The sequence below is a fragment of the Eucalyptus grandis genome, chromosome 2 (genome assembly GCF_016545825.1).
Source record: "Eucalyptus grandis isolate ANBG69807.140 chromosome 2, ASM1654582v1, whole genome shotgun sequence".
Classification (NCBI taxonomy): Eukaryota; Viridiplantae; Streptophyta; class Magnoliopsida; order Myrtales; family Myrtaceae; genus Eucalyptus; species Eucalyptus grandis.
In genome coordinates, this window is record NC_052613.1 from 12,189,776 (window position 1) to 12,257,248 (window position 67,473).

Sequence of the window (67,473 nt, forward strand, 5' to 3'; positions counted from 1 at the left end):
CCAGGAATAACGAATTTAGCAAGTCGATGCATCTTCTATAACCTTAACGTCCGGCCAAGAAAGAGAGAATCTCGACAACGAATTTTCTTCCAAAGAGCCACCAATTCCACCGATTCCCCACAAAAGTAACACTCGAGGATATAATCGCAAAACAGGGAAAAACCCTAACCTGAGCTCGTCGGACGGAGACGACGTGGTCGGGAGTGACGAGAAAGACACCTTCGCTGTAATGGGAGCGAAGCGCGCGCACGGAAAGTTCAAGCTCGAGCTCGCTGGGCCCAGACGGCGGATCGGAGCCGCCGATGGGCTCCGGAACGCGACGGGCGGAGGCGGGGGTGGAGGCGGCGGCGCAGTTCGTCCGAGGAATAGAGAGCGAGGGAGAGGAGAGAGAGGGATTTCAAAATTTCTTTTTAGTGGGACCCTGCTATACACGTGGCGAGATTTGAGTGGAGCGTTCTGTTGCTGATTTGGCGACTCTCACCCACGCAATATTTTCTGGTGGGTCTGGCTTTATTATAATGTATAAAGATCCAAGAAAAACAGAAATCGTCTCCGTGTGAATGTCCGACATCTTTTCCTGATCACACAATTAAAGTTAGAGAAAAAATCAGAAATATAAAATACCATAATAAAAGAATGATTAAGGATGTTACACACATAATTCGGCCTTGCTCACCCATCAACCCACTTCCCATTATTTTTCGGGTAGAATATCTAGTACCCATCAATCTTGTTAAGTTTACAAAAAAAAAAAAGAAAAAAAAGAGAAGGAATACTAGTAATTAGCATTATTTAAAGATGAACAATAGCATTGTCAAATTTAAAAGTGACGGTCAAATCATAAACACTAAAACCGAAGCTCTTGTTCAGAAGCAAAGCCCCTCTCTTCTCATGCCAATGCCTACAAATAACATTCACTCAACTATGATATTTAAAAAAAAAACCACTTTTTATATGCTGGCAATAAAAATGATCTCAAATTCCGCTAAAGTTACTCATATTCCCTAAGTCACTATTCCAAAACCTACAAAGTAATTTAATGCATGTCTTGATAAATAAAAAAATAAACAAAAGACATAGCAGCTTAGTATGAATTGGAGCGAATGATCGGTAATCTCACATGTGGATTACAGTTAGCTTTACTGATTTTTTGTATTTGCCTCTATTGACACATAAATTTTCTCCAAAAAATCAAGCATTGCATTTTTGAAAATAGATAAATAATAGTAAAAAGAACAAAAAATTAATACAAATTAACAAATAACAAAAGAAGAAGAAGACGCAAAGGAGGAGGAGGAGGAGGAGGAGGAGAGAGTAAAAAATAAAGCCTCGGCCCTATTCAGTCCAGTCTAGTCCACAAAGCCCATTCAAATCCACGGCTTCAATCCATCAGCCCATTCATTGATTGAAAACGTCCTGAACTGATTTTGTACGACTTTGGTCTCAAATCCGAGTTCAGCGATGTCTCCTTTAAATCCTCAGTCGATGCACGTAAACTTTTCGATGAAATGTCGCTGAGACAGGGTTGTGTAATAGTTCTTCCAAAATTGTCTAATCTTAAGGCAAATTGACATAGTTTACATGATATTTTTTGTTTTCTTTTTAGCTATTAGGCATGATTTGTTAGACTCGTAACCTGCGTTTCAATTGTTCTGCATTTCGCATGTTGATTTGCGGTGGACACCGGAGATATAAAATTGCTTGGAGTCGATTTCTAGTGTTGGTTGTGTGAATCTCTCTGTTGCGTTCCTATTTTCTCATCCATGCTCTGTGTTACTCGGGAAAGCCGTGGTCGTGCGTATAGTGGCCGTACATGAAGTTGGCTGAGAGGGACCAAGAACAATAAGAAAACAATAAAAAAAATTATAATAAATTAAAAAACGACGACAATGATGATGATGAAAAAATCTTACTAGCATTTACGTTAGTATTACTTTAGTTCGTTTATGTTCTCGTCTGTAATATCGTTATTGAAACCGTAGGCAATTCTCCTTTGCCAAAATTAGACTTTGACTTGATTTTGAAAATTAGCTCACTGGTTGATGTCCCGAAACTTAATAATAAAGCAATGTGTACTTTGCTTGTCTCGTTTCGGATTTACTTTCCACACTTTATTTTTACTTATCCTTTAGTATCATTTTGATGTATCATTATGTTGATTTCGTGATTTGATTTCTTTAGATTCATTCAACGAGTATATTACACTTTAGAGTCGGTCTCGATCAAACAAGCATGCATGCACACATGGTGGAGAATACTACTACGTGTAATCATATCTTTGAATTCTCTAGCTTTTAGTAATATTAGAGGAAGGGTTTGGCTTTCATATAAATTGCGTGCTCGCTCTGAACAAGTAAGCCAACTTTGTTCTCTACTAGAAGGAAACGTTTGGGTAAGGCAAGTCGTCTTGTCAACTTGTTTTCTTGAAGTGACGGCTTGCAACCTCAACTTAAGATTCACGGCTAGTTTATCTTCAGTATATCTTTAGTGGGCAAGTTGACTAAGATTTGGAGGCCAACTTTGATTTTTCTTCTTTTGATCTGCCCAGTCCCCTACAAACCTGTCCTAGTCGTAGCTCCGTCGATATTATCTTCTATCGTTGCAAGCGGTGGCCACCCATTGCCGTAGCAGAGTTCACACGCATACACCGTGAATTGTCGAACCTAGCGCTCGTCCCCCCTGCTCAGCAGTGTTCTCTTCCTTCTCGTCCAAACCTGGCGCTCGTCCTTGCTGGATTGCTGTTGTTGATCTAATCTTGTTCACCGGTCAGCTCCAGAAAGTCTACTCGGAATAGGTAAATCTTTTTTCCCTCAAACTGATTCATCCAGAACCTCACTGCTAAAGTATCTGGTAGGCCTTTATTACACGAGAGCAGCCACCAGTCATTTCTGAAATCTTTCTATATACTTGAAGCAAAAGAAGAGGTGGCAGCAGCAACAATATTTTCGTTCTTAAACTGACTCAATGCCTGTCTATATTTTAGGAGAAGTTGATGTCAAATACTTGCTGTCCCGATTAAAGTTGCGTCATGGTGATTTGTTGAATATTTTTGCCATCCGTGTTTATGAAATTGCATATGGCTAGGTTGCTCTCGATCACGTCTTCACGTGTAATTTCATGAATTTACATGTGTCAAATTTCATAAAAGTCATCCACGGCATGTTATATACATTCGTTGCATTCTAGATTGTATATTAGGGAGGTGTTTAATAAACCACGTGTAGAGTTATTAGGTGTTGCACATTTAGGAAATTGCATATCATACATTTACATATTTAGGGAAAGTCATATTCACATTTTTAAGTGTGTTCATATTTGCTGATTTGGACAGACTTAGGATTTTTCATTACATATCAGGATGGAATTTCATCATATTCGTGTCAGGATAATTATATTCGAAAAATTACAATTTCATGGACAAGCATTATCATATCCCACAGACTTCACTCTCATTCAATTCAATTCTTGCATGCATATCGATTGTCGCTAATCACCACCATCTCTAGTCGTCGCTCAATCAATACCATCGTTCGTTGTTGCAAGCAGCGACCACGCATTCCCGTAGCTGAATACGCACGCGTACAGAGTGAACTGCCAAGCCTAGCGCTCGTGCTTGCTGGATTGCTGTTGTGGATCTAATCCCGTTCGCCTGGTCAGCTCCAGGAAGTCTACTTGGAATAGGTAAAAGACGTCTATCTACTTGCTCTCTTTTTCCCTTGAACTGATGCAGCAAGTTTAATAACAAAATTGGGGAAAGTTGATGTCATATACTTGCTGGCCAGATTAAAGTTGCAGCTTGACTGCATAATTCATGGTGATTTGTTGATCTTAATGTGGCTTAGTTGTTTTAATGAGGTGATACATCTGCACGCATAATTGTTTAAGCCAAAATTTGGACCTCTATTTTATGATTTTTCATTACATATTAGGATAGAATTCATTATATCCTTATCAGGACAATTATATTAGAAAACTTAGAATTTTCATGGACAAGCATTATCATGCACATCTAGGCTTTTTGGAGTGCATTATTATTAATTCTCTTTTTTGCACGTTTCCTTTCATAAATCACATGCTCTAATTTGGGAAATGTAGGAAAATCATATCTTGCTTATTAATAAATTTAGATTGCATCTTCATAAAAATGTGAAGTGGAACTCCCCGCGAGTCACGAAGAGTCTTATCACCCCATTCCTGCATTTTTTTTTTTTTTTATCAGTTTTTTGCTGTTTTTCGTATTTAGTTTTTCCTTTTGCTATTTTTACATTTATTAAACTTATATTCTGAAAAGATAAATGGAAATCTAGACACAATTCCAATAGACAAGTACAATAGAGATTAATGAATGACTAATCACAATGTGATTAAAAATGACAAAAGTTGGTCTAAAATTATAGTTTTGTTAATTTGAGCAAGAGAAACAATAATCAGTGCCAATTGTCAATCACACAAAAAAAGAAAAATCGGCACCCACGTAATGCGTGGAAAATCTACTAGAAATGTAAAAGAGACATTCGCGTGGGAACGGAAGAGGAGAGATTTGAAAAGTGAAGCGATAAATCCAATTTGCATCTCTGTAAGTCTTGGTCTTTCTGGATTTTATTAAATTCTCTTTCCAATCAGCTCTTTACCAATTTTGCTTCACTTTCACGACAAAAAAGTTCATGATACCCACTGAAGTTCTGGTCTTCTCGAGTTTATGATTTATTTACACGAATGAGTATATGATCGTGGAAACTACAAATGTGCGGGGATAATCTCTAAATATTACAGAACAACCACTTGTGAAAGAAAAAGTTGCAGCAAGATGGGCGAAAATATCTGCTGAAAGGTGATGAGTTAGTAACCGATGATGGGGAATCGCCTAGAAAGAGAATCATGGTCCTTTGAACTCGATTTTCCTGTTCATTGGTGTGATGAATAAAGTATAATTTTTAGTAGATTATACATTGTCATTTGGTGATTTGTGACTTGTTCACTATTTGCATAGTAAAATAAAGCAAGTTGCTTAATGAATTAGTAGGTGTGCTTGACCCTTTTTCTTATTAATCCCAAAGCACGTGTTTCCATTCTTCTTAATGGACAGACAAAGTTAATTGTCTTTGATGACATGTATATGTATAACAGAAAATAAGATGCAATTATTGGGTGAATCCTCAATATGTCATGTTTCAAAAGCATTTATTTTACTGAGTTGCACAAATATGTTTATTTGCCAATCGTATTAATTTGGTCAACTTCATTCATCGCTAAACAAGAAAAAAGTGATAATCACACTGACTAATCCATCAAGCAAGTTGCTTTCTCTCACTTTGGAAATGGTAAATGAGTCAAATATTAACAATATATAATTAACTAGATGTCACACTCTACGAACTTGATAATTGTGTTCCTATCAAGGTGATTCTCGATTATTGACCACTACCTTAGCACCCTTCAACAAATCATTGTCGCCCATCTTGATGTGAATCTTTAGCATGGTAACCGCCATGTAAAAGAATTCATCAATCTCACATTCACCAATAAAGCAAACAAAGACATTGAAATCATAAGGTTACTAAGAATATACAGATGCTAAAAAAGCCAACAAAACACTTGTGAGGGATAACACTTATAATGAAAATATGCAAACACTCTAAGTTGGTCATATTAAGACTCTGTTTTGGATGGCCAAAAGTAAAGGTCCGACAGTAAAAAAGTCTTGATCTGAAGAATAAGGAGAGCAATTGACGTAACAAACACTTGTGGACAAATAGTATTTTATTTTATTTCTATTTGTCTAACCTTTGATGTGCATCCCTTTAAAGTCTGGGTCTTTTTTAAATATTTTTCCTAGGTCAATGTCTTGGTCTTCCTAGACTTCATAGTTTTTTTCTCTCCATTAGCTCATTTTCACTTTGTTTCACCATAACACCTTTATTGTTCTTTACAGTAACTGATTCGCCAATGGCCATTGGAGAGATCGTTTTGGGTTCCTTTTTGGCTTCATTCTTTCAGGCCCTATTCGACAAGTTGACTTCGTCCACATTAAGTTGTGCACAACGAGATGGAATCAACACCGTCTCACTTGAGGAGTGGAAGGATATGCTGGTAACAATCAATGCAGTGTTGGCTGATGCAGAGAACAAGCAACTTAGTGGTAACCATCAAGTGAAGCTATGGCTAGATAGGGTAAAGGACTTGGCCTATGACATGGAAGACTTGCTCGATGGGTTTGCGATAAAAGCTGCTCATATTGAGTTACAGGTAGAATCTAGCACAAGTAGAAGTTTGCAAAAATTGAAGTCCCTTTTCTTAGGCCAACAACACTCGCTCGTGTCTAAAACCAAGATACAAGAGATCAATTGCAGGTTGGTAACGATTGTCACTGGAAAGGCTAATCTAAGCTTGAGAGAGAATGTTATGGACATATCCAACTTCACCAGTAAAAGGGATCCAACCACTTCTCTACCTGAGTCACAATTTTTTGGTAGGGAGGAGGAAGAAGCACAAATACTTGAACTATTGATAAATGATGTGCAAAATTCTGATGCCATGCTGAGAATAATCCCCATAGTTGGGATGGGCGGTATTGGAAAGACGGCCTTGGCTCAGCGGCTATATAATGATGCGGGAGTGAATAGATGTTTCGATAGGAAAGCATGGGTTTGTGTTTCGGATGTTTTTGATGTTTTTGACATAACCAAGAATATTTTCCACTCAATCACCGGGTTGTCATGGCAGGACAAAGATCTTAATGGGCTTCAAGTTAAGTTGAGGGACAATCTATCTGGGAAGAAGTTTCTTGTGGTTTTAGACGATATCTGGAATGACAAGTACGAAAGGTGGACTGCCATCTTGAAGCCATTTGAAGCGGGGCTAGGGAAGCAAGATCATTATCACGACTCGCAACCGTGCTATTGCTTCCATAACAAAAACGTTGCCGTATTGTTTGCCGGGATTGTCCCTTGAAAATTGCACAAACTTATTAGCCTTTCATGCCCTTGGAGAAATAAACTTTGAGAGCCACCCGAATTTGAAAAAAATATGCAAGAAAATAGCTAAAAGATGTAAAGGTTTACCTTTGGCAGCGAAGATGTTGGGCGGTGCCCTACGTAGTATAACGAATCCCGATGAATGGGAAGATACCTTAAACAACATAATAAGGGATCTTGCAATGGTAGAGAATGATGAGGTTCTCCCTATTTTGACATTAAGTTATGTCCATCTTCCTTCCTATTTGAAGAGGTGTTTTTCTTATTGTGCAATATTTCCTAAGGATTATGAAATTGAGAGGGATGAGCTCGTACTCTTATGGATAGCAGAGGGATTTTTAGATGGACAAAAGAAAAAGAAAAATAAGTTGAAATTAGGACGGAGTTACTTCAATGAGTTAGTATCTAGATCATTTCTTCAACAATCAAGTGTTGACACATCTAAGTTTTCAATGCATGACCTTTTGAATGATCTAGCAAAGTCGATTGAGGGTGCAATATGCTTTAGCTCTGGGGAGTCTCAGGGCGTAGTTAATGAAGATGACGCATCTCTTGGGAGAGCTCGTTATGCATCATTCGTCTCATCAAGGTTTGTTACATCAAAATGCTTAAGAGCATATCATGGACTGAAGGTATTAAGAAGTTTAATTCTAGTGCATGTTGGATCTAGTCGGGGCCCAAATAAGTTCTCTATTTCCAACAAGGTGTTGCACGACTTGCTATCAAACTTGAAGTACTTGAGGGTGCTCTCATTATGTCATTGTGACATCGTAGAGGTACCGAATTGTGTTGGTGGATTAAAACATCTTCGATATCTCAATTTCTCGTACACTGACATCAAGAGGCTACCTGAGTCAGTTGTGGGCTTGTGCAAATTACAAGCTTTGATCTTAAGAGGTTGTCATGAACTTTCAATGTTGCCTCAAGGTATCATAAAGTTGGTCAGCTTACAATTTCTTGATATTAGAGATACAAAAAATCTAAAAGAGATGCCATTGGGAATTAGTAATTTGAAGAATCTTACTATCTTGTCCAAGTTTGTGGTAGGAACAGAGAAAGGGCTACAGTTAAAGGAGTTAGAGAACTTGTCGCATCTTCAAGGAGAATTATTCATATCAGAATTGCAAAATGTGAAAGACGTCAAAGATTGTGTTGATGCTAAGTTGTCAAGAAAGGAAGGCCTAAGCAACTTATTCTTGCAATGGGATAAAGATTTTAGAAATCTCTGGAATGATAAGCACTATTTCCAGGTGCTTGATTATTTGCAACCTCACTCAAATCTTGAAAATCTCACTATCTCTTACTATGGTGGTGCAGAATTCCCGCCATGGTTAAATTGTCCCTCCTATTCAAAGATAGTGTCTTTGTGCTTCCTGAGCTGTCCTAATGTCATATCGTTGCCCTCACTTGGACAGCTACCTTCACTGAGAGAATTATCTTTTGAAGGTCTCGATGCAGTAACAATAATAGGTTCTGAATTTTATGGAGGTAAAAAGCCTTTTCGTCCTTAATCACTTTGAAGTTTAAAGAGATGTTGACATGGAAGGATTGGTCTCCTTATGCCAGGGCCCCAAAAGAAGAAGTCCCATTATGTTGTCTTCAGCATCTTGTTGTCCGAAACTGTCCTTCGTTGGTCGGGACATTGCCTTGTCAACTTGATCGTCTTATAAAGCTTGAAATTCATTCATGCCAACAATTGAATAACTCGACCGAAGAGTTATGTCTTCCATCTCTCGATGAGTTATACCTTGAGGATTGTAGTAAGGAGATCTTAAAGAGCTTGTTCAAGCTAACTTCTTTGACAGTTCTCAAAATTAACAAACTCATGGAGCTTGTTTCCTTTGATCATCGGTTTATGAGTTGCTTGGGCAAGCTAAGGAAGCTTCATATAGGACTGTGTGACAAACTAACATGCTTGTGGCAAGATGGAGATGAAACGCAAAAATCTCACTTGCCTCCGGGGGAATTAGTAATAAAAAATTGTCCTCAATTCATATCTTTTGTGGCAGGAGATGGAGAGATAGAGCTACCCCGTAATCTTGAAAGGATAGAATTGGTGGATTGCACAAGTTTAGAAAATCTTCCAAGCAAGATGCACGCACTCAAACATTTGGTGATCGAAAATTGTCCAAAAATCATGGCTCTAAACATTCCTCAAGGTGACTCGAGCATCAATAATTCGATTTCTCAACTTGAATCTCTTAAGATACATCAATATCATTCTTCGATATCCTTTTCATTTGCCAAGGGTAGACTTGCTCCTTTGAAGGCACTTCATATAGAAAATTGTGAGGGAGTGGAGTCATTGGAAGGGATTGCCGTAGAATCGCTTGAAACAATGACAATTAACAATTGTCAAAATCTGAGAAGCTTACCACAATGCCTTCACACGCTCTCCCATCTCACTCAATTGGATATTTATTATTGTCCAGCACTGGAGATAGAGGACTTCCCTCCCCTTCCCGTAACCCTCTCGAGTCTTGTTCTTAAGCTTTGTTCTAAGATAAAGTCTATTGCCAACTGTAACATTGCCAACTGTAACAATCTCACTAAATTGGTTATATGGAAGTGTCCGGTATTGGAGATAGAGGACTTCCCACCCCTTCCCATCACCCTGCAGAGTCTTGAACTTTGGGATTGTCCGATGATAAAGTCCCTGCCAAATAAGTGGCATCGTCTTATGTCCCTCCAAAAGCTAAGAATTTTCTTTTGCCAAAATATCAAATGCTTCCCCAAAGGAGGTCTGCCTCCCAAATTGCGAGACCTTGAAATTACGAGGCTCGCGGCTCTAAAGCAGCCAGTGAGAGAGTGGGGCTTACCCCTGTTCACATCTCTCGAGAGTCTGACCGTTGCGTTTAACATGGGAGGGGAGGGAGAGAAGGAGTGGTTTCCTTTGGAGGATAAGGATGCTTGGAGTCTCTTTCCTTCCTCTCTAACCTCTCTTTCGATATATGGTTTGAGAAATACAGAAAGACTATCGAGCGGTCTCCGCAACCATCTCTCCTCTCTTCGATGGTTTTTTATTAGAGATTGTCCTAAGTTGAGGTACTTGCCAGAGGATGGCTTCCCTCCCTCCCTCCAACAATTGCGCATAGTTGACTGCAAGATTCTGAAAGAGCGATGTGCAAAACTCACTGGTGACTATTGGCCCCTCATCGAAGAGATCCCTGAGGTTCACATCTGGTGAATTGATTCGTGCATCTACACTACAGTGAGTTTTCTTAGGGTTCGAGTAAGTTATTTTTGGTTTTGAAGGCATCCTTTTCCATTCTACTTTCTCAATTCGATGCTCAATACGAACCGATGTTTGGGTGGGGGATTGCGTTGGGTTGGATTGGCTGTTTCGTTGGACGATGAACGTAGGATGAAACGCTCGCAGTGCTGCCTCTTGCTATGTTGACGACATATCCTCATTTCTGCTCGATGCCCAAACCATTTGTGAATGAAATCGCACCATCACGAAGAATCGTAGCATTCCACAATCATAGTCCTCTGCATTTTCAGCGTCTATTGTCTGTTCTCTTCCCAACATATTTTTTCTTGGGCCCTTAAGCTCATTCACTCTGGTTGTTTTGCAGATACCATTATCATCTTGCATTGGCAGAATCTCTTGGAAGGATCACGTGCGAACGCTGCTAAGGTAAGGCTAATGCTGTCGGTGTCATTGTCTTGCTTCATTTTTTTTTTTTTTTGCAATTTATCAATAAAGGAAGAAGCAATTAAATATATTTGTTTTTTGCTATGTTCTGAATTTTCCTTTTTGGTGAATATGATCTAAATAAGAACAAATCTTTTCAAAATCTAAAAGGATGATTAGTTATGTGGAAGCTATGATGTGATTGTGAAGAAAATGGATGCGGTTTTTTCATTTTATGGTTTTCTTAAGAATTGGGAACCTTCTTCTTCTTCTTATTTTATGATGATTCTTCGTAGTATTAAGCAGTCAATGGGGATAAAATTCTGAGGCAGCTCATGGCTCCAAGCTTTTTGCGTGACAGCATTGATATTCCATAAATTGCTTTCTAGTTGGGTCTTGAATTCTGGTGGTTTAGGAACTGTTGCTCACAACTTGCTAGAAATTTTTAGCAAATATACTTTTGCCTGTTTGGTTGAGATTGTAATGATAGGCTGCCTACCTTTGGGTTTGCATCATTAGCGGTGACCTCTGGGTTGGCATTTCCATTTACTCGACCGCTAATATGATTTCATCATACATTGTGCCATTGTATCTTAAAATACCTTCTCATGTGGCATTCTTCCCAAAAGGAGTTCCAGAACAAAATGTTCGAGCTGACATGGGTTCCTTTGGAGTAACCGGAAATCTTGCGATTCAACCAATTTGTATCTTGCCTGTATATCTCCTCTCTCTGTGCTGGTGTTGCATGTATAAATCTTTTGTTGAAGCAATGTTCTTATGACATTGTGAAGCTCTATTAAAAGTTAGATAATTTGTAATCTGAATTCTGGTTCATTGTGTACTTTCTCCAAGGCTTTTTGGATGTTATTGCACATATAACATGGTGCTTTGACCATATAAATAGGTGGTTAGAAAAGCAAAGTTGCATTTGCCAAGATAACTTTCAAGCAACCTCACATAGTTTTGCTTGACGACCCATCCTATCATTTGGTAAGTTCTACTCATATTTCTCCATTTTATGACTTTGATTACTTTTTCAATTAGCATGTTATTGTTCTTGCACTAATTGAACTTGTCAGAATCTGGTTTTTACATTAAAAATATAGTAGAACCAAATGGTGGTCACGGCTGCTAGTAGCCCTTATCATCATACACTAGCAAATAATGGAACAGAAACCAATCTAATTGTTCCAATGTGGAAAATATTCGAATAGAGCAATCTACAATACCAAATGGTACGATCTTTGTGCCTATAGGCGATTGGGCTTTACATACAAATATGTGGACCCCTTTTTGTTTGTAAATCTGGTCTTTAAGTTTTGCTTTAATGACTAGTGACTAAAGAATTATCTTTGTAAATTGTTAGTTTCTTGTCTAATAATTAGTGTTTTTGTTTTTTTTTTGCCTATCCACACCTGTAGGATTTGGATGTGGCTGAGGCGCTCATTCAAGATCTGGTCTTGTTCCAAGGATTAATTTTGATGGTGAGATTGATTTTCTTGTCAAAATACTTCAATTTGACCAATGATGGTGAGAGTGCTAGTATGAACAAAATAAAGGAGTTAGGGAAGAGAATAAGAACATAAGATTTATAGTGGTTCGGCTTAATCCAAGCCTACGTCCACTCTCCCACGATAACAGCCTTCTTGGCTGGATTCCATTATGCAATCAACAAGAAATTACAACTTCGAGTGCAAACACTTAGTAGTAGATCACACTATCTCACTAAGTCACTCTTTTGGTATTTCTCTCTCGATTACAAACGTTTAAGCTCTCAAGAGACAAGTATATGATCGAAAGTCGCTCAGACTTTGGAATTATAAATTCTACGCTCCGTCTCTTACTTGCTCATCGGTCCATGATCTCCTTAAATACTCCTCCACTTCCAAACTACCCGTTGGACAGTATCCCGGAGAATCGTCTTCCAATATACCCATTGGACAGCTCTGTATCTAGAAGATTTGGTAGCCGTTAAGTGACAAAGGTAAAATCCCAAATTGATTCCGATCGCCCATACAAACGAAATATTGGTTTCCATAAGTAAAGCTTCTTCGTATAGAAAGTTCTTGTCTTCAAGATCCAATCGTCAATCAAATAGATTGAATCAATCAAATCAATCTTGATGTGGAATCCAAACCAGATCACTAGCCGTTATATGATTGGGCTTGAGTTACGATCTGTCGAGTCTTGATGTAAAGTCTGAGAGCAATAGACTTTACAATCTGAGTCTCGAGTACGATAGACTTTGTTACACCGAGTCTGAACATATTCTGCTTCCGAACAGATTTAGCTTTAAGGTATGTACCCGGTTCAGCTTCAGCATAGAGTCTCGTCTTCTCGGTTCAGCTTGCATAGAGTCTGTCTTCTGGTTCATCATTCACGTTCAGTCTAGAATTAGTCGAGTTGATGAGACTTCTGATGTAGAACAGACTTTGACACTAAAGTCTGGTCGATCTTGAACTTTGACACGTGTCGGAAATCTTCAGAATATACTTTGGACATATGTTACGTTCAGTCTTACCGGTCGTCTTCGCACTTTGACAATATCCTTTACATGTTCTATCATTTGCATGGTCTATTACTCAACCATCAAACATGTTAGTAGCCTTTGATTTATTTTGTCATCTTCAAAACATCATAAGGGATTTCTCTAACAATCTCCCCCTTTTTGATGATGACAAAACAATATCTGAATATGCAGATTTGTAAACATACTTTTAAATCAAAGGATATCAGAAGATAACAAATAGATTGAGCATAACAATATATAGAAAAATAATCGCAGCTCAATATTATGCCATAGATAATATCAACCATTCAACACATATGCATATTCATATCTTCTCCCCCTTTTTGTCATACTCAAAAAGTGATAATAATGGAAAAAGTATCACGTAGAGAATGATAACAAATATTTTGCATGAATCACAATTTCCAAAAATCAGCTTTTATAAAGTAAATCGAATATTAAAGATATGCAATATAGCTCACTTCGATCATATATATATCAACAAATATCCAATAAAAATCACGGATGCATCATGAAATTCACGTACACTTTTTGTCATAATAAAATGATAATATCAGTAAGAGATTTGTTAATGACAAAAGGTAATAAAAGATGCACTAACCGGATTTCTTTTTGGAACAAATTCTGACACATTTACCTTTCATTCCATCCATAATAAGATCACGATCAATTCAAAAAGATTTTTCCAAAATTGATCAAAGCTCCCCCTCAATTTGTTGCCTTTTTGAGATGATCACGATTCTTTTCCTTTTCTTTTGGATTTGCTTTCTCCCCCTCGATTTCCTCATCGAATTCTAAGTCTGTGTCTAAGTCGGACTGACGATTCCCGAGTCCGTGTTCCATCAAGAGTCGACTCAGATTCTGAATGTACTATCAAGCATAAATTTCATTTCCATCAAAATATGGTGGCCTTGTGTTGCTTTGCCCTTCCATAAGACCTAGTGCCAAGATACTAGCCATAAAGAATCTTTAGCTCAAAAGTAAAAACACTTTTATAAACCGAGCACTTGGCTCTGATACCAATTGAGAGTGCTAGTATGAACAAAATAAAGGAGTTAAGGAAGAGAATAAGAACACAAGATTTATAGTGGTTCGGCTTAATCCAAGCCTACGTCCACTCTCCCACGATAACAGCCTTCTTGGTTGGATTCCACTATGCAATCAACAAGAAATTACAACTTCGAGTGCAAACACTTAGTAATAGATCACACTATCTCACTAAATTACTCTTTTGGTATTCCTCTCTCGTTTACAAACGTTTAAGCTCTCAAGAGACAAGATTATGATCGAAAGTCGCTCAGACTTTGAAATTATAAATTCTACGTTCCGTCTCTTACTTGCTCATCGGTCCATGATCTCCTTAAATACTCCTCCACTTCCAAACTACCCGTTGGATAGTATCCCGGAGAATCGTTTTCCAATATACCCATTGGACAGCTCGTATCTAGAAGATTTGGTAGCCGTTGAGTGACAAAGGTAAAATCCCAAATTGATTCCGATCGCCCATACAAACGAAATATTGGTTTCCATAAGTAAAGCTTCTTCGTATAGAAAGTTCTTGTCTTCAAGATCCAATCGTCAATCAAATAGATTGAATCAATCAAATCAATCTTGATGTGGAATCCAAACCAGATCACTAGCCGTTATATGATTGGGCTTGAGTTACGATCTGTCGAGTCTTGATGTAAAGTCTGAGAGCAATAGACTTTACAATCTGAGTCTGAGTGCGATAGACTTTACAATTTGAGTCTGAACATATTTTGCTTCTGAGCAGATTTAGCTTTAAGGTTTGTACCCGGTTCGGCTTCAGCATAGAGTCTCGTCTTCCTGTTCGGCTTCAGCATAGAGTCCGTCTTCGGTTCATCATTCACGTTCGGTCTAGAATTAGTCGAGTTGACAGACTTCGATGTAGAATGTACTTTGACACTAAAGTCTGCGAGTCTTCAGACTTTGAGTCTTGAGTTTGGCAATCTTCAGACTTTGACACAGAAGTCTGGAAATCTTCAGAATATACTTTGGACATATGTTACGTTCGGTCTTCTGGTCGTCTTCGCACTTTGACAATATCCTTTACATGTTCTATCATCTGCATGGTCTATTACTCAACCATCAAACATGTTAGTAGCCTTTGATTTATTTTGTCATCTTCAAAACATCATAAGGGATTTCTCTAACAGATGGATCATTTCACAGCTAATAGCCCTCTTTTCACCTTGATTTGCAGGTTGGTCACGGTGAGCATCTAATAGCTAGAAGCTTGGATGAGGTATGGGTGGTTACATGGCAAGGTGGCACCTCTCCATGGGAATTTCTAGGACTATAGGAATGTACTCCTATTTTTATTGAATTAAGTGAATCTAGTTATTGCCATCGACTAAGAGTGGTTTAGTGGGTTCACATTACCTCACAAAACAGAAAATGAGGCTTAGCTACATAGAGAAAGCAAAAAACGATGAAGAGAGGATTGTTGTTGATATACAGGACAGGCTCACAGTTACACCAGCCCTTATTTGTCATTTATACTTGACAAGGGCTTGTGGAACGATGGGTCTAAGTTTTTGACATCGAGCATACAGTATCATTTGCAATAGCTTAAGAACTGAGTTGGGATTGTATTACTGGTATAATTTATTCTTTCTTGCAAATTTTATTCTAGCAATAGGTTCATTTGTTGTGCCCCTAGAAGTTTGATTCTCTGTCGCTGTGGAAGCCAGCTTTCCCATGCATGGTAAAATGATTTAATCATTTGCAAAAAAAAATATGTTTAGCACAGTAAATTATTTTGTAAGACAATCTATTTTTGTATGAATATATTTTCCCTATTTTCATTCTTTGCATTGTTCAGGAGAATTAATTATGAAAATATTATCACGGTCAACAAAACTTTATATTCAACTCTAAGTACAGAATTGCGTTGGCTAATTATAATGTAGGCCTTGCGTAGTCAAAAAAATACTTTAATGAAAATGAGAAGCTTTCTTTCTCCCAACTGCTACGGTGCAGATGGACAAACGGAACTGATAGCAGAGGTTTGAGTAAGCGAATGTGACAGCTAAATTCTTAATGAGCCTGCAGGTGAAAACATGTTAGTAAACTGGTTGCCTGGTCAAAGATTGAATTTCATTTTCATTTTATTCAAATACCCACTCCACTCCATCTCTTGACAACAATTTTAGCGGTCCTACATATTATATTTCCTGTGCAGGACGGGGAACGGGAGGGAGGATCAATAGCCGTGGCTACCCCCTGGATGTTTCTTTGAGGACTTGCGTCTGCTATGAGATATTCTGATTCCAAGAAGATCGTCAGTTAGCGCCACTCATGATTAACTCCTTGAAGTGGGCAAGTCCCACCACTTTTACCCCCATCGAGGTGCTGAAGGTTCAGAACCATTCACTCGTGACAAGATACACGCACTACCATTGCAAATGGTTTCAATCTCATGAGCTCACATGTTGAAGATATACCTTGAATTCAGGTAAATGAAGGGAATTTGATCCAAAAAGGAAATGTGCTACTATGGCTTCCTTGATATACAATTTTGAGGAATACTGTTACATGAGTTCTATTATTGGACACTTCTGTTACATTATAAAGTTGTTGCCTGCTATATGAGGTTTTTGCCATGACAATCATTTCCATGTTGAGGAGCGAAACTGTTTTTCTACTTCTTCATCGTCAGACCCGGCTTGAGACACTGTCTCACGAACTACTTTTAGCAGAGACTTTTGATCTGGAGCTGCTGCGAATTGAGCTTGATGTTGACATTTGTGGAGGAAAAATTGAGGTTGTCCTGGTAGTCTGTGGCTTTGGCCAAGTAGGATCTGCAGCGAAACATACCTGCTTCTTCATTTGCGAATTGAGTGGCGAATTTTACCCACCATTTAATTTTTTAGTTGTCTTTCGAGAATAGGACACTCACGGTCGACTGGACGAGGTCTAACATGCGAACAATTATTTTCAGGTCTGATAATATCTGACATGTAAAGATGAAGAGGTTCTTGAAGAGGCTTAATTGTTACCGAAAATCATTTCTCCGTGTATGGAGCTTGATTCTTCTTTTTTAGAGACTTGACATTTTTGGCTCGGTATTTTATTAGGATCCTTGACATTGGTTATGAGTAGAGGTGTTAAATGGGTTGCATAACCCATTTATAGACCCATTTATGGTTAAATGGGTCATTAATGGGTCAAGCTTTCTTTCATAAAGCACCCATAATGGGTTTTAATGGGTCAAGACTAAGATATATGGGTTTTAAATGGGTTAGAGAGTTGACCCATTTATGACCCATTTATCAACCCATTAAAAAATGAACCTATTTATTTTCAATCAAAATCTTACCATTTCTCTCCTCTCTTTAACTTTACAATTTTTTTTTTTATAAAAATCGAAATTATAATTATTTTTATTTTTCTTCTTATTTTTTTCTTTCTTCTTCCTCCGTCGCCGGCACGGCGATGGCCGGCGACCGGCCAGCGAGCCTCGCCAGCCGGCGGCAGCGGCGTCGGGCGAGCTCGAGCTCGCCGGATCGGCGAGGCGGAGGCCTCGCCGACGCCGGCGAGGCTCGAGCCTCGCCGATCCGGGCGAGACTCGAACTCGCCGGCGTCGGGCGAGGCTCGAGCCTCGCCGATCCGGCGAGACTCGAACTCCGGCGTCGGGCGAGGCTCGCGCCTCGATCCGATCTGCGAGACTCGAACTCCGCCGGCGTCGGGCGGGGCGAGCTCGAGCTCGCCCGACGCCGGCGAGCCTCGAGCTCGCCAGATCTGGCGAGGCGGAGGCCTCGCCGACGTCCGGCGAGGCTCGAGCTTCACCCATCCGGCGAGGGGCGAGCTCGAGCTCGCCCGACGCCGGCGAGCCTCGAGCTCGCCGACCTGAGCCTCGCCGATCCGGCGAGACTCCGGCTCGTCGGCGTCGGGCGAGCTCGAGCTCGCCGGATCTGGCGAGACTCGAGCTCGCCGGATCTGGCGAGCCTCGAGCTCGCCGGGCGTTGGCGGCGGCGAGCTTGAGGCTCGCTGTGGCGGCCGCCAGAGGCCGTCGTCGTGTGGGGCTGACCGAAGAAGAAGAAGAAAAAAAAAAAAGAAAAGAAAAAGAAAAGAAAAGAAAATTAAATATTATATTCTTAAAAATAAAAATAATTAAAAATTTGAAAAATAAAAAATAAAAAATAAAAAATTAATTTTTTAAAAAATAATTAAAATTCGATTTTTTTTTTTTTTTAAATAATTATTTTAAAAATTATAAAAATTATCCATTAAATTTGTGTTGTATAAAACTATTTTAGCAATATCATTTTAAAAATATATATAATTTTTTTTTTTTTTTAGGTTTCATTAAATGGGTCGGGTATGGGTCGGGTACAGTCGGGTCGGGTATGGGTTAAAAATTTTGCATTTTGTAATAAATGGGTCATAAACGGGTTAAATGGGTCGATTTGGGTCGGACCATTTATGACCCGACCCAAACCCGACCTCGACCCACCCTTTTAACGGGTCTAGTTATGAGTAATTTTAATAGAGTCTGTATCAACGAGAATGAATTCTTAATAAAGTTTTGGTTATAAGATGATCATCTTGGTTATAAGATGATGATCTGCAATATAATGAATATCCGAAGGGATGTCACCCCGCATTATTTTATGATTGATCTTTGAAAAGGTCTTCTAGGATTCTATTTGTTTTGAGAGAAACATTTCAATAAGAAAATGTTATTTTCATTTTTCGCTATTTAGTGTGATAAAAAGAGCCGGTCAAAGGAAATTACTTTAGTCAATCAGAAAATCAAATGAAAAAAGAAAATACATTTTTTAATTTAAAAAGTTGAGTACGAAAATAATACAGAGGAATATCTACACGGGAAAAGAGGTGTCACGGTGTTGTTCTATTGCGGTCCTTCATCCACCACATATTTCAAAAAATACAAAACCAGGAAACTCTAACAGCTAGCAATCGGTTTTATGATATATTCAGAAAGTTTGGCACAAGATTGTAAGACGAACTATTTTGAAGGGGAAAAAAGAGTAGTCCCTCTAATTTGCTGGTACAATAAAGTGGTGTTTTCTTAATTTAAATAGTTGGGATCACCACTCAAATGATTTTCATTTTAGTTATTGCACAGATTTTCTTTTGATTGATTAGTTTAACGCCATTTTTTTTTTTTCGGTTGAAAGTTTGACGCCATATTGATTTGGTTCCTTTGGTGTAACTAAAAATTTTGCAGTTCAAGCAATGCATACCTTGTCTAGTATATCTCCTCCCTTTCTACTACCGTTACATATAATTTTGTTTGTCTAATCACTCTCATAGCTCTTTATTATGTATGAAAGATAATTTTAATTAATTTTCTTTTTTGGATTTTTTATTTTTTCTTATGTTCATCTCGCACCTTATGTTGTTCTTCTTGTCGAAGAGTCTCCGATACAAATGACGGCATTATTCAAATTTGTGTTGGTTGATAATGATGGCAATTAGCAAAAGCCAGGAAATTAAAGAAAAATTTGGGGCTTTTACTTTGTTTTTCAATACATATTTTTATTTTATTTTTGTGACTGAATAATTTTGGAGTTGGTTATTAATTGAAGCAAGAAATTCTCGACTAGCACCAAGATGCAAAATAAAAAAAATAAAAATTGCAATTTCTTCACATTTTGTATGACAGGACAAAAATTTTCTTATCTGGAAAAAAAAAACAAGATCATTACACCGTATACTTTCACAATAGACATCAATTTACCCAGACTCCTTTGGAATAGCATCTTTATAGATTTAGAATGTTGTATGATACGATATGAGGATCGGAAGCCCGATAGAATTAGACCTGAATAAAGTATATTGTATCATACGCATACAAACTGTAATAGCACAAAAACAATGTGCAGCCAAGCAGGAAATTCTCAACGAGTAATATCACGCTGAAATGCTTTCTGAGTGCCGCCGATAGCTCTGCGGTTCCGGTCTCAATTCGTCTTGAATTTACTTTATTCAGTTGAAGTTTCTCAATCTCACTTAAACTGGTGCCAATCGTAACAAAAAGCCTCCCTTGACGACTTCATTATCGTTCGTTTTTGTCACTGCCTCCACCTTCGGTTTCTATCACTTTCGTTCTCCGACGGGGGAGAATAGTCGTGACTGAAACTAAGATAGAACTCGGATTCTTCGCTTCGAGCTCTTCATCACAATATTGAAGATAAGTTCTCTCTCGCTCTCTGGTTTCATTTTTCAATTCAAGCAACAGCATTGATTCTCGGCCCTTTTCTGAATCTCCAGTGGCTTCCTTATCGACTTTCCTTCACCATCGCCCTCCGGACACCGTTGGTACACACCGGTCGTTCCCGTCCGAAGTTCTGTTCGCCCCTGTTCTCGGTCATCATTGCTGAAGCGCTCGAACTGCAGTCAGCATGTCTCTCATGACGATTCCAGTTCACAAAGCTGCTTCCACGATCACCTTACTAAGGTCCAATCATGAATCGCAACAGGTAATTATCCTCTATCCAATCAAATCACATATGCTCTGTTTCATGGTGTTCTACGTACAAACCACTGCCTGGGTAAAAATCAATTATGACTGAGCCTGTGTTAATGGTTTGAATTTGCTACGTTGCTTTGTGATGATCTCGTTCACATACATGTACTGTATTGACATCCATATTTGATTTTCATATCTGATTTTGTAGTGCGTTCTTGATCTGAGACATTTTACAGTATGTTTGTCGACTTACTTTTGTCAATTGGTTCAATGCAGGTATAGAAAAAGTCGAGTCTCGACATGTTGTGCTGATCAACGAACCTGTGTTTGGATTTGCTGGAACTAGCTCATACCTGACTGGTAATGTTTAGCTCATTGATATGGTGTTGGGTTGTTTAATTACTTTTCTCTGCTAAATCCTACCTGCGAGATGTTTCGCTCGTGTATCCCATTTTAGAACTGAACATCTCAGCGGATTGCATAAATGGTCGTAGTTTGTCTGCCGCTGCGTCTGTAGATCATGTGGCCACGGGAAATGCACTCTTACAGATTCAAGCAGTATGCAGAAGGCTTCACTAGGTGACCATTGTAAGCTCGATGAAAGTGCTCCCAGAAGAACCAAGTAATGATCTTCGGTAACCAGAAAGTGGGACGGAGTCGCAGCAACGACCATCTAGTTCGTGAATAATTCCCCCAGAAATGAAAAATAGATACAAGAGAATCTTCTCAAGTATTAAGGAAAGTACAGAGGCATAACAACTATCAGAGGAAAAGGTCACTGAGTTTCTATCTTCAGACTGCTGGAACATACAGATTGCATGCTCTTGAAAGGCCCAAGACACCTTGAACAAAATAGACCATCGCAACTGCAACATTGTCTGGGGACAAGTCGACCCCAAAAAACTTATTGAACTCGTATAGCTTTTTTCCTTGCGAAGAACATTTTTAGTGGAAGTGCTTGTTTCTCTGTCATTGTTTGCTGTCAACGTATCGCCATTTCCTGCCCCTGGATTATCAACGAAAACAGATAAAAGGAAAAACGGCATCAGAGCAGTAGTGGCATTAGGGAAGCAGCATCGGTTTTATGGATAATGTTCGAGAAATGATCGTAACAAGCTAAATCATGTTCCTGACTAGAATTCGACAGCTGCCAAAATGAATAACAGAGAAAAAAGCCACTTCAGGTCAGTGACCCTTCAATGAGGAGTCCACTTCCGACGTAAGTTGTGAAGCTCCATCACTTCACAGGCCCACACATTTTTCATGTTCGAAAAGATTGAGCAGTTGAGATGATGCGCTTGCATTTACTCCACACAACCAAGAAGCAGCACATATTTGCCCATAAAATCGATATTTCAGCAGGTTTCACTTCACTCGAACGGTATTTTACAATGCTCGAAGAACACTTTCATCTCTACTTGTGCAACTTCAACTAGACCGGAGAGGTGACAGATCAGCTCAACTTAAATCAGAGATGAGCACGAGCAAAGATGATCGGCCAAGAGGACCAATCTACCGCAGCATGAATTGAATTATACCCATCACCACTTAACCAGTTAAACCCACAACAACTTCATCGCCACCGTCACCTCAAGCAGACTCACAAGTCCTTCAGACCAATATAAACCCAAATAAGCAAAACCCATAATTGGTTAATTCAAGCATCATCTTCCACCTATGCTCAATCAAACACCATAAATTCCTCAAGGATAAAACAAATGCGTCCATGATTCGGGTAAATTGGCGAAAACAATCATTGGGTAAGAAAAAATCGACGCAATGAAATTTACCCATAGAATTCAGCAACCGGTCATGATCCTCGTCCCACCGGCGAGGGGCCGCCGGCATCTGGACGGCGGTGAACATGTCGTTACCCGGCGGCGGCCGCGGCTGCTCCGGCGGGTTCTTCCGGCGAGCTCGTCTCCGGTGCCGGGCGACGAGGTTCGACGAGTTCCTGCGAATGCGGGACGAGATGAGGAGAGCAGGGGAGCGGGAGATGGAGGAGAAAGGTGGGATCTTCGGGGAGGGCAGTTCGGAGAAAGAGAGGGTTGTAAGGATTGCCATTAAAATAGAGATAAAAGGTTTCAACTTTAATTTCCTCGAAAATTCCGATGGCTTCTGTTTTTATTTTATTTTGTTGTCTCCCAGTTTCGTGGGGTTTTGGTTGGTTGGAATTGGAGTGAACTGTCCTCCTCCTCTTCTTGTGATGTTATGCACAGATCTTACCACAAAATTAATTTGCTTCAGTACTCTTTGTAATTCCTTAGGAACGTAATACTTAATTGAACGTAGGAAAAGCTAGTGTTGGATACTTTTCATGAAGAAGACCCACTTTGTACATAAAAATTATTTCCCTTTTATTAAATCCACTAAAATCAGAAAGTTTACTCAGATTGGATTTCTTTTTTGAGGTCAAATTCGAGATATAATCTTAGCATTTATGATTTTGAATCCATGCAAATCCAGTCAAAAAATAAAAAAGAAAGTGTAATTTATCTTTTACCAATATTAGTTTAATTTCTGTGTCCCAACCGCCCATAAACAAAAAAGGATATATATTTTCTCTTCTTTGTAGATGCTCAAAACCAATGGTGAAATTATTTAGAATAAAACAAAACTTTCGGTTTTCTTTTTGGATATTTTAGCTTACTTAATTGAAAATCCATTTTCAGCGAGGTTGTATAGGGTAGCTTGAAACTCATGAAACCGAGAGATTTTAAGCAAGTTCAAAATGTTCGTGAGATAAGTTCAGATTTCAAAAACTTAAAATTGATACCTACATCATAGATTAAGATAGAGATCTATAAGTTTAGAAGGAATTGTGAGAGGATGGCTCCCCTACCTCCCCCATTAAGTATTCCACATAATTCAATGTAAGATTCCAAAATATCAATATTTGAAAATTGACCGGGGACTATTAGTATCTCATCCAACAAATCACACTCATTGAAATTGATTGAGTTTGGATCTCATGAAAAAATTTCTCTCCATTGTTTTATTATTTACATCAAGTAACAATTCATACTTCAATTTTTCTTCCACATCTCAATACAAAAAAGTTCATGTTTTTCCATGGCCATGCTCCACATTAATTTCCACGAACCAGCTACTGAAGTTCCAAGGTTGACATTTGGCGGTAACGTGCTCTAGTTAAGATTAATCTGTATGATGGTGTTCAAAACCAATCTAAGAACCTCTCTTACCTCTAATAACAGCAGCTATTTTTTATTTTTTATTTTTTATTTTTTTATTTTTTTTTATTTTTTTTAAACAGCAGCTACTTTAAAGATGAGAAAACAGGGGCTCTCGAGTTAGCGAATCTAACAGCTAACTTCAAGTAAGCCTGAAGATTATAATCCATTTCTTTCTAAAGTTCACAACCCATCTTTCTTCTATTTAATTTTCCATATAATCTCATACCAACGGTTTTATTGGTCTCAGTCCCGCATTTTCTTTTTCTTTGTTGTAAAGAGAGGGTGGAGAGTAGCATTCAAGGTGACCATGCTTTATTTCCTTGTTTTTTTTTTTTTAAATGCGTTATTGCTCTATTGAGTTGTCATAAAAAAAGCTTACGTCTGCCATAAGGTATTCCGATATAGAATTGTGAGAAGGTTGTCATCCAATACCACTTGCAACCGATTTATCTTGCATAGACAAATCCAGTTACAAGAAGCACACCAAATCAAGTGAGGTCTTGCGGTAGGCAAGATAAGATACACATCACTATCCTCGTTGGGGGGTTATCTTTGTGACCTGGCATTTATGAAATCATCATGTTATACCATTAGGTCAACAATAATGGGGATCTATAGTCTCCCATAATTCTACATTATATAATCAAAAGGGCCATTCAAGAAATAAAAAAGCAAAATGATCGAAAGGGTCACTCATTTATGAGACTTGGAATAGGAAGTACCCCGATATGTCTTGTTCATAGGTTTCTGGTTGCTTTCGTGGGAGTATGAATACAATTTGTTTGTCGAATTACTCTTATAATTGTTTATTTACATGACAAAATAATTTTTAACGAGGTCAACTTGATTTTCTCATCACAGATTCTTTATTTATTCTCATTTTCCTCTCACTAACAAGCTTCAGGTGGAACTTGAAGAGTCCAAAATGATTGATATGAAATTTTTGTATTGATGATTGCAATTGGCAAAAAAAGGGAATTAAAAAAATTTCTAGGGTGTAATTATTATTTCAAGTGGTATAAAGTGGTCTTTAGTTTATTTTTCATATATACACCTCTAAGTATAACATTGATATTACTTGAAGAAAGCGATTATCAACTAACTAGCGCTTTGCTTGATTAATTGAAAATTTAGTATTTTCAACTGATTTCTTAGGGTGAGCATGACAAAATTTCTATTCCAGAAATTGATTCCTCAATTTCTATTCCCCGAACAAGTTTTTGAGCAAAGAAACCCGTTTGATAATGACTCAAAATTTCTATTCCTAGGAATAGAAATTGATTATATAATAATATAGGAAATCCTCAAATACAAAATAATAGTTGAAACAATACTAAACAACATAGGAAATTCTCATATACAAAATAATAGTCGAAATAATACTAATACATTACAAAAATTGAAAATACAATTTCATGGAATTTCCGGCATATTATTATTCCTTGCCATTTTATTGGCAATGGTTTTCCTAAACGTATTTATTTGGTTTCCCTCCTCGATCAATATATCGTTTGCAAGCTCATCTTGCGTAGGTTCAGACAAGTACTGCGGAAGCATAAATATGGGTGCCATCAATGGCACCTCTATAGCCTTGTCATTTTATCAAAGACTAGTATTATACAAGATTATCAACAAAATAAAATTGATGGTATAAAGGAATATATGAGAATTCTACCTTGAAGTAACGTTTATGGTTAGGAACCAATCGAGGGAGGTCGGTTTATTTTGATTCTCAAATTGAATCAGTCCAATTGCTCATCCCTAATTTCTTTATTGTTGCTCAATGAACCTTTAATGGCCTTTACATAGCAAAGAGAGATATTCTCTTGAATCTATCTCTTGCCTTCGAATTAAAATTCAAGATTGTGTAACAATCTAATTATTTTGATTTTGCAAGAATTTTTAATCTGTAAAGAATCAAAGTTAAATTTCAAGGCACGTTTTTTATTCATCTATTGAGTAAGAACTTTTTCTTCAACTAGCTATGCATTTGCCCTTTTTAGGAGGAAGGAGCCCCATTGTTTTTAAGTAAGCATTTAAGAACTTTGTTCGTTTTTGAAAATTGGGGACCCATTCGACTGCCTTTCATCCTAAAGAGGAAGTTATAAAAAAAAAAAATTGAAAAAAAACACGAGAAAAATAAGAAAAAGAAAATTAGTAATAATTTGTAAAGTTGTGGTTATGAGTGAATTAAGTTAGCAATAAAGCGTAAGGTTTTTTTATATGGCTTGATTTCAACTTCTGATTTTTATTTTAGAAATTGAGAAATTAAAATTTCAGCTTCGATTTCTTCGATTTCTCTATTTCTAGAATAGAAATTTGTTTTAGAAATAGAGAAATCAATTTGCGTTACCAAATGGATTGCCCAAATTTGTTCCGAAGAACAGAAAAATCGAGAAATAGAAATTTTGTCATGTGCGCCTTAGAATTAATTTTCGAGTAAATGATTTTTTTTTGGTGTTCGGTAGAAATTTGAAAAAGAAAAAAATATTTTATGCTGTTTGGATAAAAAATTAAATATCATTCTCTAATATGGGCAGGCAAAGTGGCTTGGGCCAAGTATTTCTTAACTTTTCTGGTCCAACTTATTCATGTTCTTCTTCTTACCACTTTCGTTTATCCCTTCTTCTCCGCCGGGCACTCCGCCGGGCACTGTGAAAAGCTAAACGCCGTTCATTCATCCCGCGGAAGAGCTCGAGAAGCCCCTCCGACCCACATTTTTCGATTACTTGGCCATCCGACTGGTGAAATTTCCTCTGCCCTGGCTTTCATTTTTCTTTTTCCCCCTGAATTTTTGCTGGCTGTGAATGGTGGCGGTGGTGGTCGTGGTGATGGCGTCTGTGTTGGTGCTTGTTATTGCGGTTGGGAATGGTTTTGAAGGAGGATGGTTCAATGGGGTTGGCGATTTGGTTCTGTTGGTTAATCGATGTCGGCGGTGGATGACGATGGTGGGTAAATGGGAGGGTGGCATTCGCGCATATTTGCAGAGAAGAGGAGACGGATGATGATGACATTGGTCTACGATAGTGAGAGGGGTAAGCAGCAATTTTTGATTTTATGATCTGAAATTATTCTCCTCAATTTTGAGGCTTGGCTTTTCCTCTCAGTGGAAATTATTTTCCTAGATCAACTAAATTTCTAGCATCAAACAGTAGAAAAAAAGAAGAAGAAGATATTCACATAGGGATGGAAGAGGAGGGATGTGAAAAGCAAAGCAACAAACCCAATCGGCGTACTGCAAGGTCCTGGTCTTCCTGGATTTCATTGAAGTTTCGTTCCCACTTAGGGATTGAACACGACTTTCCTGTTCATCAATGTGATGCTTAGAGAGTTATTATTCAATTGACTATATGTTATTCATTGGTGATTTTTTAACTCATTTACTATTTCCAGATTAAAATAAACCAATTTGCTTAATGGATTAGTTGGTGTGTCTGACTTGTAGATTTGTAGTGCAAAGAGCGTGCTTTTGTTTTCCTTATTGAACAGACAAAGTTAGCTGCCTCTGATAACTTGTAGACGTGTAACAAAAAGTCTTTGTCCTCAAAGAAGATATTTGGAGATAATCTCTAAACATAAAGAGAGGAGCACTTTTGGGCAAAAAGTATTTTATCGTGATTTCCCTACCCATTGATGTGTATCCTTGGAAGTCTTGGTCTTTGTTTAGTGTTTTTGGGAGGTGAAAGTTTTGCTCGCCATCACTTCACTTCACCATAACCCCTACTATTATATACAGTGACTCATTCACCCATTTTCTCTCTCCATTAGCTTATTGTCACTTTGCTTCACCATAACATGTGTTGTTCTCTACAGTTGACGGATTCACCCATGGCCATTGGGGAGATCCTTTTGAGTGCCTTCCTTTAGGTCCTATTTGAGAAGTTGGCTCCTTTGGGACTAGACTATGTGCAAAGGGGAGGAGCACTGCCCTTCTCTGGAATCAGCATCGATTTGCTTGAATGGGGGAAGATGCTGGACACAATCAATGCAGTGCTAGATCATGCAGAGGACAAACACTTGAGTGGTAAAGGTCTAGTGAAGCTATGGTTGGATGATGTTAGGGACTTGGCCTATGACATGGAAGACTTTCTTGATGAGTTTGCCATCGAAGCAGCTCAGGCCAAGTTGGAGGTAGAATCTAGCACAAGTGGAGGTGAGGTGAAGTTCTATTTCTTTAGCCAACATAAATATTCCAGATCCAATCCAAACTCGAGCTCGTTCATGTCTAAAACTAAGTTTCAGAAGATAGGTGGCAGGTTGGAGGATATTGTTGTTAAGAAGGCTTATCTAAGCTTATCAGAGAATGCTGTAGGTAGAACTGACTTCACCAACAAAATGCCCCACAGGACTTGTCTATTGGAGACTCTTTTTTTTTGGTATGGAGAAGGAAGAAGCTGAGATACTCAAATTATTGATAGGTGAAGCTGAAAATTCTAATGCCATGTTGAGAATAATCCCCATAGTTGGGATGGGCAGTGTTGGAAAGACAGCCTTGGCTCAACGGCTGTATAATGATGCCAACGTGAGCAACTGCTTTGAGAGAAGAGCATGGGTTTGTGTTTTGGATTTTTTTGATGTTCTCAACATAACAAAGACTATTTTGCGATCGATCACCGAGTTGTCATGCAAGGACAAGGATCTCAACTGGCTTTGAGTTAAGTTGAAGGACAGCCTATCAGGGAAGAAGTTTCTTGTGGTTTTAGATGATGTCTGGAATAAGAAGTACGGGGAATGGACTGCCCTCTTAAAGCCATTTGAAGCAGGGGCTAAGGGAAGCAAGATCATCATCCTAACTCGCAATAGTTCGGTTGTTTCCTTAACATGAGCTTCACCCCATCCTTTGAAGGAGTTGTCCATTGATAATTGTACAAGCTTATCAGCCTTTCATGCTCTTGGAGCAACAAATTTTGAGAGGCACCTTGATCTTGAAAGGATAGGCAAGAAAATAGCTGAAAAATGTAAAGGTTCATCTTTGGCAATGAAGGTGTTAGGTGGTCTCCTGCATAATAAAGGGGATCTCGATGAACGGGAAGCTATCTTAAATAATAGAATGTGGGATATTCCGACGGGAAAAAATGACGAGGTTCTCCCAATTTTTTGAATTTGAGATATGTCCATCTTCCTTCTTATTTGAAGAGATGTTTTGCTTATTGTGCGGTTGTTTCCCAAGGATTACGAAATTGAGAGGGATGAGCTGGTGCTCTTGTGGATAGTGGAGGGCTTTTTAGATGGACAAAAAAGAAAGGAAAATAACTTGAGATTAGGACGGAATTACTTCGATGAGTTAGTATCCAAATCATTATTTCAACAATCAAGTGTCATTGCATCTAAGTTCTCAATGCATGATTTTTTTTTAATGATCTAACAAAGTCAATTGCAAGTGGGACATGCCTTAGCTTAGGGGAGTCTCAGCTAGTAGAAAATAAAGATGATGCATCTCTTGTGAAAGCTTGTTATGCATCATTCATTTCGTTGTGGTCTATTACATCAAAATGCTCGAGAGCATCTCACCAAATGAAGGTACTAAGAAGTTTAATGCTACTTCATATTCGATCTAGTGGGGGCAGCAAGTTCCACATTTCCAACAAGGTGTTGTATAAAGTACTTGAGGGTGGTCCCATTATGTCATTGTGACATCATAGAGGTACCGAATTGTGTTGGTTTTAGAACATCTTTGATATCTCAATTTCTCATACACAGACATCAAAAGACTACCTAATTCAATGTCGCCTTATGCAAATTACAAGGGTTTGATCTTAAGAGGTTGTCAAAATCTTTTTACGTTGCCTCTAGGTATCACAAAATTGGTAAGCTTATAGTTTCTTGACATTAGAGATACACACAGTCTAAATGAGATGCCTTTGGGTATTGGCAATTTGAAAATCTTATTGTCTTGTCCAAGTTTGATGTAGGAACTAAGAAAGGGTTACAATTAAGGAGTTGAAGAATTTGTCCCATCTTCAAGGAGAATTAGTTATATTAGAATTGCAAAAAGTGCAAGAAGCTAGATATGCTGTTGATGCTAATTTGTTTGGAAAGCAAGGCCTTAGCAACATGTTCTTGCATTGGAGTGAAGATTTTGGAAATCTGTGGAAAGATAAGCACGAAGCACAGGTGCTTCACTCTTTGTGGCTTCACATGGATCTTGAAAATCTCACCATCTCATATTATGGTGGTGCAATATTCCCGTCATGGTTAGATGGTCCATCCTATTGTAAGCTAGTGTCTTTGTGCTTACAGGGCTGTCCTAATGTTCTATTGCTGCCACCACTTGGACAACTATCTTTACTTAAGAAATTATGTCTTAATGGTCTACATGTAGTAAGAATGATAGGCTCTAAATTTTACGGAGGTAAAAGGCCTTTCTCATCCTTAACATTGAAGTTTGAAGAGATGTTGGCATGGAATGATTGGTCTTGTTATGAAGGGGGCCCAAAAGAAGAAGTACCATTCTCTTGTCTTCAGCATCTTGTTGTCCAGAGTTGTACGAAGTTGGTTAGGACATTGCCTTGTCAACTTGATCGTCTCATAAAGCTTTGAATAGTTCAACCAGTATACCTTGAGGATTGTAACAAAGGGATCTTAAAGTGCTTGGTCAACCTAACTTCTTTAACCATTCTCAGGATTCAAAATCTTGCAAAGCTTGCTTGCTTTAATCATGAGTTTATGAGCTGTTTGGTCAAGCTAAAGGAGCTTCATATAAGAAGCTGTGACAAGCTAACTTACTTATGGCAAGATGGAAATGAAACACGAAATCTTACTCGCCACTGGGAATTATCCATCCTAAGTTGTCCTAAATTCACGTCTTTTGTGGCAGGAGGAGAGATAAAGCTGCATTTCAACCTCGAAACAAATGAAATTGAGGGATTGTGTGAGTTTAGAAAAGCTTCCAAGCAAGATGCACACGCTCGAGATTTGTTAATTGAGAAGTGTCCAAAACTCATGGGATCATTAACCATTACTCCAAATGACCCCACTAGCATTTACCCGATGCCTCAACTTGCTGCTCTCAAGACACTTATTATTGGGCATTGCAAGGGAGTGAAGTCGCTAGAAGAGATCGCTATAGAATTGCTGAATTCTATGACTATTGACAGCTGTCTGAATTTGGGAAGCCTACCACAGTGTCTTCACATGTTCTCCCATTTCACTCTTTTGAAAATAAGTAACTGTCCGACATTGGAGATAGAATACTTCCCTTCCTTTCCCTATCACCCTGTCATATTTCTTTCTCTATAACTGTCCGAAGATAATGTCTCTACCAAATCAGTGGCATCATCTTACATCCCTTCATATGCTATATATTATGTATTGCCAAAATATCAAATGCTTCCCCAAAGGAGGTTTGCCTCAATTTGCTGGACCTTACAGTTTTAGCGTGCGAGAATCTGAAGCAGATAGTGAGAGAATGGGGCTTACCCATGCTCACATCCCTCAAGTTTATGTTAATTGACTTGAGCATGGGAGGGGAAGGAGAGAAGGTATGGTTTCCTTCGGAGGATGAGGATGCGTGGAGTCTTCTCTTTCCTTCCTCTCTAACCTGTCTTTGGATATTTAAAATGAGGAACGTGGGAAGACTATCAAGCTTTCTTTGCAACTATCTTTCCTCTCTCACATTTTTACACCTTTACGATTGCCCGAAGTTGAGGTACTTGCCAGAGGATGGGCTCCCTCCCTCCCTCCCTCCCTCTGAGAATTGCGCGTAGATGGGTGTGAGATTCTGAAAGATCGATGCTCAAAATTCACTGGTGACTATTGGACCCTCATCCAAGAGATCCCAAGCATCCTCAGTGATGACGTTTGAATCCAGTGAATTGATTCTTTCATGTATGGTAAGTTTTCTAGGGTTCAGGTAAGTTTTTGGTTTTGATTTCAATTCCGCTTCCTCAATTCGATGTGTAATACAAATTGATATTTTTCTGATGGAAATGTTTCCCATGAATTTCTTAAAACTAGCCACTGAAGGTCAGACTGACATTTGAGTGGGTGTTCTCGTTGGGTTGGATCGGCTCTGGTTCATCGGACAATAAACTGTAGGATGACATATCATATCTTGAACTCTGCTTGATGCCTAAACAAATTGCAAATGAAAATGCACTACGCTTTGCATTAGAATCCTGATGAATTATGGCATTCTGCAATCATTGTCCTCTGCATTTTCAGCGTTTGTTGTATGTTCTCTTCACAACAATCTTTTTCTTGTGCCCTAACTCATTCATTATTGTAATCTGTATTGGCAAAATTTCTTTGAAGCACCACTTGCAAACACTTTTGAGGTAGGACTAATGTTGTCAATGTTATGTGTCATTTTTTGCAATTTAAAAAAGAAAAAGAAAAAAGAAGCTACTAATTTTATTTGGTGCATTGGTATGTTCTAATTTTTCTTCTAGTAAGTATGATGCATATAAGAGTAATCTTTTCAATATCTTAAACATGATTGGTTATGTGGAAAGTGTGTCATGATTGAAAAGAAAGGAGGATGCAGTTTTTTTTTATGGTTAAGAGTCAGAATCTTCTTTTTGCTGATGATGATCCTTCGCAGTATTAAGCAGCCAATCTAGGAGAAAATTCTAGGGTAGCTTATCGCTCCAAGCTTTCAATACACCTCCAATTCATGACAGCATTGATATTCCATAAACCACCTTCCTTTTGGGTCTTGATCTCTGGGGGTTTAGGAACTATCTTGCAGCTTGTTTGAAATTTTTAGCCAATATACTTATGCTTGTTTGATCGAGATTGTAATGATATGCTGCTTGCCTCTGGTTTTGCATTGTCAACAGTGACCTCTGGGTTTGCTTTTGCGTTTTACTCCACCGCGAAATATGATTTCGTCATACATTATATCATTTTATTTGAAAATACCTTCCTATGGTGTAACTGGAAATCTTGTGCTTCAGCTATTGTTTATCTTGTGTGATACATCTCCTCTCTCTCTGCTACTGTTGCATTTGTAAATTTTTTGTCGAAGCAATTTTCTTATGATATTGTGAAGCTCTATTGGAGGTTAGTTAATTTGTAGTATGAATTGTGGTTCACTGTGTACTTTTCTCGAGGCTTTTTGGATGTGATTGCACATATAACATGATGCTTTGACCATATAAATAGGTGGTCAGAAAAGTAGAGTTGCATTTGCCAAGATGATTTCAAAAAACCTCACGTAGTTATGCTTGACCAGCCATCCAATCATTTAGTAATTTTTAGTCATTTTCTGCATTTTATGACTTTGATTTCTTTTTTAGTTATGCTTGTTGTTGTTCTTGCACCAATTGAACTTATCGGAATCTGGTCTTTACATTGAAAATACAGTAGAACCAATCAGTGAACACAGCTACAAAGAGCCTCTGCCATCTTACATCTAAGCTTATAGTGGAACATAAACCAATCTAATTGTTCCAACTGGAAAAATATTGGGAATAGAACATTTATGCTAAGCCTGATCAGTGTTTTTGTATTACAGTAGTGTATAATACCGAGTAGTTCAGATATCTGTGCCTGTAGCTAGTATTGGGCTTTGCACATAGTTAATGTGGACATTTCTTTGTTTATAAATTTGGAGTTTTAAGTTATGCTATGATGACCTACTAAAGTGTTATCTTTGTAAATTGTTAGTTTCTTGTCTAAGGATAGATAGAGTATGACTCTGCGTTTTTTGCTATCCCCAGTTGAAGGGTTTGGATGTGGTTTAAGGTACTCATTCTGGTCTTATTCCAAGGAGGAATTCTGATGGTGAGATTGATTTTCTTGCCAACATACTTCCATTTGACCAACGATGGATCGTCTTCACAGCTAATAGCCCTCTTTTCACCTTGATTTGCAGGTTAGTCATGATGAAATTCTATTATCTGTAAGCATGGACGAGCTCCAGTTGTTCCTCAAGGTAAGGTGGTGCCTTTCCATGGGAATTTCTGAGATTTATGAGAAGATACTTCAGTTCTTGTAGAATCAGATGAATTTAGTTCTTGTCATCAGAAAAGAGCTGTTCACCAGGGTCAAGTTGCCTGACGAAACAGAAATTGAGGCTCAGCTACAGAGATAAAGCAAAAAAGGACGAAGAGAAAATGTCTCCTGATATACTGGACGTACTTAGAGTTGCATCCGCTATCATTTGTCATTTAATCATAAGAGATATTAAGCGAAAAAAAGAAATCATCAAAAGAAAGGGTCACTAATTTCTGAGAGTAGGAAAGTGAAGTCCCAGTTCGTCTTGTTTGTTCATTTTTGGTTACTGCCGGGTGGGTATATATATATAATTTTGTTTGTCTGATCAATCTTATAGATGTTTTTTATGCATGGAAGATAATCTTTATCCAGGCCTAATTGATCATTTCTTTCCAGATTCTTTTATTTATTTTCTTATGCTCTTCTCATGTTATATGTTACTCTTCAAGTTGAAGAGTCTCCAATACAAATGACAGCATGATTCATATTGTAGGATGAATGATAATGGCGAGTAGCGAAATTTAGAAAATTAATTAAAAAACCTGGGGCTTTTACTTTGTTTTCAATACATACATATACATTCCAATATTTATTTTATGTCAGCACACCTTAAACTTTCGCAACACGCATCAAATCGCCCAAAATCCTTGGGAATAATGTCTTATATATTAGAATGTTGTATGGTACGATATGTGGATCGCAAGCACGGTAGAATTAGATCTGAACAAAGTATTTTCACTGAAAATATTTCCTCAAACAATTGATAGGAAAACAAAATTTTCACTTTTCTTTTGGGTAAATAAATCTGAGCAAAAGTCCGAAATGACACAACTTATCTTCAAGGTACTGAAATACCAATTAGATCACCTAATAATGAAGGTAGCAAGTCATTTGAGGGACTACAATACATATTCTTCTCATCAGACACCCCTTCATCCTCTTCCTTTAACAACTATCAATTTTAAAACGTAGCAATCTTGCTTCATACACGTGCACAGCACGTGCCTTGCCTTGCCTCTAGCATATAATTATGAACTAATTTGAAGAGAGATTCTTTAAATTTAGAGTTGATATTTTGTGCCCCTATAGAGGATGCCACATTTGTGAATGTAACGATCTACATAGGATCGGTACAATTAGTTGGGGCATTGGGTTATTTCTAACTCAAGAAATTAGATGATATTCATTCGAATCCCATCTACTACATTCTAACTGCCCTGGATAAGAGTCGCATGCATAGGTCAAGCTTTTGTATTAAACCAATTCATGGGGTTTGCAAGATGTCCAATGGATCTTTAGGCAGTTGGATTTCTACACCGTGTTTTGGATTATTAAAACAAAAAAAGAAGCAAGACCGTAATCATCTAAATTGGCCTAATTCTACGATCATTAGAATACCTTACTCCCCATATTTTTTTCCTAAAATGATAGTCACCAATCTTACAAAAGAACATACTTTCTTTTTCACTTTGTTTAAACATGCATACGAGAGCTCAGCCACTTTATTCCCAGTGTTAAACTAATCATTGAGCTTTTAGGATATTTCTACTTTGACAATCAACTTGGTCAGATTTAACTAGTTTTTTGAAACTGAATAATATTTTATCGTCGGCTATGAATAATTCGAAGAATCTATAGCATCACAATCTGATGTGGGACTGAAATTATGTCACCAAATGGTGGCGTTCTTAGTACGTGACTACCTAATATAATTAAAAAGAAGGGTCCCTCAAGATTCCACCCGTATAATAATATTCCCAAAGCTAGTCTCACTATTTTTTCTCAATAAACAATCATTCTAGCATCAATGAGCTATCGTCAAGATCATGCAACGTGCATTAGACTAATACTAAATTGATTGGAGGGGATAAAAACTTGTCAAAGTGGGGTATGATCATGACTCAGGAGGATCACAGCCTAACAGGCTTGACAAAACAATGGCAAGAATCTGCATCAAAAGATGTAATCCATCCTTATATTCCCAAGATTATTATCAGCAATAAGCTAATTTGTGGGAGATAATGCGAAAGAATTAGTCACCACATCATCAGTATGAGCACCAGTTTGCAAGGAAACAAAGGCTTTCTGGACCAAAGCACCAGATTAACAATCTCTTAAATCATCACCTCATTGTAATAAGTTGTACAGCAAAAATAACAAGAGAAGGAAAATGAAAACAAAAGAGACTGCTAAGAGTGGCAGCAGTAGCAGAAGCAGCCTAGAATATCAAGAAACCCCAACTTCAACCTATTTTATACAATAGAAAGTTCAATCTCTCTCTCTCTCTCTCTCTCTGCGTCTAAAGATTTATCTTAAGAATGATTAATATATACTTGTGAAGCTGGTTTCTTCAAGACTCCGTTTCGAAGCAAAGTGACGACTATTTGTCTTCAAGAAAAGCCGCATACATCGGGTTCTGATTTCCCCATTCTCTCTTCCAAGAGAATCCCCCGGTACCGGCACCATCCACAACAAAAAGCTCTCTCTCCCCTGAAAGTCGTGGAAATGCAAACTTGAAGGATTCAAAGCTAAAAGATTCAGAAATAAATTGTGCAAAAAATTGATGTGCCTTTCTACGGTTTATTGAATCACTCTATACAGATTATTGTGATCAGAATGTGTAATAGAGCAAGTGATATGAAATGCTGGGTATTGAGTAAAAGCATCTTATGTTAGAAATAAATGACGTAAAAGAGAGCCAAAATCACAACATGAACTTGTATCAATTGATCCATCTTCCAACCAGAGGTGAATTTAATAAAACTGCAGTGATCAGTGCATTTAAACTTGCAATTGAAAGTCTCAGTTTCTTATTATATGACAAGATTAGGGAAGATTCAAATACATGTGGCAGGAAACTTTACTTTAATTTTAGAAAGGTTTCAGAGTCACAAAATTTGCCAATCCAGCAGCTACTGAAGTAAAGTTGGTTACCAGATTTGGAAAGGGCCTCAGTTCCACATGCTCTCTTGCCACATGCGTCCCAAAATTGTCCAAAAAGTGCTCAAATTTTAATAGATCACGCTCAAAGATCACCCAAAAGTAGCAACAGTATTTGGGCCACATATTAGGATAACAGGGGCACAAACACTTGGTTGCTCTGCACAAATTTGTACAAGTAACTAACGTAAAAAAACTTCAGACTTCATTTTAAAAACCAGTTTTACAAATTGATGTTTGTATCCTTTCACAGTTCCTCCATCAAGAAGGACACATTTCACATAGTATTTCTAAAATCATTTCACAAATAATTAACTTCCAAACTATTTTAAGAGATACTTTGCTATGCATAATCAACTACTAAAAGGATAGTCATCGTCTTATCCCGTTTCATGCAACAAATATGCTCTAAATAGTATGCAATACATCTTCTAAAACTTATAAATATCTAATTTATGTTATTATCAAGACGTGTTAAAAAATCATGGAAGAAACAAGCACCATTCACCTGAAGATGCAAACTAAACTACGAGAGTTACCTCAAATGAAAGAATGGGAAATCCAATCAATTAAGTGAGAAACGGATATCAAAATCAAGTAGATAAGTACCTTAACTTAGACTCGACTAAACTAAGCTTATTTGGTAACAAATAACTCTGATGCACGAATAAAGGCTCGCCTAAAGTAGACCATTACTTTTGTCTGTTGTATTGTGGCTGCTCATGTGCAAAATTTAAAAACGAACTCTACTGACATCTGTTTCAAGTAGGTCCAAAGTCATTTGAAAACTAACTCAACGTGCTTAAAATGAGAACTAACCTTATACCCAAAAGAGTTCCATAAACTGGCGAAAACCAGTGCCAAACACAATAGTTTGAATATGGTTCGGATAGTGCACAATAAATTTCAAAATTTCACCCCAACCAAGTTGGAATCCTAAGTTGACTTCCTTAAAGTCCCAAAGTTTCATGAAATACCAAAGTTTATTTACTACATGATTTCATAGCTCAACAATCTCTATAATAAACGTAGCAACCTAAAATCCAAATGGAATTGAAATTACAGCTTAATCTAGAAAATTTTGGTCTTTGAATTCTTATCGAGCACTTCTTGTACGACATAATTCAACGTGTTAAGATGTCCCCTGCGAACTTGAACCGAGTCCTTTCTCTATCTAGAGCGCGGTTCACTTCCCTTTTCCAGCTTTCTTGATTCTTCTTTCTCCCTCTTAATTATTCCTATTTTCTCTGATAAGCCAACTACAACGATTATAACTAAGCTGAAGGAAGTTAGTCTGTCGGGATTCCAAGATGCAGCTTCATGGGCGTAATAAATTTGAATTGGGTCTCTTGAGCTTAAGTCCTTTTTTTTTTTTTTTTTACTTAAAAAAAAAAAAAAAAAGAAAGACTCCTTTGTTATGGTAGCAACTCTTGTTAAAGTCTTAGACACGGGATGGCAGAAAATTTTTCAATGAACCCAAAGCATGTGAGCCCAGCTCACATCCACTATTGAATGATGTGACTCCATGTTGAACCCAACCTTTCACGTTGCACACGAGAAATTGTAAATTCTAGAATTCATTCTTTCATTGTGAATATATCTATAGATTAAGTTAGTTTAGTCATAGGTAATTTAGGATAATTGGTTGTGATGGTTAGTCCAAATAGTAGTGCCAACTGCGAAAGTGGCGATAGGGTTGGAATGAGCCATCCTACGGAGGTGCTACTCCAGCAGCATGCCGACGGCCATTGGATGGGTGGCCCTCTCTATGTCGCCCTATTCCTGATTTTTTTTTTGTCTCCTATTAAGCTTTTGCTGTTTTTTTTTTCTTGCTCGCTTTTCTTCTTGCCTTTTTTCTTTTATCAAGCTTAAACTCATAAACATGAATGAAAACCCAGAGATAATTCTAATAGACAAGTATAATAGATATTAATCAATGAAAAGCCCAATATGATTAAACATGATCATAGTTAACCGAAATTATAGTATTGTTAATTTTACACATAACACGTGAAAATTTTACTAGTAACAGAAAAAGAGACAATCACATAGCAATGAATGAGAAATGTGAAAACTGAAGGAACAGAGCCAATTCGCATCCTACAAAGTCTTGGTCTTCCTTGCAATGATTCAAGTTTTTCTCCCATCATCACTTTTTTTTTTTTTTTGCAAGGTGTTGGTCTTCATGGAATTGATTGAAGTTTCTCTCCAATCATCACTTTTTTGTGCAAAGTCTTGGTCTATCTAAAGGTTTTTTTTTCCTTTAAAGTTTATTTTCACTTTTTCTTAAAGTGCTTCACTTTTGATTCACATGTAATGGGTGAAAATTATCTACTTTTGCTTCACTTTCCGGACAAAAAAGCACATGATATCTAGTAAAGTCTATGGGAATATTCTTTAGATATTGTGAAACAAGCACTTGTGGACAAAAAGTATTTATATTGATTTCTCTAACCTCTGATGTGCATAAAAGTCTTGGACTTTGTTTAATCTTTTTGGTAGGTGAAAGTCTTGGTCTTTCTGAACTATATAGTTTTCTCTATCCATTAGCATGTTATCACTTAGCTTCACCACAACCCTTGTTTTTCTCTTGACTGATTGTCCCATGATCATTGGAGAGATCTTTTTGGGTTCCTTCTTGGCTTTCTTCTCATACTAATTTCTAGAATTGTTAATTTTAAGCAAGACATGGAAATTCTACTAATAATGGAAAAAGACCCATTCACATAGTGATGGAAGAGGAGGGGTGTAGAAAGTGAAGCAACAAAGACAATTTGCGTCCTTCTAGTAAAGTTTTGGTCTTCTTGATGAAAAGTACTTTATGAGTATACTATCACGCCAAGCAATTTGAATTTAGACCAAAGAGACCATGTTTTGATGCACAGTGTCCTTGAGTTAGATAAATCAATTGTTCTCATTTTTCTTCAAATCAAGACTTTTGGCTATCGTTTGAAAGAGAGGACCTTTTCTTGTGGCCATCCAAAATATAGGATAATAGGTGATATTTCTTCACAGGAAAAAATACCAAAAAAGTCATAAACCTATGACACTTATACCAATTCAGTTCTAAACCTTTTAATTGAACCAATTTAGTCATAAACCTTTTTATATTGGTACTAATTCAATTCTTTCAGCCAATTTTGGCCGACCAACGCTAATATAAATGTTTGCCGGTTGGCAAACGCTAATATGGCAATTTTTAAATAAATTATTTCGAATTTTAATTATTTTTTTCCTTTTCCTTTTCCTTTTCCTCTTATTCCTCTCGGCCTTCTTCTCCTGTAGTGGCCAACGAGCCACTGGTGGCTTGAGAGCCACTAGGCGAGGGCCATGAAGCCCTCACCACACCACTGGTGAGCTATCAAAGGCTTGCTAGGCATTGCGGGAGAAGAAGGCTAAGAGGAAGAAGAGGAAAAAGAAAAGAAAAAGGAAAAAAAAAAAAAGGAAAAATAATAAATAAATCAAAAAAATATTTTAAAAAATTGTCACATGAGCATTCGCTAGCCCGCAAATGTTCATGTCATAGCTAGCCAGCCAACCAAAATTGGCCAGAAGGATTGAATTAGTACCAATATAAAAAGATCTAATACTAAATTGGCCTAACTGAAATGTTTAGGATTAAATTGTTACAAATGTCATAGGTTTAGGACTTTTTTGGTACTTTGCCCTTTCTTCACATGACCAACTTAGAGGGCATGCACGTCTTCATAAAAAATTTATAACTTACAATGTTTTGTTGTTGTTGTTGTTGTTGTTGTTGCTTTTTTTTTTTTTTTGAGTATAGGCTTTTACATGGCAGCTATAGTGCTAGAAATTTGTAGCAAAGTGGGCGGCAATTATCTGTTGAAGGGTGCTGAAGTAGTTGTTGATGATAGTGAATCACTTGATGGGAAAATCATGGTCCTTTGAACAAAAAAAGCTAGCCCAAAGCAACTTGCTTGATGGATTAGTTGATGATTTGTGAATCATGTACTATTTCCAAAGTAAAAATTAAGCAAGTTGATTCATGGATTCATTGGTGTACCTGACTCTTTTTCTTGTTTGGCCCAAAGCACGTGTTTCTGTTCTTCTTATCAAACAGTCAAAGTTAGTTGTCTTTGATGACTTGCGGATCTATAATAGAAAGTAAAATGCCATTGTTAGGTGGATTGTCAACATTTATTTTAGTCGGTGCAAGTTGTACAAAGGTGCTTATTTGTCAGTCCTATTAATTGCGGTCAGCTTCATTCATCGCTAGACAAGAAAAAGGGTCAGGCATCACCGACAAAGAAAGTACTAGATATACTCTAGGCATCACACTTATGAATAGGAAAATCGTGCAAAGGACCACAATTCTCCTATCAAACGGTTCTCGATCATTAACCACTAACACAACACCCTTCAGTAGATCATTGTTGCTTGTTTGGTTGCGAATCTTTAGCACTCTAACTACCTCATAAAAGCCTCCATTGATTGCATATTCGCCAATAACACATTAAATAAAGACATTGAAATTATAAGGTTACTAAGAATGTACGGATGCAAAAAAAGGGATAAGTGCATTATAAATTCTAAAACTTATCATGAAAATGTAATTAAGTTTTAAAACTTTCAAAAAGCACAATTAAGTCTTAAAGCTTGTTATGAAGTACAATTAAGTCTTAAAACATGTCAAATTAGTCCAATTAAGTTCTTCGTTGACTGCAATTTTCGAAAGTTTTAAGATTTAATTGCACTTTCAAGACATATTTTAGGAATTAATTGCACTTTTGAAAGTTTTAGGACTGGATTATACTTTTGTGACAAGTTTTAGGACTCAATTGTATCTTTTGAAAATTTTATAATTCAATTATACTTTCATGATAAGTTTCCGAACTTCCCTGTGCACTTATTATTATTATTATTATTTTTTTAAAAAAAGCCTTGGTCCTTGTCTTTGTCTAAAGTTTTAGGACTCAATGGTTTTTGTTATAGTAGGTTTCTCATTTTTTAGGACCTGGAACTTACCCTATATGTTCTGGAACTTGGAACCTAGAACCCTTGTTGTTCTCTCAATGATTGGTAAATCCATGATCATTGGAGAGATCTTTTCGAGTCCCTTCTTGGCTTCCTTCTTATACTTATTTCTAATATTGTTAATCTTAAGCAAGACATGTAACGTGTGGACTTTTACTAGTAATGTAAAAAGAGACATTCACATAAGAATGGAAGAAGAGGGATGTGAAAAGTGAAGCAATAAAGCCAATTTGCGTCTTGCAAAGTCTTGATCTTCCTGGAATTGATTAAAGTTTCTTTCCCACTCTCACTTTTTCCCTTTTGCTTATTTTTTCACACAAAAAGGTTGATGAGTCCCAACAAAGACTTGGTCTTTCTAATACGCCAAGAAGTTTGAGTTAGACTGGAGAGCATATGTTTCGACTCACATTATGTCATCGAGTTATATTCTTCTCCTTTTTCTTCAAATCAAGACTTTTGGATGTTGATTAAAATAGGGGACCATTTCTTTTGACCCAGAGCATGTTATTTTGTTTTCCTTACCAAATAGACAAACCTAACTTTCTTTGATGACTTGTGGATACATAACATACAATAAGATGCTATTGTTGGTTATATCCTCAATAATTTAGGTTTCAATAACTTTGACAAAGCAACGATCCTTTGATGCGATTTTGGCCCCAGGATGCACGAGGAGCTGCCGGGGAGACATATGTTGCCACGAGATGGCTAGCTACAGAATTCTTGCGACAATAGATGTACAGCTTCAAATTCATTACACGGTCTAAGTTCAAATTTCAAATAGTTTGTGTACGGGCTTCTGATGGTGCACAATTGTGAATTCTCTGGAATCATTATAATTAGTATATACACCGACGAATGATACTAATTCGCTTCAAGTAATATTGGAGGAAAGGCATAATACTAATTTGGAGCTCACTCATAATAAGTAGGTTGAATTGTCCTCAAAATTCTAAAATTATAGACAATCTAGATCCATTGTTTAGAAAGTATTCCATACATGCTAGACTTCAATTTAGCGTAATATAATGGCTCTCTCTCTCTCTCTAGTTGGTTAAACCCCTCGAGTCATTCCATGTCCACACACATTACATGTTCCGCTCATGCATATTTAGATTCTCGACTTTTGTTAATTCTTAGAACCTATAGTATCTAAAACATGATTAATAAAAGTATTTAAAATACGATGGACTAATTTTATGATAACAATCAGTTATACCATATGAGTCTTAAATGCTCTTCTTTTTCAAATGAAAAATGGTGAACATTTTCATTTCAGCCTTTAATAATTGGCGGACGAAATACAAATGAGTGCCTTAGAGATTTTTTTTTTCCCGGGGCGGGGGGATCCTCGGAGGGTCAAGTCCTTAATGCTATGCTTGATTGGACATGGTGACAAAAAAGGCTAATAATGCAGGGCCCTCCCAGTTCCATCATTTTGTTTTAGCATGTATGGGACCCATCTTTGGTCACTATTGGTGAACATGATCTAATAATTGTTTTAGCATATGCATAGCCTCCATGATTACTCTCATCCTTGGGTAAACTGAAGTCATGGCAAGCATGAATAACAAAAACCATCGAATCTATTGAATCATGAAATTTGTTTGGACTCTTATAAAATCTCTCCATGACTCTTTAAGTTGAACTGATTTGATTTCTACTTTACCTTGTATAATGCAGGAACATAAAAACTTCAAATAATTAAAATACATTTGTTTAATTGAAAACTCAAGATTTAGAAAATATTTTCAAAAAACTGATTGATTTATTGCTCACAAAAATGAACAAATAAAAAATTTTCATCATTTACCGAAATATGCAGGTATAAATTGATGTTGGCAATGAAAAATACTCTGTGTTGGTCAATTTTTTTGAATGACATAACTAGTTATTTTTCGGAAAATGTTATTCAAATCTTAAGTTTTTTCAAAACAAACACACCCTTGAATTACTTTCATGGAGCAAAATAAGAGGAATTGACTCGGTTCGATCCAAAAGAGGAACATAATGGAAAATCTGAAAAGGAGCAGAAGTCAGGTACAAATCCTAGTGTTTGAACCTCCAAAACCATTCTCAGACCAAAAAAAAAAAAAAAAAAAACCTCCAAAACCATTCCTCTACAAAGAGGCGAAACATGAGCAATAAGCAGGCGGTTACAGACACACCTGGAAAGGATCATCTGACAGCTCCACACATCCAAAAATTAAGAAATCTCGAGTTACCAAAAATAAGTATAAATAGCTCAAAAATAATCATTTAATTGTTAAAACTTGTCGATACCTAACTTCTGTCCAAAAGTGGTTTTCATAAACTTTTGGAAAACTGGAACAGATTTTCCTCTCACAGAAGAAGTTTATAGGAATTAAAGCATTTTATAAGCATTTACCAGAATTTCGACAAATAGGATTAGGTTCTTTCGAATTTATTCCCCAAATAAAAAGAAAAAAAAAAAAGAAACGAAGAGCAACGATAAAATGGGAACCTCCGAGAGAAAAACACACACGGCAGAATTCATCTTGGTTCTCCTGCTCCTTTCTTTGAAACCACACCGCCTCACTTTTTCTTCATCCACCACCACCACCATCATCATCATCAAACTCACGCCCACAGACTCCACTCTCGTTCAATTCATTTCTTGCATGCACATCGATTGTCGCCAATCACCACCATCTCTAGTCGTCGCTCAATCAATACCATCGTTCGTCGTTGCAAGCAGCGACCACGCATTGCCGTAGCTGAATACGCACGCGTACACAGTGAACTGCCAAACCTAGCGCTCGTGCTTGCTGGATTGCTGTTGTGGATCTTATCCCGTTCGCCTGGTCAGCTCCAGGAAGTCTACTTGGAATAGGTAAAAGACATCTTTCTACTTGCTCTCTTTTTCCTTGAACTGATGCAGCAAGTTTAATAACAAAATTGGGGAAAGTTGATGTCATATACTTGCTGGCCAGATTAAAGTTGCAGCTTGACTGCATAATTCTTGGTGATTTGTTGATCTTAATGTGGCTTAGTTGTTTTAATGAGGTGATACATCTGCACGCATAACTGTTTAAGCCAAAATTTGGACCTCTATTTTATGATTTTTCATTACATATTAGGATAGAATTCATTATATCTGTATCGGGACAATTATATTAGAAAACTTAGAATTTTCATGGACAAGCATTATCATGCACATCCAGGCTTTTTGGAGTGCATTATTATTAATTCTCTTTTTTGCACGTTTCCTTTCATAAATTACATGCTATAATTTGGGAAATATAGGAAAATCATATCTTTCTTATTAATAAATTTAGATTGCATCATCATAAAAATGTGAAGTGGAACTCCCCGCGAGTCATGAAGAGTATTATCGCCCCATTCCTGCATTTTTTTTCTTTATCAGCTTTTTGCTGTTTTTCGTATTTAGTTTTTTTTTTTGCTCTTTTTCCATTTATTAAACTTATATTCTAAAAGATAAATGAAAATCTAGACACAATTCCAATAGACAAGTACAATAGAGATTAATGAATGACTAATCACAATGTGATTAAAAATGACAAAAGTTGGACTAAAATTATAGTTTTGTTAATTTGAGCAAGAGAAACAATAATCAGTGCCAATTGTCAATCACACAAAAAAAGAAAAATCGGCACCCACGTAATGCGTGGAAAATCTACTAGAAATGTAAAAAGAGACATTCGCATGGGAACGGAAGAGGAGAGATTTGAAAAGTGAAGCGATAAAATCCAATTTGCATCTCCGTAAGTCTTGGTCTTTCTGGATTTTATTAAATTTTCTTTCCAATCAGCTCTTTACCAATTTTGCTTCACTTTCACGACAAAAAAGTTCATGATACCTACTGAAGTTCTGTTCTTCTCGAGTTTATGATTTATTTACACGAACGAATATATGATCATGGAAACTACAAATGTGCGGGGATAATCTCTAAATATTACAGAACAACCACTTGTGAAAGAAAAAGTTGCTGCAAGATGGGCGAAAAATATCTGCTGAAAGGTGATGAGTTAGCAACCGATGATGGGGAATCGCCTAGAAAGAGAATCACGGTCCTTTGAACTCGATTTTCCTGTTCATTGGTGTGATGAATAAAGTATAATTTTTTAGTAGATTATACATTGTCATTTGGTGATTTGTGACTTGTTCACTATTTGCATAGTAAAATAAAGCAAGTTGCTTAATGAATTAGTAGGTGTGCTTGACCCTTTTTCTTATTAAGCCCAAAGCACGTGTTTCCATTCTTCTTAATGGACAAACAAAGTTAATTGTCTTTGATGACATGTATATGTATAACAGAAAATATGACGCAATGTTATGTTTCAAAAGCATTTATTTTACTAAGTTGCACAAACATGTTTATTTGCCAATCATATTAATTTGGTCAACTTCATTCGTCGCTAAACAAGAAAAAAGGGATAAGCACACCGATTAATCCATCAAGCAAGTTGCTTTCTCTCACTCTGGAAATGGTAAATGAGTCCAATATTAACAATATATAATCTACTAGATGTCACACTCTACGAACTTGATAATTGTGTTCCTATCAAGGTGATTCTCGATTATCGACCACTACCTTAGCACCCTTCAACAAATCATTGTCGCGCATCTTGATGTGAATCTTTAGCATAGTAACCGCCATGTAAAAGAATTCATCAATCTCACATTCTCCAATAAAGCAAACAAAGACATTGAAATCATAAGGTTACTAAGAATATGCAGATGCTAAAAAAGCCAACAAAACACTTGTGAGGGATAACACTTATAATGAAAATATGCAAACACTCTAAGTTGGTCATATTAAGACTCTGTTTTGGATGGCCAAAAGTAAAGGTCCGACAGTAAAAAAGTCTTGATCTGAAGAATAGGGAGAGCAATTGACGTAACAAACACTTGTGGACAAATAGTATTTTAATTTATTTTTATTTGTGTAACCTTTGATGTGCATCCCTTTAAAGTCTGGGTCTTTTTTTAAAATATTTTTCCTAGGTCATCGTCTTGGTCTTCCTAGACTTCATAGTTTTTTTTCTCTCCATTAGCTCATTTTCACTTTGTTTCACCATAACACCTTTATTGTTCTTTACAAGAATCGATTCGCCTATGGCCATTGGAGAGATCGTTTTGGGTTCCTTTTTTGGCTTCGTTCTTTCAGGTCCTATTCGACAAGTTGACTTCATCCGCATTAAGTTGTGCACAATGAGATGGAATCAACACCGTCTCACTTGAGGAGTGGAAGGATATGCTGGTAACAATCAATGCAGTGTTGGCTGATGCAGAGAACAAGGAACTTAGTGGTAACCATCAAGTGAAGCTATGGCTAGATAGGGTAAAGGACTTGGCCTATGACATGGAAGACTTGCTCGATGAGTTTGCGATAAAAGCTGCTCATATTGAGTTACAGGTAGAATCTAGCACAAGTAGAAGTTTGCAAAAATTGAAGTCCCTTTTCTTAGGCCAACCACACTCGCTCGTGTCTAAAACCAAGATACAAGAGATCAATTGCAGGTTGGTAACGATTGTCATTGGAAAGGCTAATCTAAGCTTGAGAGAGAATGTTATGGACATATCCAACTTCACCAGTAAAAGGGATCCAACCACTTCTCTACCCGAGTCACGCTTTTTGGTAGGGAGGAGGAAGAAGCACATATACTTGAACTATTGATAAATGATGTGCAAAATTCTGATGCCATGCTGAGAATAATCCCCATAGTTGGGATGGGCGGTATTGGAAAGACGGCCTTGGCTCAACGGCTATATAATGATGCCGGAGTGAATAGATGTTTCGATAGGAAAGCATGGGTTTGTGTTTCGGACGTTTTTGATGTTTTTGACATAACCAAGAATATTTTCCACTCAATCACCGGGTTGTCATGGAAGGACAAAGATCTTAATGGGCTTCAAGTTAAGTTGAGGGACAATCTATCTGGGAAGAAGTTTCTTGTGGTTTTAGACGATATCTGGAATGACAAGTACGAAAGGTGGACTGCCATCTTGAAGCCATTTGAAGCGGGGCTAGGGGAAGCAAGATCATTATCACGACTCGCAACCGTGCTGTTGCTTCCATAACAAAAACGTTGCCGTATTGTTTGCCGGGATTGTCCCTTGAAAATTGCACAAACTTATTAGCCTTTCATGCCCTTGGAGAAATAAACTTTGAGAGCCACCCGGAATTTGAAAAAATATGCAAGAAAATAGCTAAAAGATGTAAAGGTTTACCTTTGGCAGCGAAGATGTTGGGCGGTGCCCTACATAGCATAACGAATCCCGATGAATGGGAAGATACCTTAAACAACATAATAAGGGATCTTGCAATGGTAGAGAATGATGAGGTTCTCCCTATTTTGACATTAAGTTATGTCCATCTTCCTTCCTATTTGAAGAGGTGTTTTTCTTATTGTGCAATATTTCCTAAGGATTATGAAATTGAGAGGGATGAGCTCGTACTCTTATGGACAGCAGAGGGATTTTTAGATGGACAAAAGAAAAATAAAAATAAGTTGAAATTAGGACGGAGTTACTTCAATGAGTTAGTATCTAGATCATTTCTTTAACAATCAAGTGTTGACACATCTAAGTTTTCAATGCATGACCTTTTGAATGATCTAGCAAAGTCGATTGAGGGTGCAATATGCTTTAGCTGTGGGGAGTCTCAGGTGGTAGTTAATGAAGATGACGCATCTCTTGGGAGAGCTCGTTATGCATCATTCGTCTCATCATGGTTTGTTACATCAAAATGCTTAAGAGCATATCATGGACTGAAGGTATTAAGAAGTTTAATTCTAGTGCATGTTGGATCTAGTCGGAGCCCAAATAAATTCTCTATTTCCAACAAGGTGTTGCACGACTTGCTATCAAACTTGAAGTACTTGAGGGTGCTCTCATTATGTCATTGTCACATCGTAGAGGTACCGAATTGTGTTGGTGAATTAAAACATCTTCGATATCTCAATTTCTCGTACACTAAGATCAAGAGGCTACCTGAGTCAGTTGTGGGCTTGTGCAAATTACAAGCTTTGATCTTAAGAGGTTGTCATGAACTTTCAATGCTGCCTCAAGGTATCATAAAGTTGGTCAGCTTACAATTTCTTGATATTAGAGATACAAAAAATCTAAAAGAGATGCCATTGGGAATTAGTAATTTGAAGAATCTTACTATCTTGTCCAAGTTTGTGGTAGGAACAGAAAGGGCTACAGTTAAAGGAGTTAGAGAACTTGTCGATCTTCAAGGAGAATTATTCATATCGAATTGCAAAATGTGAAAGACGTCAAAGATTGTGTTGATGCTAAGTTGTCAAGAAAGGAAGCCCTAAGCAACTTATTCTTGCAATGGGATAAAGATTTTAGAAATCTCTCGGAATGATAAGCACTATTTCCAGTGCTTGATTATTTGCAACCTCACTCAAATCTTGAAAATCTCACTATCTCTTACTATGGTGGTGCAGAATTCCCGCCATGGTTAAATTGTCCCTCCTATTCAAAGATAGTGTCTTTGTGCTTCCTGAGCTGTCCTAATGTCATATCGTTGCCCTCACTTGGATAGCTACCTTCACTGAGAGAATTATCTTTTGAAGGTCTCGATGCAGTAACAATAATAGGTTCTGAATTTTATGGAGGTAAAAAGCCTTTTTCGTCCTTAATCACTTTGAAGTTTAAAGAGATGTTGACATGGAAGGATTGGTCTCCTTATGCCAGGGCCCCAAAAGAAGAAGTCCCATTATGCTGTCTTCAGCATCTTGTTGTCCGAAACTGTCCTTCGTTGGTCGGGACATTGCCTTGTCAACTTGATCGTCTTATAAAGCTTGAAATTCATTCATGCCAACAATTGAATAACTCAACCAGTGAGTTATGTCTTCCATCTCTCGATGAGTTATACCTTGAGGATTGTAGTAAGGAGATCTTGAAGAGTTTGTTCAAGCTAACTTCTTTGACGGTTCTCAAAATTAACAAACTCGTAGAGCTTGTTTCCTTGATCATCGGTTTTTGCGTTGCTTGGGCAAGCTAAAGAAGCTTCACATAGGAGTGTGTGACAAGCTAACATGCTTGTGGCAAGATGGAAATGAAACACAAAATCTCACTTGCCTCCAGGAATTAACCATTAAAAGTTGTGCTCGATTCACATCTTTTGTTGCAGAAGACAGAGAGATAGAGCTACCCTGTAATCTTGAAAGGATGGAATTGGTGGATTACACAAGTTTAGAAAAACTTCCAAGCAAGATGGACGCACTTAGACATTTGGTGATTGAGAATTGTCAAAAAATCATGGCTCTAAACATTCCTCAAGGTGACGCAAGTAGTAATAATTCGATTTCTCAACTTGAATATCTTAAGATACGTCACTATGATTCTCCGATATCCTTTTCATTTGCCAAGGGTAGACTTGCTCCTCTGAAGGCACTTCATATAGACAATTGTGAGGGAGTGGAGTCGTTGGAAGGGATTGCCGTAGAATCACTTGAAACAATGAGAATTAACAATTGTCAAAATCTGGGAAGCTTACCACAATGCCTTCACACGCTCTCCCATCTCACTCGATTGGATATTGTTAATTGTCCAGCACCGGAGATAGAGGACTTCCCTCCCCTTCCCGTCACCCTCTCGAGTCTTGATCTTAGACATTGTTCTAAGATAAAGTCTATTGCCAACTGTAACATTGCCAACTGTAACAATCTCACTAAATTGGAAATATGGGAGTGTCCGGTATTGGAGATAGAGGACTTCCCACCCCTTCCCATCACCCTGCAGAGTCTTGAACTTTGGGCTTGTCCGATGATAAAGTCCCTGCCAAATAAGTGGCATCATCTTACCTCCCTCCAAGAGCTAAAAATTTCCTATTGCCAAAATATCAAATGCTTCCCCAAAGGAGGTCTGCCTCCCAAATTGCGAGTCCTTAGAATTCGGGGATTGTGAATCTAAAGCAGCCAGTGAGAGAGTGGGGCCTACACTTGCTCACATCTCTCTCGATTCTGGGCATTTCGTTTTACATGGGAGGGGAGGGAGAGAAGGAGCGGTTTCCTTCGGAGGATAAGGATGCTTGGAGTCTCTTTCCTTCCTCTCTAACCTATCTTTCGATATATGATTTGAGAAACACGGAAAGACTATCGAGCGGTCTCCGCAACCATCTCTCCTCTCTCCAGTGGTTATCGATTGGAGATTGCCCCAAGTTGAGGTACTTGCCAGAGGATGGCTTCCCTCCCTCCCTCCAACAATTGTGGATATTTGGATGCGAGATTCTGAAAGAGCAATGCGCAAAGCTCACTGGCGACTATTGGCCCCTCATCGAAGAGATCCCTTCCATCATCGTTGATTACAAACAGATCTTATGAATTGATTCGTGCATCTACACTACAGTGAGTTTTCTTAGGGTTCGAGTAAGTTATTTTTGGTTTCGAAGGCATCCTTTTCCATTCTACTTTCTCAATTCGATGCTCAATACGAATTGATGTTTGGGTGGGGGATTGCGTTGGGTTGGATTGGCTCTGTTTCGTTGGACGATGAATTGTAGGATGAAACGCTCACAAAGGCTGCCTCTTGCTATGTTGACGACATATCCTCATTTCTGCTCGATGCCCAAACCATTTGTGAATGAAATCGCACCATCACGAAGAATCGTAGCATTCCACAATCATAGTCCTCTACATTTTCAGCGTCTATTGTCTGTTCTCTTCCCAACATATTTTTTCTTGGGCCCTTAAGCTCATTCACTCTGGTTGTTTTGCAGATACCATTGTGATCTTGCATTGGCAGAATCTCTTGGAAGGATCACGTGCGAACGATGCTAAGGTAGGGCTAATGCTGTTGGTGTCATTGTCTTGCTTCATTTTTTTTTTCTTTTGCAATTTATCAATAAAGGAAGAAGCAATTAAATATATTTGTTGCACTGCTATGTTCTGAATTTTCCTTCTGGTGAATATGATCTAAATAAGAACAAATATTTTACAAAATCTAAAAGGATGATTAGTTTTGTGGAAGCTATGATGTGATTATGAAGAAAATGGATGCGGTTTTTTCATTTTATGGATTTCTTAAGAATAGGAACCTTCTTCTTCCTTTTTATGATGATTCTTTGTAGTATTAAACAGTCAATCTGGGATAAAATTCCGAGGCAGCTCATGGCTCCAAGCTTTCACGTGACATCATTGATATTCCATAAATCGCTTTCTGGTTGGGTCTCGAATTCTGGTGGTTTAGGAACTGTTGCTCACAGCTTGCTAGAAATTTTTAGCAAATGTACTTATGCTTGTTTGGTTGAGATTGTTATGATAGGCTGCCTACCTTCGGGTTTCCATCATCAGCGGTGACCATGTGGCATTCTTCCCAAAAGTAGTTCCAGAACAAAATGTTCGAGCTGACATGGGTTCCTTTGGAGTAACTGGAAATCTTGTGATTCAACCAATTTGTATCTTGCCTGGTATATCTCCTCTCTCTGTGCTAGTGTTGCATGTATAAATTTTTTGTTGAAGCAATGTTCTTATGACATTGTGAAGCTCTGTTAAAAGTTAGATAATTTGTAATCTGAATTGTGGTTCACTGTGTACTTTCTCCAAGGCTTTTTGGATGTTATTGCACATATAACATGGTGCTTTGACCATATAAATAGGTGATTAGAAAAGCAGAGTTGCATTTGCCAAGATAACTTTCAAGTAACCTCACATGGTTTTGCTTGATGAGCCATCCAATTATCTGGTAAGTTCTACTCATATTTCTCCATTTTATGACTTTGATTACTTTTCCAGTTAGCTTGTTATGGTTCTTGCACTAACTGAACTTGTCAAAATTTGGTCTTTACATTAAAAATTTAGTAGAACCAATTAGTGGTCACAGCTGCTGGTAGCCCTTGTCATCATACATCTAGCATATAATGGAACAAAATCCAATCTAATTGTTCCAATTGGAAAATATTTGGAATAGAGCAATCTACAATACCAAATGGTACTAATCTTTGTGCCTATAGGCAGTATTGGGCTTTACATACAAATATGTGGACCCCTTTTTGTTTGTGTCACGCCCCGATACTCGGACGCGCGCACATCCTTCTACTTGGTCGATTTTAGAATGCGATATCCCAGGACTATGTATCGCCGACCCTTTCTTTTATTTAAGCACATGCGGAAGTAGTTATAAATCCCCAGACAATAAAACAATGGGATAGGAAAGTAGGCCATATTTTTCATATTGAAATTCATAACCACACTTTCATTAACAGCACCACTCATAGAATATTTACAATACTATTTACAAGATAAAAGTCTCACACCTATCTACACTAAGACAGGGTGCACAAAAGGGATGGGATCTCAATCCACATCTGGATTATATTCAAGATTCCTCTCTAGATCTTCTTCTTCTTCAAAAGTCTTTCTCCCCTTCAGGTTCATCTTCCTTAGCTTCTCCTCAGGGTCCTGAAATGGTTATTCAATAACCAATGAGACCACGTCTCAAATGAGTCCTACCCCTACGACTCGATTAGTAAACTAATACACCATACGGTTGCCTAAGCACAACACGAGTCGAGGACTTACCTTAGCCTCAGTTCCAACCTGCAATTCACGGTTAAACACGAGTATTCAAACAATTCACGACATCCGATCAAGCATTGATCAATCGACTTAGTCGATTACATGTCAGTCAGACCCTTTCTAGGTCATTCCCACTCATACCACGCTTTCTCAGTGGTGTACTCATTTACCAAATCACATGTGTTTCTCGGGCGTCGTTTTCGCCAATGACATACCGATCACCGACACCGTGCGTTCTTTAAGGCGCCGTTTTCACCAGGATGATAACCTTGATCACCGAACCACGTGTCCTTTCAAGGGCGCCGTTTTCGCCAAGGTGACATCGGCTATAGACAACATCGTGCGTTCTTAAGGCGCTGTTTCGCCAGCCGATACTTCCAATCACCGAACCACGTATGTCCAATAATATCGCACCGATTGGTCTCACCATTCTCCCTACTATATAGCCCATCAACGTATCGGCGCTATATACTCATGCCTCGGCCATTACCAATCAAATACTCAATAACAAACATTTAAGGATAAATCCTCAAATTTCACAATTAATTCAATTCCACACAACGTAGAACTCAAATGAATAAACGAGCCGCACCACGACAATCAGCACGAAATTCTTGGCCACCGCCATCCCGGTTGAATTTCCGGAAAATAATTAATTAAATAAATGAATTTCGAAAATAAATAAATAAACATTGAAAATCCAATTTAGGTCCATATTGCCTTATTGGAGCCCGAAACGGGTCGGAAAAAATCCCGAGATGCATTCAATAAATAACCAAACATTTCTACTTGCTAATAGCTAGGTCTAACCATCTAACATGCATCATTAAGTCACTAATTTAATCGTTCTAACCTAATCTAACCACCTAAGTGCATGTAATTAAATCTAACCAACCCTAAGGCATAATTAGCAAACTAATAAAGCATTAGTGAGAAAACTCACTTGATCAAAAGCGGAATCGAATCACCACGACGGGACGCGACGGCGGCCGAAATCAACTTTCGACAATATCGGCGGACCTGACCGGCCTTAAGCTTAGGCCCAACAAATCTCAGCCCAAATTGAGATTTGCTCTTGCACTGGAATGGGCTGGACCTGCTGAATTTCTGGACTGAACTAACTGCGCTAGCTGAACTGGGCTTGCTGGTCTTGTGCTGAATTCGGTGGCCCAAAGGACTGAAGCTCACGGGCTGGGCTTGCTGCAGGGCTTGTCTTCAGCTAGTTTGTTGGACTGAAGATCACATGTGCTGCTGAGCTGGGCCTGGCGAGAGAAAGACGTGGGCCTATATTCGGTCTTCGTGGCTTCAAATCAAGACTCCGTAGGCTTCGCTGGGCCAACGAACAGGCAGAAGAAGCAGCTTCGGCGTCCTGATTCGTGGAGATGGGCAAGCTGAAGGAGTCCGCACGGCTGAAGACTGAGCAGACGTGAGAGATGTGCTGGCCGAGAGAAGCAAGGGGGTTGCGCGGCGTCTGCTGGCTTTGGTCTTCAGTTGCTCCGTTGAAGACAAGCCGAAGTAGAGAATTCTTCGTGGGACTGCTGGTCGTGGAGACTTCGGTCAACAAACGGTGGAGGAGAGGGCACCTTGACTGGATCGTGTGCACGTGAGGTGGTTTAAATCAACAGGGCTTCGGTGGAATGAACTTCCGCAGCTACTGGACGCGTGGAGGTGGTCTTCAAGCGGTCAACAAGTCGATTTTGCTGGACTCTCCCGTTGACCAGGCATGGGGATCTCGCTGGAACGAGCTGGGGAATTTTCGAGCAGCTGCTGGCGGGGAGATCTCATTCGGTGGAAGCTGCACGCGGTCTCCGCTTGTTGCTGGTGTTGACCGTGAGCTGGCGTGAGATGCAGCGTGAAGATGGATAGTGGAGCAGACGATCGTGGAGCTGAGGGGTGAAGGACGCGCGGCAAATGGAGACGCAGCTGGTGTCGATGCTTGCGGAGAAGACTGCTCGGGTCTTTGACTCAGCTGGCTGGACAGAAGATACGGATGGAGGAAAATCTTGTATGAGCTGCAGGGGGGTTTGCTCGGTCTTCTTCAGCGGCTGTTGGAAATGTCGCACGAAAATGAAAAGGGGAGGGAGAGCCCGATCGGTTGAGGGGGTGAGGGTAAAGAGATGGATAGAGATGAGTGAGAGTTGGGCCCACTTTGGGTTGGATATTTCACAAAATATCTTCCAAAATCAATCTTGGCCACGTAGTACTTCGCTCTTCAATAGCCATCAAAACACCCTCTTCTGTAGCCACTGCTGGCCCAAAGCCGCTAGGCTAATGCAAGACACGAAATTTGGCACAAGCCCTCCTCAATCGGGACATCAACTCGCCGATTTAAATTCATTTGACCTCTACAAAAAATCAATCGGCACTTCAATGCCTCACCGACAATTCTCCTCATCCAACAATCCTTCACGCTTCTCAATTTCACAATCGAAAACCACCTTCTATTTTCTCGCACTAAACAACCCTGACGACTTTTTCCCAAAAAGTATCGGTTGTCGAAAATCTTCCGAGACCGAGCCGACTCCTAAAATTTATCAGACATGGCCAAAACTTCAATTTCTGAAATCGGACTCGACCGGCGGTTAATTTTCATTCGGTGCTTTTTAGCGTGACCTAGACTATTGGGTAGCTTTCAGAACTTTTTAAGGCAAATGACCCGTGGTCGATTTTCTTCGAGCCACTATAAACCCACTCGACTCAATGGCGACTCTTGATTGTCGTGAAAATCTCGATGATTCAATTACTTTACACAAATGTGGTACCAAAACAATAAGAAATCTGGTCTAGGCACTGGCCAACGAGAATTTTCTAATTTAGTGGTGTCACCCACGACAACACATCTCGCCGAACCGACCTATCTCTGATCGAGTTCTCAAGTCTATTGCCTTAAAATTCCTTAATAATTTCCCCAGCTAGTCTAGTTATCTCGAGAGTGATCGGCCCGAGAATAACCCTATAGACGCGTCAATGAAATGCCCGACATCCAAGAGAAGACAAGGTTGAAAATTTGGGATGTCACAGTTTGTAAAGCCGGTCTTTAAGTTTTGCTTTAATGACTAATGACTAAAGAATTATCTTTGTAAATTGTTAACTTCTTGTCTAATGATTAGTGTTTTTTTTTTTTTTTTTTTTTTTGCCTATACACACCAGTAGGATTTGGATGTGGCTAAGGCGCTCATTCAAGGTCTGGTCTTGTTCCAAGGATTAATTTTGATGGTGAGATTGATTTTCTTGTCAAAATACTTCAATTTGACCAATGATGGATCATTTCACAGCCAATAGCCCTCTTTTCACCTTGATTTGCAGGTTGGTCACGATGAGCATCTAATAGCTAGAAGCTTGGATGAGGTCTAGGTGGTTTCACAAGGCAAGGTGGCACCTCTCCATGGGAATTTCAGGACTATAGGAATGTACTCCTGTTTTTATTGAATCAGGTTAATCTAGTTATTTGCCATCAACTAAGAGTAGTTCACTAGGTTCACATTACCTCACAAAACAGAAAATGAGGCTTAGCTACATAGAGAAAGCAAAAAAGGATGAAGAGAGGATTGCTGCGATATATAGACGACTCACAGCACACTAGCCCTCATTTGTCATTTATACTTGGTAAGGGCTCGTGGAACAATGAGTCTAAGTTTTTGACATCGAGCATACAGTATCATTTGCAATAGCTTAAGAACTGAGTTGGGATTGCAGTCTTGGTATAGTTTATGATTCTTTGCACATTTTGTTCCAGCAATAGGTTCATTTGTTGTGCCCTGGAAGTTTGATACTCTATCGCCGCCAAAGTCAGTTTTCTCATGCACACTAAAATGATTTAATCATTTGCAAAAGAGTATTTTAGCACAATAAATAATTTTGTAAGACAATCTATTGTGTGAGAAAGCTATATAAATATATATTTTCCCCATTTTCACTATTTGGCACTATTTTGGAGAATTAATTATGAGAATATTATCATGGTCAACAAAAGCCATTCTTTAAAAGTAGGTGAGCTCTACCACCGAAAGTCAAAGACTGATATTTGAGCAGGATTTCTTGTTGGGTTGGATTGGCTCTGGCTTTCGTTGGACAATAAACTGTAGGTCGAAATTCACTCAGTGTTGCCTCTTGCTATATCAATGGCATATCTTCAACTCTGGTTGATGCTAAAACAAACTGTGAATAAAGATGCACTATCACGAAGAATTATAGCGTCCCACAATCATATGTCTTTGCATTTTCAGCGTTTCTTGTATGTTCTCTTCCCACCATGTTTTTCTTGTGTCCTAGCTCATTCATTGTTTATTTTTAATGGTTTTCTTTAGAATCGAGAACCTTTTTTATTTTTTATTTTTTATTTTATTTTTTATTGATGATGATCCTTTGTAGTATTAAGCAATCTATTTGGGACACATTTCTGGGGCAGCTCATTGCTCCAAGCTTTTAATGCAACTCCATCATGACAGCATTGATATTCCATAGTCACCATTCTGTTTGTGTTTACAGCTTGCTATAAATTTTTAGCCTATATACTCATGCTTATTTGGTTGAGGTTGTAATGATATGCTGCCCGCCTTTATGTTTGCATTGTCAGCAATGACCTCTAGGGCAAATCAATTCAGGTCTTTTAAGTATTGGTTGTTTGCATTCACTCCACTACGGAATATGATTTTGTTATACATGATGTCGTTTTATCTGCAAATACCTTCTTATGTGGCATTCTTCTTGCAGGGATTTTCGATCAAAAAGCTTCGAGCTCACTTGTGTTCCTTTGGTGTAATTGGAAATCCTGCACTTCACCCAACGTATACCTTTTATGATGCATTGCCTCCCTCTCCGCTACCGTTGCATATGTGAAAATTTTTTGAAGCAATTGTTGTATGACATTGTGAAGCCCTGATAGAGGTTAGTCAATTTGCAATCTCAAGTGTAGTTCACTGTGTACTATTCTGAGGCTTTTTGGATGTTATTGCACATGTAACATGGTGCTTTGACCATATAAATAGGTGCTCAGAAAGGCAGAGTTGCATTTGCCAAGATAACTTTGAAAAAGCCTCACATAGCTTTGCTTGATGAGCCATCTAATCATCTGGTAAGTCTGCTCTTTTTGTACACCTTATGACTTCAAATACTTTTCAGTTAGCCTGTTGTTGTTCTTGCACTAATTGAACTAATCGGAATCTGATGTTACATTGAAATAACAGGAGAATCAATCAGTGATAATAGCTATAGAGAGCCTCTGTTCTGTCATCATATATCTAGCTTATAATGGAACAGAAACTAATCTAACAATTTCAACTTGGAAAATATTTGGAATAGAATAGTTAGCCTGATCTTTTTTTTTTCATATTAGAGTAATCTGTAATACCAAAGAGTTCTGAAATCTGTGCCTGTAGGTAGTATTGGCTCTGGTCTTTAAGCTTTGCTTTAATGAGTAGTTACTATTGAAGTATTATCTTTGTAAATTGTTAGTTTCTTGTCCAAGGATGAGTGAGTGCGACTCTGCTGTTTTGGCTATCCACAACTGGAGGATTTGGATGTGGCTGAGGTGCTCATTCAAGGCCTGGTCTTGTTCTGAGGAGCAATTGAGATGGTGAGATTGATTTTGTTGTCAAAATACTTCAATTTGACCAACCATTGATCATTTTCACAGCTAATAGCCCTCTTTTCACCTTGATTTGCAGCTTAGTGATGATAAGCATCTAATAGCTGGAAGCTCAGATGAGGTCTGCGTGATTCCACAAGGAAGGTTGCGCCTATCCAAGGGAATTTTCAGGACTATAGGAAGGTACTCCAGTTTTTGTTATATCGGGTGAATCTAGTTATTAGCATCAACTGAGAGTGGTTCACCGGGTTCCCATTTCCTTACAAAACTGAAAATGAGGCTTAGCTACATAGAGAAAGCCAAAAAAGATGAAGAGAGGATTGCTGCTGATGTACAGGATAAAATCACTAGTACCCTTGCCCTCGTTTGTCATACATACTTGTGGAAGGATGAATCAAAGTTTTGACATTGAGTGTGCAGTATCATTTGCAATAGCTTAAGAACTGAGTTGGGATTGTATTACTGGTATAATTTATTATTTCTTGCACATTTTGGTCTAGCAATAGGTTCATTTGTTGTGCCCCAATCAGTTTAATACAATCGCTGTGGAAGCCAGCTTTCCCATACATGGTAAAATGATTTAATCATTTGCAAAAGAATCTTTTAGCATAGTAAATTATTTTGTAAAACAATCTATTTTTGTATGAATATATTTTCTCTATTTTTCATTCTTTGCATTGTTCAGAGAATTAATTTTGAAAATATTATCACGGTCAACAAAACTTTATATTCAACTCTAAGTACAGAATTGCGTTGGCTAATTATAATGTAGGCCTTGCGTAGTCAAAAAAATACTTTAATGAAATTCCATATAAATGCCTGGATTTGTTAGATAATATCCTTTTAACATGTTCAGGTCATCATTGAAAATGAGAAGCTTCCTTTCTCCCAATTGCTACAGTGCAGATGGACAAACGGAACTAATAGCAGAGGTTTGAGTAAGCGAATGTGACAGCTAAATTCTGAATGAGCAAAGTCTTGGTCTTTGTGGAATTGATTAAAGTTTCTCTCCCATCATCACTTTTTTTCGCAAAGTCTTGGTCTATCTAGAATTGATTAAAGCTTCGCTCCTATTATTGTTTTTTCTTAAAGTGCTTCACTATTGCTTCACATGCAATGTGTGGAAATTATCTACTTTTGCTTCACTTGTCAGACAAAAAGGCACATGATATCCAGCAAAGTCTATGGGGATATTCTCTAAATATTGCAAATAAGCACTTGTGGACAAAAAATATTTTATATTAATTTCTCTAACCTCCTATGAGCATCTTTGAAAGTCTTGGTCTTTGTTTAATGTTTTTGATAGGTAAAAGTCTTGGTCTTCCTAAAATTCATAGTTTTCTCTCTCCATCAGTTCATTATCACTTAGCTTCACCACAACCCTTATTGTTTTCTTCAATGATTGGTAAACCCATGACTATTGGAGAGATCTTTTTGGGGCCCTTCTTGGCTCTGTTCTTGTACTAATTTCTGGTATTGCTAATTTTAAGCAAGACATGTAGCATGTGGAAATTCTACTAGTAATGGAAAAAAAGACACTCACGTAGCAATGGAAGAGGGGAGATGTCAAAAGTGGAGCAACAAAGCCAATTTACGTCCTACAAAGTCTTGATCTTCCTGGAATTGATTAAAGTTTCTTTCCCATTATCACTTTTTCCTTTTACTTCACTTTTTACACAAAAAAGTTGATGAGTCCTAATAAAGTCTTGGTCTTCCTAATACGCCAAGAAGTTTGAGTTAGACCAGAGAGCATATGTTTTGATGCACATTATGTCCTCAAGTAAGATTGTTCTCCTTTTTCTCCAGATCAAGATTTTTGGATGTCGTTTGAAACATAGGACCATTTCTTTTACCAAAGCTCGTGATTTTGTTTTCCTTATCAAACAAACAAAACTTGTAGTCTTTGATGACTTGTGGATGCATACAGAAAATAAAATGCCATTGTTGGCTGTATCCTCAATTATTTAGGTTCCAATTACATTGACAAAGCGGTAATCCTTTGATGTGATTTTGGCCCCATGATGCACGAGGTGCTGCTGAGGAGGCATAAGTTGGCACGAGATGGCTAGGTGCAGAATCCTTGCGATGAGTACCATGTCATGATGGAGTTCGACATAATTTTTGAGCCTTCGGATATGGATGTCAAGCTTCAAATTTATTATATGGTCTAAATTCAAGTCTCACATTGTTTGTGTACGGGCTTATGATAGTTCATGATTGTGAATTCTCCAGAATCACTATAATTAGCATGTTAACTGAGGCATAATACTAATTCGCTTCAAGTAAATATTAGAGGAAATGCATAATACTAATTTGTGCCCTCACTCAAAATAAGTAGGTTAAATCATTCTCAAAATTCTAAAATCGTAGATAATACAGATCCATTGTGTAGAAAATTTTCCTTACCAATTGATTTTGTCTCCCCACTCAAAAAGGAAGAACGAATTTTGCTTTAAGAAAGCAAGATCATGCCGGACATGATAGACCCCAACTTGACGTAATACAATGGCTCTCTCTCTCTCTCTCTCTCTCTAGTTGGTTAAACCCTCGAGTAGTTCTATGTCCACACGCATCATATGTTCCGCTCGTGCATATTTAGATTAGATTCTCGATTTTTGTTAATTCTTAGAACCTACAATATCTAAAACATTATTGACAAAAGTATTTGAAATAGTATGGACTGATTTTATGATAACAGTCGTAATACCATACGAGTCTTAAATACTCTTCTTTTCGAATGAAAAATGGTCAACTTTTTGGTTTTCAGCCTTCAATAATTGGCGGATGAAATACAAAATTAATGCATTAGGTCTCCCCGTGGGGGGAGGGGAGGGAGTGGAGGGGGTCCTCGGATGGTCAAGTCCTTCATGCTGTGTTTGATTAAATATGGCGACCAAAAAGGCTAACGCAAGGCCCTCCCAGTTCCATCATTTGTTTTAGCACATATGGGACTGATCTTTGGTCACTATGGGTGAACATGATCTAATGATTGTTCTAGCACATACAAAGCCTCTATGATTCCCCACATCCTTGAGTAAACTGAAGTAATGCGACGGATGAATAAGAGAAACTATCAAATCTCTTAGGACATGAAATGTGGTTGGAACCTTAAAAAATCTCTCCATGACTCTTCAAGTTGAACTGTGACGGGTTTCTATTCTTTACAAAGTAAAATGCAAGAACATAAAACCTCTGAATAGTTAAACTATTTGATAGAGAACAAGAGGAATTGGATTAGTTCAATCCGAAAGACAGATGTAATGGAAAATATGGATAGGATTAGAAGTCTGATACCGATCCCAATGTACAAACAAGGGAGGAGCGGTTTCAGGTTCTTTAGAGGTTCTACCTTAAATCTAGAATCTACTCATTGGGATAGGTTCCTAATTTTTTAGAACCTGAAACCTACCTTATTTGCGCCGGAACCTAAAACCCCTGTTGTTCTGTTGATGATTGGTAAACCCATGACCATTGGAGAGATCTTTTTGGGTCCCTTCTTAGCTTCTTCCTTATACTAATTTCAAGAGAGACATGTAACGTGTGAAACTCTACTATCAATGGAAAGGGAGACATTCACGTAGGGATGGAAGAGGAGGGATGTGAAAAGTGAAATAACAAAGCCAATTTACGTCCTGCAAAGTCTCGGTCTTCCTAGAATCGATTAACATTTCTTTCCCATTATCACTTTCCCGTTTGCTTCACTTTTTACACAAAAAAGTTGATGGTTCCCAATAAAGTCTTGTTCTTCCTAATATGCCAAGAAGTTTGAGTTAAAGCAAAGAGCATTGATTTGATGCACATTACGTCCTTGAGTTAGATTGTTCTCCTTTATCTTCATATCAAGACTTTGAATGTCGTTTGACACAAAGGACCTTTTTTTTTTACCAATGCACGTGATTTTGTTTTCCTTATCAAACAGACAAAACAAGCAGTCTTTGATGACTTGTGGATGCATAACAGAAAATAAGATGCCATTGTTAGGTGTATCCTCAATAATTTAGGTTTCAATCACATTGACAAAGCAGCAATCCTTTCGTACGATTTTGGCCTCTTGATGCACGAGGAGCTGCTAGGAAGGCATATGTTGGCACGAGATGGCTAGCTGCAGAATCTTTGCGACAAGTACCATGTCATGATGGAGATTGACATAACTTCGAGCCTTCGGTTATACCAGCTTCAAATTCATTGTATGATCTAAATTCAAGTCTCAAATTGTTTATGCACGGGCTTCTAATAGTGCATGATTGTGAATTCTTCAAAATCACTACAATTACCATATACACTAAGGCATAATACTATTTCACTTCAAATAATATTAGAGGAAAGGCATAATACTAATTCGTGCGCTACTCAGAATAAGTAGGTTGAATTGTTCTCAAAATTCTAAAATTGTAGGTAATCCAGACCCATTGTGTAGAAAATTTTCCATACCAATTGATTTGGTCTCTCCACTCAAGAAAGAAAAACGAATTTTGCTTTATGAAAGCAAGATCATACAAGACATGCTAGACTCCAACTTGATGAAACACGATGGCTCTCTTCTCTGTCTGTTTGTCTGTCTGTCTGTCTATTTGTCTGTCTCTCTGTGTGGTTAAACCCTTGAGTCGTTCCATGTCCATTACATGTTCCTCTCTTGCATATTTAGATTCTTGACTTTTGTTAATTCTTAGAACCTACGATATCTAAAACAGGATTGATAAAAGTATTTGAAATACTATGGACTAATTTTATGATAACAATCAGTAACACCATATGAGTCTTAAGTGCTCTTCTTTTCAAATGAAAAATGGTGAACATTTTCATTTTCAGCCTTTAATAATTGGCGGATGAAATTAAAATTAGTGCCTTTTTCTTGGGGGGGTGTTTGGTGTTGTCCTCAGAGGATCAAGTCCTTAATGCTATGCTTGATTGGATATGGTGACAAAAAAGGCTAATGCAGGGCCCTCCCAGTTCCATCATTATGTTTTAGCATATGGGACCGATCTTTGGTCACTATCGGTGAACATAGTCCAATAATTGTTTTTGCATATACATAGCCTTCATGATTGCTCCCATCCTTGGGTAAAGTGAAGTCATGGCAAGCATGGATAACAAAACCATGGAATCAATTGAATCATGAAATTTGTTTGCACTCTTGTAAAATCTCTCCGTGACTCTTTAAGTCGAACTAACTTGATTTCTACTCTTTACTTTGTATAATACAAGAAAATAAAAACTTTAAATAATTGAAATATATTTGTTTCATTGAAAACTCAAGATTTAAAAATATTTTCGAAAAAATGATGGATTTATTGCTCACAAAAATGAATGAATCAAAAAAAAAAAAATTCATCATTTACCAAAATAGTTAGGTATAAATTAATGTTGACAATGAAAAATATTTTCCGCTGGTCAATTTTTCTAAATGATATAACTAATCATTTTTCAGAAAATATTTTCCAAATCTTAAGTTTTTTTTTTTTTTTTTTGGAATAAATGCACCCTTAAACTATTTAATTAGATCAAACAAGAGGAATTGGCTCAATTCGATCTGAAAGAGGAACATGATGGAAAATCTGAAAAGGGGCAGTAGTCAGATACAAATCCTAGTGTCTGAACCTCCACAACCATTCCTCTGCAAAGAAAGGCGAAACGTAAGCAAATAAGCAGACCGTTATGGCCACATCTAGGAAGGATCATCTGACCATTCCACACCTCCAAAAATTAAGAAACCTCAACTTACCAAAATAAGTGTAAATAACTTAGAAATGACCATTTGATTGATAAAACTTGTTGATACCTAACTTTTGCCCAAAAGTGTTTTTCATATATTTTTGGAAATTTGGAATAGGTTTTCTTCCCAAAAAATTTTTTTTTATTGGAATTAAAGCATTTTATAAGCATACCAGAATTTCAACAAAAGGATTACCTTTTTTCAAATTTATTCCCCAAATAAAAAAAAAAAAAAAAGAATAGAAAAGGAATGATAAAATGGGAACCTCCGAGAGAAAAAACACACAGGGCAAAATCCATCTTGGTTATCCGGCTCGTTTCCTTAAAGCCACACCGCCTCACTTTTTCTTCATCCACCACCACCACCACCACCATCATCATCAAACTCACGCCCAAAGACTCCACTCATTCAATTCATTTCTTGCATACATATCGATTTTCGCCAGTCACCACCATCTCTAGTCGTCGCTCAATCAATACCATCGTTCGTCGTTGCAAGCAGCGAACCACGCATTGCCGAAGCCGAATACGCACGCGTACACAGTGAACTGCCAAACCTAGCGCTCGTGCTTGCTGGATTGCTGTTGTGGATCTTATCCTGTTCGCCTGGTCGGCTCCAGGAAGTCTACTTGGATAGGTAAAAGACATCTATCTACTTGCTCTCTTTTTCCTTGAACTGATGCAGCAAGTTTAATAGCAAAATTGGGGAAAGTTGATGTCATATACTTGCTGGCCAGATTAAAGTTGCAGCTTGACTGCATAATTCATGGTGATTTGTTGATCTTAATGTTTAGTTGATTTAATGAGGTGATCCATCTGCACGCATAATTGTTTAAGCCAAAATTTGACCTCTATTTTATGATTTTTCATTACATATTAGGATATAATTCATTATATCCATATCAGGACAATTATATTAGAAAACTCAGAATTTTCATGGACAAGCATTATCATGCACATCTAGGCTTTTGGAGTGCATTATTATTAATTCTCTTTTTGCACGTTCCCTTTCATAAATCACATGCTATAATTTGGGAAATCTAGGAAAATCATATCTTGCTTATTAATAAATTTAGATTGCATCTTCATTAAAAAAAAAAAAAAAACAAAACGAAACAAAAATGTGAAGTGGAACTCCCACGAGTCACGAAGAGTATTTTCACCCCATTCCTGCATTTTTTTTTCTTTATCAGTTTTTTGCTGTTTTTTGTATTTAGTTTTTCTTTTTGCTCTTTTTCCATTTATTAAACTTATATTCTGAAAAGATAAATGGAAATCTAGACACAATTCCAATAGACAAGTACAATAGAGATTAATGAATGACTAATCACGATGTGATTAAAAATGACAAAACTTGGACTAAAATTATAGTTTGTTAATTTGAGCAAGAGAAACAATAATCAGTGCCAATTGTCAATCACGCAAAAAAAGAAAAAATCGGCACCCACGTAATGCGTGGAAAGTCTACTAGTAATGTAAAAGAGACATTCGCATGGGAACGGAAGAGGAGAGATTTGAAAAGTGAAGAAATAAATCCAATTTGCATCTCCGTAAGTCTCGGTCTTTCTGGATTTTATTAAATTTTCTTTCCAATCAGCTCTTTACCAATTTTGCTTCACTTCCACGACAAAAAAGTTCATGATACGCCCTGAAGTTCTGGTCTTCTCGAGTTTATGATTTATTTACACGAGCGAGTATATGATCGTGGAAGCTACAAATGTGCGGGGATAATCTCTAAATATTACAGAACAACCACTTGTGAAAGAAAAAGTTGCAGCAAGATGGGCGAAAATATCTGCTGAAAGGTGATGAGTTAGTAACCGATGATGGGGAATCGCCTAGAAAGATCATGGTCCATTGAACTCGATTTTCCTGTTCATTGGTGTGATGAATAAAGTATAATTTTTAGTAGATTATACATTGTCATTTGGAGATTTGTGACTTGTTCACTATTTGCATAGTAAAATAAAGCAAGTTGCTTAATGAATTAGTCGGTGTGCTTGACCCTTTTTCTTATTAAGCCCAAAGCACGTGTTTCCATTCTTCTTAATGGACAGATAAAGTTAATTGTATTTGATGACATGTATATGTATAACAGAAAATAAGATGCAATTATTGGGTGAATCCTCAATATGTTATGTTTCAAAAGCATTTATTTTACTAAGTTGCACAAATATGTTTATTTGCCGATCCTATTAATTTGGTCAACTTCATTCATCGCCAAACAAGAAAAAAGGGATAAGCACACCGACTAATCCATCAAGCAAGTTGCTTTCTCTCACTCTACCCATTACACTAATGAACTTGATAATCGTGTTCAAACGACCGCGATTCTCCTATCAAGGCGATTCTCGATTATCGACCACTACCTTAGCACCCTTCAACAAATCATTGTTGCCCATCTTGATGTGAATCTTTAGCATAGTAATTGCCATGTAAAAGAATTCATCAATCTCACATTCACCAATAAAGCAAACAAAGACATTGAAATCATAAGGTTACTAAGAATATGCAGATGCTAAAAAAGCCAACAAAACACTCGTGAGGGATAACACTTATGATGAAAATATGCAAACACTTTAAGTTGGTCATATTAAGACTCTGTTTTGGATGGCCAAAAGTAAAGGTCTGACAGTCAAAAAGTCTTGATTTGAAGAATAAGGAGAGCAATTGACGTAACAAGCACTTGTGGACAAATAGTATTTTATGTTGTTTGATTTGTCTTTGATGTGCATCCCTTGAAAGTTTGGGTCTTTTTTAAAATATTTTTCCTAGGTCATCGTCTTGGTCTTCCTAGACTTCATAGTTTTTCCTCTCCATTAGCTCATTTTCACTTTGTTTCACCATAAAACCTTTATTGTTCTTTACAGTAACTGATTCACCTATGGCCATTGGAGAGATTGTTTTGGGTTCCTTTTTGGCTTCATCCTTTCAGTCCTATTCGACAAGTTGACTTCATCCGCATTAAGTTGTGCACAACGAGATGG

General features: G+C 37.8%; 3 protein-coding genes and 1 long non-coding RNA gene across 8 annotated transcripts; 2 read left to right on the forward strand and 2 right to left on the reverse strand.

Moving 5' to 3' along the window:
• The first annotated feature begins 2,565 nt into the window (after positions 1-2,565).
• Positions 2,566-6,951, forward strand: LOC120286297 (putative disease resistance RPP13-like protein 1). Its single transcript, XM_039306781.1, has 3 exons — positions 2,566-2,794; positions 3,547-3,681; positions 5,933-6,951. Exon 3 carries the CDS (start codon positions 5,947-5,949, stop codon positions 6,949-6,951), a length of 1,005 nt encoding a protein of 334 aa, XP_039162715.1. The 5' UTR covers positions 2,566-2,794; positions 3,547-3,681; positions 5,933-5,946.
• Positions 6,952-9,026: 2,075 nt separating this feature from the next.
• Positions 9,027-59,747, forward strand: LOC104424441 (disease resistance protein RPV1-like). Of its 5 annotated transcripts, none has more exons than XM_039306124.1 (11): positions 9,027-10,185; positions 51,390-51,451; positions 51,935-52,079; positions 52,217-52,354; positions 56,341-56,403; positions 56,494-56,621; positions 57,901-58,074; positions 58,176-58,261; positions 58,642-58,762; positions 58,854-58,957; positions 59,631-59,747. In XM_039306124.1, the coding sequence occupies exon 1, from the start codon at positions 9,067-9,069 to the stop codon at positions 10,159-10,161; it is 1,095 nt and encodes a 364-aa protein (XP_039162058.1). In that variant the 5' UTR covers positions 9,027-9,066; the 3' UTR covers positions 10,162-10,185; positions 51,390-51,451; positions 51,935-52,079; positions 52,217-52,354; positions 56,341-56,403; positions 56,494-56,621; positions 57,901-58,074; positions 58,176-58,261; positions 58,642-58,762; positions 58,854-58,957; positions 59,631-59,747. The 5 variants fall into 5 exon arrangements, with proteins under 5 accessions (XP_039162058.1, XP_039162059.1, XP_039162060.1 ...); XM_039306125.1 differs by having other exon boundaries at positions 59,681-59,746; XM_039306126.1 differs by lacking the exons at positions 51,390-51,451; positions 51,935-52,079; positions 52,217-52,354; ... (5 more) ...; positions 58,854-58,957; positions 59,631-59,747 and adding exons at positions 10,553-10,614; positions 11,241-11,601; positions 12,033-12,095; ... (1 more) ...; positions 16,145-16,226; positions 16,347-17,256.
• Positions 21,179-22,781, reverse strand: LOC120290506. Its single transcript, XM_039306782.1, has 2 exons — positions 22,394-22,781; positions 21,179-21,609 (listed from the first exon to the last, which is right to left on the reverse strand). Exons 1-2 carry the CDS (start codon positions 22,665-22,667, stop codon positions 21,179-21,181), a joined length of 705 nt encoding a protein of 234 aa, XP_039162716.1. The 5' UTR covers positions 22,668-22,781.
• Positions 35,840-37,358, reverse strand: LOC120290264. The gene is made up of 2 exons (XR_005548131.1): positions 36,671-37,358; positions 35,840-36,226 (listed from the first exon to the last, which is right to left on the reverse strand). It is a non-coding gene; the product is annotated as an uncharacterized LOC120290264 (long non-coding RNA).
• Positions 59,748-67,473: the final 7,726 nt, after the last annotated feature.

Bases quoted from the DNA above. Each gene is read 5' to 3' on its own strand.
- LOC120286297 (XM_039306781.1), top strand. From the start codon at position 5,947: ATGGCCATTGGAGAGATCGTTTTGGGTTCCTTTTTGGCTTCATTCTTT.
- LOC104424441 (XM_039306124.1), top strand. From the start codon at position 9,067: ATGCACGCACTCAAACATTTGGTGATCGAAAATTGTCCAAAAATCATG.
- LOC120290506 (XM_039306782.1), bottom strand. From the start codon at position 22,667: ATGGCAATCCTTACAACCCTCTCTTTCTCCGAACTGCCCTCCCCGAAG. The intron at 21,610-22,393 runs GTAAATTTCATT...TTGATAATCCAG, and splicing joins CCGGTTGCTGAATTCTATGG to GGGCAGGAAATGGCGATACG.